Source organism: Phaethon aethereus, assembly GCF_964289735.1.
Source record: "Phaethon aethereus genome assembly, chromosome: 2".
NCBI classification, from domain to species: Eukaryota; Metazoa; Chordata; class Aves; order Phaethontiformes; family Phaethontidae; genus Phaethon; species Phaethon aethereus.
In genome coordinates this window covers 31,840,831-31,912,919 of record NC_138582.1, presented here as the reverse complement: position 1 = coordinate 31,912,919, position 72,089 = coordinate 31,840,831, and positions in this window count along the sequence as shown.

The following is a 72,089-nucleotide window of genomic DNA, read 5'->3' as shown; positions in this document are numbered from 1 at the left end:
AAGAACCAAGTATTTCTATAAGGTCTTAGTCTGTGAAATGCCTGAATGTTTAAAACCTGGCAACATCTATGTTTGTAGGTAATTTGATTAATGAGCTTTTTTGTATCTCTAGTGATTATTCATTTGTGGTGTTCAGTTTGTGGCATGTTTGAAAATTAATAGAAGTCTAATATCTTTTCCTCAATAAAAATAGCTCCAGAGATATATGTGAGCTATTCCTGAACACATATTTACTTTCATAGTCAGAGCCTTGGCTGATTAGATTGTAAAGTACTCCAAGATATCTTCAATAAGAAAGGTGCTGTATAAATCCAAATTCCAGTCTGTATTTCTGCTCAAATGAACATAAAACTTAATTCTGTGTATGGTAATTCAACTACTATAAAATGATAATAACCTTATTTACATTCATTTTAACTTAGTTCTGGCATCAGCATGAAAAAAAGTACCTGAAGTTGTTTCATAAAACTGCCATACAGTATCAAAAATAAAGTAATAGTTATCAGGCTCACCTTGACTGGATGGTTCATCTTCTTTTCAACATAAGTGAATACATCTTTGTCAAAATGGGAAGAAAATTCTGTTTGAGGAAGTAGGACAGTAATACCTATTCTCTGAAACTGGATTCATGGTAGTTTTACAAACTAACAAGCACAGGTTTTGAGTTATCAGTATAAGGTGATTATAGCCTTCACATACATTCTTAAATTAATTTGACACTGAAAGCAAGACTCAAATGGACAGAAGTTTTTAGAACCTATTGATTTTAACATAGATTATTGACATTTACTAGAAATTTGGTAAACATTGATGATAATTCTAGGGAGTAATGTGTTTGGGAAAGACGTATTACAGCAGGGTTCAAACCTACATTAGTTCTGTATTTAATTTTGACAATTTAGGGAGTGGTAGTAGAAACTGCTTTGTTGTACTCAGCATGTTACCAAGTAACCTGATTTGACTGTAGAATTGTTTTTTCTAAATGGCTTTTCATTTGGGGGTGGCGAGGTGTCACAGACTAGCTGTTGATAATTTTCATAAAAACAGACTTGTTGGCTGTGGGCTTTTTGCCCTTTGCTAGTGTGTTTTAACACTAGTGGAGGTTGAAGCTAAGATTTTTGCAACATTACATTAATGTACCGATTACAAATATAACAACTCTTTTAGTCTCACAGATCATCACTGTTAGAGAGCTTAAACAAAACCTAATGAAGTAAGTGTGGGACTCTCGTGCTTATTAGACGTGTATATGCATTTCAGAAGTTCCTGAAATTTTTCAGAACACCACCACTAAATTTAAATGTTGAAGAGAAAATGAAACGCAACGCCTACAAACTCAAGAGAAAAGTAGAAAGGATGATGCAGAAATATCTTAGCACAGTTATGTCTGAAATTTTTGCCACGAAAATCCTGGAGACACATAAATATTATATTCTGGTTGCACACTAGCCTTGATGATTGTCCACACTGTTAATATGTACGTCTAGTGAACTCTGAAGAAAGCCAGTTGACTTTTAAGTTAGGGGAGCTATAGCGGCTAAGGAAACAGTAAAGGCTGAAAATGTTTTCCACCTCTGTTCTGCTCTTCTAAATAGTAGAGTTCAAACACTGATGAATTGTCTTAACCTGCCTTACACATCCATAGCACCCACACTTTTTAGCCTGCAGTCTGTACTGGGTTTATGTGGCAAGGTTTTGGTAGTGGGGTGGCTAAAAGGGTAGCTTCTGTCAGAAGCTGCTACAAGTTTTCCCTACATCTGATAGAACCAATGCCAGCTGGCTCCAAGTCAGACCCACCACTGGCCAACACCAAGCCAATCAGCAACAGTGGTAACACCTCAGGATAGCATATTTTAAAAAGGAAAAAAAAAAAACAAACTGCAACAGAAATTGCAGCCGAAGAGGGGAATGAGAATATGTGAGAAAGAAAACTCTGCAGATACCAAGGTCAGTGAAGAAGGAGGGGGAGGACATGCTCCAGGTGCCAGAGCGGAGATTCCCCTGCAGTCTGTGGTGAAGACAATGGTGAGGCAGGCTGTCTCCCTGCAGCCAATGGAGCTCCACAGTGGAGCAGAGCTCCACCTGCAGCCTATGGAGGACACCACGCAGGTGGATGCCTAGAGGAGGCTGTGACCTCGTGGGAAGCCCATGCTGGAGCAGGCTTGTGGCAGGACCTGTGGACCCACGGAGAGAAGACCACACGCTGGAGCAGGTTTTCTGGCAGAACTTGTGACCCCATGGGGGACCCACGTTGGAGCAGTCTGTTCCTGAAGAGCTGCAGCCTGTAGGAAGGACTCACATTGGAGAAGTTCATGGAGAACTGTCTGCCATGAGAGGGACCCCATACTGGAGCAGGGGAAAAGTGTGAGGAGTCCTCTCCCTGAGAAGGAAAAAGCAGCAGAAACACGTGATGAACTGACAACCCCCATTCCCCATCCCCCTGTGCCGCTGTGGGAAGAGGAGGCAGAGAAAATCAGGAGTGAAGTTGAGCCTGGGAAGAAGGGAGGGGTGGGGAGAAAATGTTTTAAGATTTGGTTTTAGTTCTCATTAATCTGCTCTGATTTGGTTGATAACAGATTAAATTAATTTCCCCCAAAGTTGAGTCTGTTTTGCCCATGATTGTAATTGGTAAATGATCTCTCCTTGTCCTTACCTTGACCCACAAGTTTTTTTCATTTTCATTCCCACTAGGGGTATGGGTGCTGTTAGGCACTGTCAGTCAGAAGTGAAGGACCTGTGGTCATTTCAGCTCTCCTGTCTGGTAAACGTATTTTCTCCTTCTTTTCTTTGTCTGGAAGAGGCAGGAAAGGTAGACAACAGGACAGTATGTGGAACAGAAGACAACTGTCTTTTCTGTTTCATCTGAACATTCTTCACATGCCACCAAAGGAGAATGGACATTTGGCAATGTAGGGGCTGCTTGAGGAACACGTAGAGTGGGAATAGGAACAAAACAGAAGCCAGCATATGGAGTGAAATATACTTTGCTCTACTACAGAGCCAAGGATTAGGAAACTAGCTATCAATGAAGGAAGTAGTTGACTGAGATTTTCCAACTTTCACATCATGAGAGCATGTGAAGTGACAGTCAAGTATGAAAGAGGGAGGAACTCTAGAAACTATTGGTTTTGCTTTAGGTTTTGCATTTTTGTTTGTTTTTCCTGGTTTTTGTTTTGCATTTTTGTTTGGTTTTGCTGGTTTTGGTTTTGTTTATAACAGAGAGGTGAATATACATGAATATTTGAATGGTTAGGAGGACACATTTAGATTTCCTAGATCATAATTTATCAGACTTAAGACAAGTTTGGGAATTGAAACTAGTTTCAGAGGAAGCCAGTCTTCCCAAAAGTATTAACAAGAATGATGAATGTATAAAGACTAAATGTTACATCACCCTTACAATAGTTTTGTAGGTGAATGTATAAAGACCAGTCACAAGACTGGCTGCTACAATATGTTATGATGTTCTATTATTATTAATTGCTGTTTGAAAAAGTAGCCGTTTCACCTAAAGCAGCACATTAGTGCTTTATTCATGGAGTACTGTAACTGAAAAACCCCAATGACAGATAAAAAATCTAGATTTTATTTCATTTTATTAATTTAAAAGGCACTGAAGCTATAAAGAGAAGAGGTCTACTGCCATATTATTAACTGTGGCTGGAATAGGTTAAACTGTTAATTTTATCTTTCTCTAATCAGAGATTTGCTCAAGATGATTGCTTTCATTTGTTATGCACTAGAACAAAGACAGTGTTAATTCAATTCTGAGAATGAATGCCTAGGAACGATTTAGTCTTTGGGGGGATATTTTAATAGGCCCCCCCAAAGATATTATTTGTTTTATGATGTATAATAGACATCCAGTAATTACAGGTCCAAAACTTGCTGCAGATGGAAGCTGGCATACATTCATGCACTTCAATGGAGACGACCCTTTTTAGACAAAAAGATCTTATTCCCAGTTAGCAGTGTGCTGCTGTAAATGTATTCGCATACATTTAGGCACGTTAAGAATTAGAACTAGTTTGGCTGGAAAACTTACATCAATCTTACCATGTTCAAATCTTTCCCTGATTTACACCCATCAGTCTTAAAAACAGAGGCTTCACTACGTGCAATAAAGGCATGATTTCATCCGCTGCTAACAAGTGAATAAAATTGGGAAGGCTACTGCGTGGCTTCCGAACTTTGGCAGGAAGTCAATGAGAGGGAAGAAGACTGTGTTAGAAGAACATATTAAAGTAGCCTCAACCTGACCTCAAGAATGAGAAAGGAGAAATCCCCACCAGGAACATAATTTTCTGCCAGTGAAGTCCTTGGTGTGCTGGTGACACCTGGGAACTGGTCCCCTCCCTCCCATTGTGCTAAAGAAAAACTGAAACTACCAGCTGTAGGACCCCAGGGAACACATGTAGGGTGGGACAAACGCTACACCCAAGGCATAGAAACTCAGAAGCCTTTATATAACAATTTTAACTGTTTTGTTAATGAGTCTTCTGGGTCTTAACTAAATAGTTTACACTATTATGCTGCTAAGATACTAACTGGAGTAAGAAATTTTTGACTCTGTGTGGTATGTTCCCTTTTGCCCACTACAGAATTTTGTGTGCAACAGCTCCTACCAGTCTCAAATGCTTATTTTCCCAAAGGCTGAAAATCCTAAAAAGATGTTCAGTTCATAGGTTGAATAGGGAACATGTTTGAGAAACATGAAACATTTCCTTGCAAACCAGTAGCTTTGAGTTCTCCAAGGACTACAGTGTGCAGCAAGAGATGTGGGTTAGGTAGTGTGATGGGAATTAAGAAAGAATGCTTTTTTGGGAATTAGGTTTCCATGCCACTGAAAACACGGTTCTATATTCTCCCAGGGGTTAATGGACAATAAAAGCGTGGAAGAAATCTCTTCATTCTCTGAATCCTATCCCCACAGACAGTCATGTAGTGTAAGTGTGGAAGGATGCTCAAGAATAATCACACAAAACACTTCCATAAACAAGACTGAAGACCTTCAATATAAAAACCTAAAAAGATTCAGTGCAAGCAGAAGACAGTAGTAGAATCCAAAGCAGTCTGAGCACATTTCCTTTAGCCTGTTTGTTACCAGGGTAAAATGGGTGTCCAACAAAATTGCATTTGTAGTGTTGACTGGGTCTTCAGATCTTATTTCCATCATAAGGAGTGGGATCCATCCAAAAGGAGGTTCTTCTGTTATTCTTTAAAACCTCAGTCTTGTTTATAGTGAAATCAGAATAAAAAGACATATTTAAAAGAACCAGATATGTTTTCCTTTTTAGTATATATATGACAACATAATCCCTTGAGTAACTTTAAGCCACTGTTTTTCTAGTTTTTGCATGTGAACAGCACAGGAAGAACAATCACCTTCTGTCAAAATGCTGCAGGAGGCAAGGTCTTGTCAGTGTTTGTCTCATCTATATCTACTAAACTACCAATTGAGTGGGAAAAAGAAAATTATTTTTCAAACGGCTGCTTGTGTGTCTCCCCCCTTTGATAAAGCTTCTCAAAAATATTTTCAATAAGTATTTCTATTCTGCTAAAAATGTTAATGTGCCATGGATACCGCCTGTCATGTAGATCAATGCATCTCTGTTCTTTTTCCTCTCATCTTTTCTCTCCTTTGCTGACTTACAGTAAAGACTTTTCACAGGAAAACAATCCCCCTTCTAGGTCATAAGGATGGAGTCAATAAAAATGCAAGGAAACGTTATGGCATTGTCCTGGTTTCAGCTGGAATAGAGTTAGTTTTCTTCATAGAAGCTAGTATAAGGCTATGTTTTAGATTTGGGTGAAAAAACCGTTGATAATGTGCTGATGTTTTCAGTTGCTGCTAAGCAGTCAAGGACAGTCCAGCTTCTCGTGCTGGCCTGCCAGTGAGGAAGGCTGGGGGTGCCCGGGAAGCTGGGAGGGGACACAGCTGGGACAGCTGACCCAGGCTGGCCAAAGGGATATTCCATACCATATGATGTCATGCTCAGTATATAAAGCTGTGAGGAAGAGGAAGGAAGGGGTGGAGGGATGTCTGGAATTATGGTGTGTGCCTTCTCAAGTAAGCGTTATGCGTGATGGAGCCCTGCTTCCCTGGAGATGGCTGAACACCTGCCTGCCCATGGGAAGTGGTGAATTAATTCCTTGCTTTGCTGTTCTTGCATGTGCGGCTTTTACTTTACCTGTTAAACTGTCTTTTTCTCAGCTCAGGAGTTTTTGCACTTTTACCCTTCCGATTCTCTCTCCCATCCCACCAGGGGGGAATGAGTGACCAGCTGTGTGGCATTTAGTTGCTGACTGGGGTTAAATCATGACAGGCATAAAACAATTTTGCTGCCAAATACTTGTATGTAGCACAAGGAGATATTGATCCATGACTAACATTTCTAGCCTACTACTGAAATAAATATTGTATTCATTATTTTAATAATTTCAGTCAGGTGTGTTAGCACTTTAGGAAAAAATATCTAGTTCTTTCTATGCCACTATAATTCTAATAAAATGGAATATGCATAACAGTATTATAGTGAATAGGTTGTTTGGTATGTTATTTAGCCAAATAACTGCTTCCAGTTAAGTCTTTGCTAGAAATTATAAATATTCTTTGATATACTGCAGCGGCTTATGACATATCTCCCGACAAGATTTTACTGTTTCTGCATTGAAATAACAAGTGATTAAAAAAAAAAAAAGGAAAAAAACCTCCAAGCCACAAACCAAACCAACCAACCAAACAAAAAAGCACATCACCTGGGACATCTGGAACATTTCCAAAGCTATTCAGTGTGTGTACAGGTTTCATTGTAAATATTTTCAAAGCATTCTTTCAAAAATTGAGATGTATGAATATTCACTCTTATATTCACATTTTCATTTTATAGACCCAAATCTAAAGAAACATTTTAGTTTTAAAAATAACATACAGATATCACTTAGTGACAAGAGTGATAGATTCTAAGTACTTGTTTTCCTTAATTTTTTTATTGGTTGGCTACTTGTCTATTTATTTCTTCTTTGATTCCTTTGGTTTTATTGATGCAATATAGTACTGACAGTCACTATGTCACAAACTAGAGAAGAACTGACACTTCCTTTTTATAAAATAACAGGATAGTGCCTGTATCCTAATACTTTATATATTAATGAAGAGTGAATCATTACTACAAACTGAATCTGGATTTTTTCCTCCATTGCAAATAGATGTTTAAGTTGAGGCTAGGAAAAGAATTCTTCCAATGCATAATACTAAAATAATACACCTTCATCTAGCTCATTTATTTATTAATAAACACTACATGGTCATTTGCCCTTGTTATGCTCAAAATCTTGTTTATAAGCAAAGGGGAAAAACTTCTTATATATAAAACCAAGAATTTATCGTGAATGTAATTGAAATCTTGACATTCTGAGTCAAGAATAATTATTTTTCTAGATCTAATTATTACAAAAAATTCTTTCATACAGAAAAAACATAATAATAATACCAACAACAACAACAATAATAATACAATTACAATTATAATACACACTCTTCTTGGTCTCTACCCTTTTGCCTTGATGTTATTCTCACTCTTCCATAGCTCCTTTTAAGGTGGGTAGCTTTAGGCTGCTGAGGTGGGTGTTACAGCAAGTCACCAACCTCTGGAATCCTTTGCTGGGAAAATATGATGTTCATGTTGATGGTTTCTTCTTCCTCACTGAAGGATCTGCAGGTTTTAACACCTTTCCTTTCTTCATTGGTCTGCAGCTCCATGTTATATACAAACTTATTATATATGGTGCCTTTTTCTTGTGTTAGATACTACTTCATTGCTCCCCTTGTTGCCCCTAAAATTAGTTCAGTCTTTCGCTTGGTTTGCATTTCTTTTAACTAACCATTGGTGAGATATTTATTGTCATGTGGTCTCCAGTACCAAGATTCTGCCCCAACTCGTATCATCCTGTGCCTGCACTCCTCTACATTGTGTCCTATTACTAGCAATGGCACTACTGGGCTACACGGTTACAGCCTTCTCTGAGGGTTTGGCTCTTTCTTGAATTGCTTCTATCTGATGTTTTCTCTGACCTTCCTGGCCATGCTATAGAGCCTCACGTTTAAACAAGGAGAGTGAAATTGAGCTCTGAAGTGAAGAAACCTAAAGTATCTAAATGATGGGTACGAGCTGCCTAGTCCCATCTGACTCCTACGTCTAGTACCTCTGGCTCCTAAGTTGCCTTTCCAGATGTGAGAGGACTCTTCTGAGATTTTTGTCATATCTTGCAACTCCATCCAGATGTCCTGGACAATCAGTGTATCTGAAATAGTATTATGCACCTCTGTTTAAGCAAATAAATGAAACTATAGGTGTTACATGTTACATATATCCGGTGTTGGTGAATCTGTGGAACCTTCCTTAATGCCAAAGGACACTGAGGGTCAGGTGCAGACACCTATAGGTTCATTGACTGCTCTGAGGGAGCCTAAATAGCTACCTTATGTGCATCTACTTACATGTAAGTGTCTGCACTCTGGTGTTTAAGGTGAGCTGCTTTATAACAGAAAACAGAAAACACATTTGACCTCCTTTGCTTACCACAATGGGCTGTTACAAGCAAACTCATTCTTGAGTTTCAAACTTGCTGCATTCATCCACCCTAATTTGCTACTTCTGATTCAGATATTCTGAGCACTGCTTTTCACTTTATTAGGAAAACACATGCTTGTGAGAGATGCAGGTATTGCATGAAAGCTTTTTTTTTTTTTTTTTGCAGTTCTATGTGTCAGTTCTGTCATTCCCACGTAAGCACATCTATGACCTTGTGGTTTGCAGTTAGTTTATACTCTAATAAAGATGCTTATATTTATAGTTGCTTCTAGTGCTATGCCAGCTATTGTTTACTACTTTGTTTGCCTCTGATCTGTGAGATACTGCGTAACTTGTGCTAGAGGGACCGAAAGAAGCAACACACAAGGACTGACATACACCTTGATTAAAATTTCAGTAAGTTTGTTAGGCATGAGATATCATCAAGTAACTTACTGTTAATGATGAGTACTAATGTGGCTACTCAGTGCTAACACTCAAATAACTTAGTTTGAGTTTGATCTGTTCTTTATATGTTATTACATGTATATTTGATTATATTTTTAACTCTTACTTCTTTATATGTGATTCTTTTTCAACATGATTCCTTTGGAATAGCAATTTCTCTTAAACATATTAGCAGAAAAAAATCAATCTATACAGTTCCTGTTGCTTTGATCTGTTAGTGGTATGCAATCAAAGTCTCATATCACATGAAGATCAATGATAGACCTATGATAGATTTACGACAGGTCCTTTGAAGCTTTATAGTGATATAAATGGATTTCAAAGGATTTTGGATATATTTCTATCTGTATATATTAGTTGACAGACATATTTCAGAGAAAATTGGTGTCCTCATACTGGTCTTTGAAATTTTCAGTACCTCAGCTGTTCAACCTCAGGAATTCTTATTTACCTGTCAAACCTGGACCTTGTTTCTGCCATCTTTCCTGCTAACAAGGAACTTCTGCTGACCAGAATCCTTGTTTAGTCTGTGCCATGGAAGGTATTTTGCAGTAACCAAGTGTGCCAGAATTAATTCTGCAAAGAAATTTCACCTTATTGCTGCTTCTCGTTTTGTCCACAAAGTGATCTGTCCACACAGTAAAGTTAAAAACTCAGCCAAGTCAGGAAATGCAGTATCTAATCAAATGTGTTGGAGCAGACTGAGGCGCTTCTAGCTTCAAAATGCAGTAGCTATCTACACTTCTCTGGATATTATGTTCATTGTCAATTTTGTCCTAGACATGGACTTTCTTGCTTTCCCGATTTGCCTTTTTTTTCAGTCTTCCACACTCAAACCTGGAAGGAGAGCTTGGTTAAAAATGTCAACAACAAACATGTAACACCCAAATGAGAAATTTACCACCATGGTACAGAAAGAGCGGTCTTAACCAACCCTGTAAAGTTACACTGAATCTAAACATAGAAACCTCCTCAAAATCATTCTACACTGTAATAAAAGAGAGATCAGCATCTACATTTTAATTTGTTCCTTATGGGTTAAGAACTCTGTTTTTAGAATTAGTTATTCAACATTTGTCAAAACTATGAAGAAAATAATTCACTCAGATAATTCTGCAGACCACCTTTATTTAATTATTCTGAAGGAGAGCTGTTTTATTGTACAACTCAATTAAAAGGTGATGGATCATACATAATTTGCTTCCTTAAATGGATTGCAGATTACATGTGAATTTATCTCAAAACATCATTTGCAATTTTGAATTTGTAATTTCACGCACAGTACAGTGTGATTATGTGACTTACCTTTGGTCACTTAAGCTCAAGTTCTCTCCCTCTCTTCAGTAGGACTAATGTTTATTTGCCTAGCAGACAACATTAACATGTTATGTTCTTCTGCTCTTCAAAAAGGATTTTTGTGAAGATCTTACAGATAAAATTAGGCCTGTGATATTACAAAACTACAAAAATTACCTCTAATTCTCTTCCTTTTATTTATGCCTGGAGGTCTGTAATTGACTGTAGCTAGTAAATATTTGTTCATTAAAGATGAACTGATAAGGGACTTGTACTATGTCTAATAAAAGATGACAAAACTGCAGCTGTGTTTTGCTGAGCTGTTTTGAAAAACAGTAACAGCAATGAAGAAAACTATTGTAATTTTATTTTAATGCAGTTTTGCCAGGATGCATCCTGAACACTACCTTCATGTGCTATTGGCCTCTCCTAAAGCAATGCCAGCCCTCAGTTGGAGACAATGAAGAGCTTTAACCATGGAAAGGATCTTGCAAGTGATATCACATTCACAAGAGAGGACAATGCAGTTTTGAAAGCTGCACTTCCATGCATGTTATTCTTTATCCTTTGCAACTTTTTTCATTACTCTCTGTAACTTTTCTGGAGGTCCTAAGGTCTGCATCTTCAAAGTAGATGTAGTGTGAGTCTCTTGCAAATAATTGCACTTGTGTTCCTTTCTGCTGCATCCTTTTGCTTCATCTTCATCTGTTTCCTCTCCTTTCTTTAATTATGCCTGTATATTTTCTTCTTGCCCACATTGTTTCCTTCCTTCCTTCTAAGTCCAAAACAACTTCTACCTCTCCACCTATTTTAGCCAAATGATGAGAAACTACAAAGAGTGGTTGACCAGTTGAGGCTGGATAATCTCCGTGTATGGAGTTTTGACCTTTACACTCAGAGTGTGTTTTTTCATAACAAATTCACTGTGCAGAAATAAAACAATAGGCTACTTTGGACAGCAGCAATCATTCAGTAGCGCAGAGGGGTTACAACCCTCTTTTTCATCCGTTCAACTTCTGTAAATCACCATGTGATTTTCAGTGACATAGACAGTTTGCTAGAACTCATATATGGAGAGGTTTTTTATTTGGCACAATGTTGTGAGATTTCAAAGTCCCACTCCGTATGCAGTGGAGATGACGCCTGTCAAATTTTTGTTGCATTTTATCACAAAAAGAATCACTAAAACTATGGAACTGAATGAAAGCAAGCTATGTCCTGTTAATGTGCTTAATGTTTTTTGGGTGAGCATTTTCTTTTTAAAATTATTTTCTTTTCTTTCTTTTTTTCCCAGACCAACATAGTCACATATGATATATATTTTAGATTGATTAACTTCTTTTTTATTTGGGATTCCTTTGTTTTTAAGAAAAGTACATTTCATTGCAAAATTCCTGGGCAATTAAAATTTTCAGATTTTTTTAAAATTGCATTTTCTCTGTACTCAACTAAAAAACATAATTGGCATAAAAATTGAATTAAATTGTTGTATAACTTAGCTGGAAGGAATGTTATTATGAAAAGGATAAAATAAGTCAGATGTTTTAAACAGATGTTGAACACCTCTTCAGAACATTGGTGGTAGTGCTTTCATGGTGATACTGCAGTACTCCTACTACCTCTCTTAGAAAATGAGAATATTCTTAAAAGTAAACTCCTGGACCATATGTTAAGAGAAATTATAGTTTTCTGGATGGCTTCAAGCTACTGAGATTGATGACTTTCTGAAAAATGTTATTAACCTCCAAAACTGTGGCATTTACATGTTGTCCTGTTGGACACATCGTACTGAAATACCTATGGACCTGACAGCTAATACATAGACAGGTTTTTCCTAGGTTCCTCACTAATCAAAAATATATCTTTCAACAGTTTGTCCTAAGGAAAATCTTTTTATGCAATCTCATCTTATTTTCTTTAATGGAAATAATTTGGAAATTGATGTCTCTATCTATCTGTCTCATTTTTTTTTCTGAATGTGTGAGATAAGTAATTTCATTAACTGAACCTTCTTAGCTTAAGGATACAAATGGCCTCAGGATAATATTTCTTCAACTAATTTAAACTTCTGAAATACTGGAAATTTAGTAGCACAGAAAAATCTGACCTGGCATGTTAGGTACAAATTTTTAAGAAGTTAATAATAAACAGTCTTAGATCTTCCAATTGAATGATAATTGAAGCTTAAAACAAATCAGAATATTGCTTACAATATTTCTAACCAGAGATAATTCCTTGACCATTATTAATAGAAAATAAAATGTCTATAGTTTTACTTCTATAAGGAGGAACACAGATAAAAAAACAACTGTGAATTGTTTCAATATATCACAGAATGACAGAATCGTTAATGTTGGAAAAGACCTTTAAGATCATCAAGTCCAACCATCAACCCAACACCACCATGCCCACTAAACCATGTCCTGAAGTACCACATCCACATGTTTTTTGAACACTTCCAGAGATGGTGACTCCACCACCTCCCTGGGCAGCCTGTTCCTTGACCACTCTGTCCATAAAGAAATTTTTCCTAATATCCAGTCTAAACCTCCCCTAGAACAACTTGAGACCGTTTCCTCTCATCCTATCACTAGTTACTTGAGAGAAGAGACCAACACCCACCTCGCCACAACCCCCTTTCAGGTAGTTGGAGAGAGCAATAAGGTCTCCCCTCAGCCTCCTCTTCTCCAGACTGTACAAGCCCGGTTCCCTCAGCTGCTCCTCATAAGACTTGTGCTCCAAACTCCTCACCAGCTTCCTTGCCCATCTCTGGACATGCTAGATCAACTCAACGTCCTTCTTGTAGTGAGGGGCTAAAAAATGAACACAGTATTCAAGGTGCAGCCTCACCAGTGCCGAGTACAGGGGCACAATCACTTCCTACTCCTGCTGGCCACACTGTTGCTGATACAGGCCAGGATGCTGTTGTCCTTCTTGGCCACCTGGGCACACTGCTGGCTCATGTTCAGCCAGCTGTCAACCAGCACCCCCAGGTCCCTTTCCGCTGGGCAGCTCTCCAGCCACTCCTCCCCAAGCCTATAGCGTTGCATGGGGTTGTTGTGGCCGAAGTGCAGGACCTGGCACTTGGCCTTGCTGAACCTCATACAGTTCGTCTTGGCCCATCAATCCAGCCTGTCCAGATCCCTCTGCAGAGCCTTTCTGCCCTCGAGCAGATCAACTCTCCTGCCCAACTTGGTGTCATCTGCAAACTTACTGAGGGAGCACTTGATCCCCTCATCCAGATCATCAATAAAGATATTGAACAAGACCGGCCCCAGAACCGAGCCCCGCGGAATATATCAATAAAAACATCACACCATGGAGACAGAATATGGTTGCAAAATCCTACTGGAGATTGCAGATAAACTGTTCTATTTCTTCTTTTCATAGGAAACAAAGAAGTGTCTTTCCACATATTCAGGGTGTTTCACATATACACAGCAATATCTACTGAGTTAAAGCAGAATATGTGAGCAGAACTTTTTGTAATCATACCCCCACATATAATAAAATCATAAAGCATTTGATTAAAAAAATCAAGTAATGGAGTTCAAACAGCGTTCTAACAGCATGTAGACCAGACCTAATTTACTGGTTTTTGTTTTCTTTAGCAAATATTAATTCCAATCTTTTTCATAAGTTTCTGTAATCAAGTATGTTTCAGAGTGTGATATTAAAAGGCAAAAGATTTGAAGATTACTGGGTTGATACAATGAAGTGGAGGGCAATATATCAAATTTCCTATAAAGCTTAGTTAGCAGTGTAATGTCCTCTCTGCACGTTAAGTGTACATATATATTTGGAAAAGAAGGACTGCAGGCTCTATTGAGAATCTACCACTGCTTAAGACCACAGAATTCTCTTGCAGGATTTTGTAGGAATAGATAGGAAATTTCCATAGACTAAAAGAGTTTACCAGTGTGTTCACTAAATATTTCCACTGTGGCTTGATTAAACCAACATCTATTAAAAAGTCCTTAAGTCTTACACAATGTGGGCAGAAACAGCAGGGAATGAGAAATACATCATGAACAGGTAGATCAACAGCCAGTCAACACTCAGTGGCAATATCTTGCACATATACCTATAATGAATAACACTGAGACATCACATGAGCAGGTCTGCCCTTGGGTAGGAGGATCACATTTAATGCTCTTTGTGTAATCAGTTTTGTCACTAATGACCTTTGTTTGAGGTCTATAATATTTACAAGTTCCCAAGTGAATTACCTCACAGAATTAAAAGTATGTTGTAGTTTGATTTCTGCACTAGCACAACTTTGGTATTCTTACATTTGTGTTTATCCACAGTAATATTTCCACGTGAAAAGATGTATATAGGTTATATTTATTATCAACTATACCATGCTGTTCCACAGAATGCAACTAAAATCTGCTTCAGGTAATGAAGTAATTTGTTGCAATAACCATTTAATTATGGAACTATGGCTATTTGCTCTGGCTGAACATTTGTCCTGACTTTTTCAAAGGAGCACATGTGATCATTCTTAAAAAGTCAAGGAGATACTTGAGGTTTGAAGACTAAATTCATAACTAGTTCTACAATACATAATAATATAAAATGATGAAAGATACATTATTTTTGTGAGTTATGTGTGATATTAACACTATGAGGAGATTGGTATACACAATCAGATGAGGTGCATATTAATGTTGTAAAAGGGTATGACATTTATATACCTGAAGATACATCCCATCTGCAGTGCACAATATTTTATTACATATACCTTTTCTTCTTCATTTAAAGGTTTTGTTTGGGTTTTTTTTAATGGAAATTATATGTATACATAGATTCTTTTTCTTTGGCAGCCTTTGAATTTCCCTTTTGCATATCAGGGCATGCTTAATCAAGACTGCTATTTAAATAGCTCTAAATGAACAAATAAACAACAAAAAAAAAACATTGGCATACCACTGATGTACTTTGAAATCCATGAATTTTTTTGATTACTTTAATACTTTCATTTGCATTTTTATTTATTTTACACTGTTCTATAATAGATGGTCAACATAATAATGGATTAAATTTTTTCCATAGTAAGCAAGTTAAGCTGGCACAACCGAATTTCAAGAATTTGAATTGAATATTGAATATTGAAATACTTTGAAGATAAAGTTCACGACATTCTGCAAACCTGTCCACTGTCTACTTTTATAATTATTAATTTTTTTTATATTATTATTTTGTAGTGGAGCCTGAAACAACACAGTGAAAATGCCTACGATAACCTATTCTGTCCAAAAAATGCATTAAAAAATATGTATATATTAATATGTATGTATATGTGTACATATATATGAGTTTGATTTATATCTTCATATGTGCACATGCACGTACATATATACACACTGAAGTGTGTGTGTACGCTTGCATATACCAGCCTTCTTTCAGGTGTGTGTCAGACGCTCGTGCCCCTATTGTGTCCTCTCACTGCTGTCTGTCCAGGCAAAGGAAAGCTGTGGTGAAAGTGCAAGCACCAACTTGGACCATGACACTGTACTTTTTGCATGCAAACAAACCAGAAGTTTGGTGCGTCCTCTCCCTGATTTTTGTTAATATTCTGCTAGCAAGCATTTCTGCTAGATTTAAACAATGAAAACTCCTCCCCCACTTCCCTACTCTCCCTGAAATTGAGCCAGACTTGTATGAATTATATGTCCTGTACTGCCTCAACGCCTTCTTACATCTTTTTGCTGCCTGGAATATAAAAGAGATTTTAGAAGTGTTGATATGCACAGACCGTACTTTTAATGCACTGTTTTACATTCTTCCTTTGAAACACCCATGGATTTTAAATAATACACTATTACCTTGCTGTCATTCCCTTCATGTTCAAATTAATAAGGTTTTTTGTACATGAATCAAAATTGTTTGATGTTCTCTGATAGAGATGCTTTTAAAGATTTTCATGTCAAGACAGATGTAGAAGTCATATAATAATCATATTTCAGTTGTGACAATTTCAATATTATATAGAACTGGTACTGTGACAAAAGTGAGTGTTTGTTAGTTTTCTAGCTTTTGTAGATCTTAAATCAGTTTAGAGAACTATTCCAATGAAGAATTAATTTCTCCAGATCTAATAGACTAATTCAATACTCCAAAGCATTGTATTTGGTATATGACTCATTTAACACGCACTAGTCTCTCCATAACAGTGATTAATGACATCGCATAAAAAATTGGATCAAACAGTTTTCACATTCTTTAATTTCATCTTTATTCATAGCAAATGCTGCTTAACTGCTTAAAAGTTTACACCTAGTCTCCATTTTTGTACTTATAAATCTATAAAAAGAAAGCTTAATTGTTGTATGTTGTTAACCTCCTTGCATTAAAAAAAGGAATGGAAATTCTAATATTTGCAATTGAACCTTAGCACCTGCATATTCTCTCATTAAATACTAATTATAATAGTTCACTCATTAAAACTGAATATATTTGTTACAATAATAATAATTTCATTTTAGGACCACTCAAACTCTTCCTAAAGGTAGCCTGAGTTCAGGGGAGTAATGTACAGAAGAGGCAGAAGTATTTTAAGGTAGCTTTTTGTGTCTTTTTTGTACTTGGCACTAAATGAGATCAGGAAGACAGGTAGCAAAGTTTGATCATTAGGCAACAAAATTTGGCTGTGATCCTAAGTCATACCAAATTAGTATTCATTGTCCTTAAGACAAACAGTAGCTAGAAATTGAGGAAAAACAGGAGGGGAGAGGAAAAGGATGAGGTATAGCCTTGAGATGCAGTGGATATGACAAAAGCCCTGACATTTATCATACTGATACACATTTTAAAAGGTACCTCAGATTATCCGTATTTTTAGAGAAGAAGATAATATATAATACAATCATGTTAGCTGTAGAGAATGCTAAATATTATTTCTGAAATGGAATTCTCTTATGGAAAAAATTTGGAGGCCTAGTTGTTTTATTGTGTGGTTTTGAGTATGTTATTTTTCCCAGTTTAAGATGAAACAAGACTAATTTAAAGCTCATATTCTCACCACTGTTCTGAAGGCACATGATTAGGATTATTTTATTTCCCTGTCTCTTTATTCACAAGTATTTTAGTTATACATCAAATTATAAGAGTTAATGACATGCATAAACCAATCACACAAATACTGAAGGTATGTACACAAAGCTGTTGTCTGTATATGCACAAGGTACCTATGTTATTTCTGGCCCCTCTTATGTGCAAATGCATCATCTATATCTGCATATTTCTGAGTTTAACTTAGGTTGCTTTAGCAATAATGAACAAGCCTTCTGAACTTTTTATACCCTTCTTGGCATCAGAAATGCCATAATTCTTCAGTGCACCTGTTATGTAAAGAAATTTCATCATGTCTTTATGTATATATCCAACGATCACATTAGTTCTTTCAGCAAGACCTCTTCACTAGGATGCAGTCAATCTGCTGTAATATAGAATTGAGACTTATCCTATACACATTTTCCTAACTTAGGGGTTGGAATTCTGTGCATGCTCCTTTTTTTTTCCAGTCCGCTAAGACATATTCATGATTATGTCACTATGACATAATAAATAATTATAAAGTCTTATTTAATGTGTTACTAGGAGACAGAGTCTTTATTGGGCAATCATCCCGTTCCATTTTACAATATAGTGTGGTTGTGAGCATGTCTTGGAGTCATTCTGTCTAACAATTATTCCAAATGTAGTATTTTAAGGAATTAATTATGATCCTGAATGCAGTAATTAACTTCTGCTGATACGGTTTCATAAGTTTTTCTGATATGCATTAACTCTCAGATGGATATCTATGTACTTCCAAGCAACCCAGAGAATGTGTAGTCAAGAGCTGATACCTGATAGGATATTTGATATTACAGCTGTTCTGATGATGAAAGGTTCTTTTCAGGATTTAATTAATTTCAAAGTTTTAAGGGACAAGAAAGATTTAAATTAAAAAAAAATAAAATTAAAAATTAAATAATCCTGGACAAGCGAGGGATAAAAGGTTGTTATGAAAAATGTTACTATATTGAGATTTTAATAATTAAATCAAATATGTTTTTAAAATATTTGGGATTTTGTTGGTGTTTTTTAACCTGTTTGAACCATAAAAAGTGGGAACATATTCTAAGGGTTTTTCTTTGTGAAATTTTCATTTTGGTCATCATACAAAGAAAGGTTTTGTCTTTATTTAAGGTCCTTGTCTCACAGCGAATTTATGGCTCAACCAAGTAACTGAATATCTCAGCTTCCAAATCAACTGGATAAACCAGAGGGCCTTTAACCCCAACTACCTGAATGCCAGAAGCAGCCAGTGGGGCCAGCAAGGTACTTCTTTGGTACTATGGCCTGTCTATCGTTGTGCTGTTTGCAGTTGTGAACTTCTTTCAATCATTGTTATGTGTTTTCAATACGTATATAAAGAACTTTTATAAAGTATAAAAACTCACATTATATCTGAGGTTCTATACAATGTAAATACACTAAAAATATTAAAATAATAATCTTATTTGCTGTATTTTAATGTTTTTTTCTTTGATCTTTCAGTATGGCTTGTGCAAGTGCAGAAATGTCTGAATAAGTATCATTTTGGAAAGGAATTTGGAGACTAAAAAAGTCTTTTATTCAAAAGTCTGAAGTGTTCTCTAAAGTAGCTGTTTATCAGATCATCTGAATCAAATTCCGTATTTTTAGAGTGATGTTTTTTAAGTAGTAAAATAACTTACTAATGAAAATAATTTAATATAACAAGATGGGAAGTATTATATAAATGAAAAAAGAAAGGATGTCAAAAATTGATGAATCAGACTTATTTTTGGATTTGTAAAAGCAATTCAAAATCAAACAGTGCTCCCACAACTGGAACTTATTTTCAATTCACAGACAATTGCAAATTAAAAAAAAACCCTCTGATTTTTCTGTATGAATTAGAGCTCTCAGCACCTCCTTCCCCAAAAGAATTTATGTTTTCAAATAATATTAAAGTACCAGAAAATTATAAACGCTTTAAGTTTCTAAATAAATGCAAGTAATTCTTTGCATAAATAAGTATCCTTGCAAATATATTGTCAGTTGCTTGTGGACATGTTTCATGTATATTGTGTGGCAAGTTAAGCAGTATTTCTGTAATATCACATCTGTATTATTCTGAGAAACAAGAAGCAAGCGTATTTCTGTACAGAGAATAATAATGTGGATATAAAAAGGATTCTAGTTGTGTTGAGAACAAGAACTATGTCATTACCCGAAGAAGATATACAAACATTTGCCTCATAAATTTTATGGTGTGTTGTGTAGTGTTTTAAATTCTAGTAGAAGTAAGATCTAACACTTCCCATTACATTTCTCAGTGGACAACTGAGACTTATTGCTGGCTTCTAAACTTCAAATCAAGTCCACTGGCAAGAGATTCATTAATTTTTTGATCAATCTACCAATGGGAGCAATGCTCTAGTATCATCAATGTGACTACATTTAACTCCTCCTAAGCAGAGAAATTTATAAATAAAGGTCCATTCAGCTATGGGTCATTCCTCACTCCTGAAAGGCTGGTTCTTTCACAGTAAAATCAAGATTCGGTCTAGGGTTTTTTTTTTTTAAATCTCTTGATTTTTTACCACTTTACATTATATAATTATGTTAAAATATTATACATTTATAGTAAGGAAAAGACATGTTAAAATACCTCAGGAGTTGCCCTAAGTAATTTTCTTGGAAGAAATAAAGGAGCTTTTTCACATTTAGAGTTTGTGAAATTACTTCATTTCTTATATTATCTCAACCTAAAATTCATAGAATCATAGAATCTTTGGCTTGGAAAGGTCCTTTAAAGATCATCTAGTCCAACAACCCTGCAGTGAGCAGAGACATCTTTGACTCAATCAGGTTGCTCAGAACCCTGTACAACATGACCTCGAACCTTTCCAGAGATGGGGTATCTACTGCATCTCTGGGAAACCTGTTCCAGTGTTTCACCACCCTCACTGTAAAAAATGTCTTCCTTCTAACTAGTCTAAATCTGCCCTCTTTTAGTTTAAAACCATTACCCCTTGTCCTATTGCTACAGGCCCTGCTAAGAACTAGGTCCCATCTTTCTTATAAGCCCCCTTTAAGTACTGCGAGGCTGCAATAAGGTCTCTCCCCGGAGCCTTCTCTTCTCCAGGCTGAACAACCCCAACTCTCTCAGCCTTTCCTCGTAGGAGAGGTGCTCCATCCCTCTCATCATTTTTGTGTCCCTCCTCTGGTCTTGGAGAGCCTTGTGGCTCTCTTCTGCTCCAACAGGTCCATGTCTTTCCTGGGCTGAGGGCTCCAGAGCTGGACGTAGTACTCCAGGGGGAGTCCCACCACAGCAGAATAGAGGGGAAGAGTCATGTCCCGCATCCTGCCGGCCACGCTTCTGTTGATGCAACTCAGGATACAGTGGGCCTTCTGGGCTGCGAACGCACATTGCCAGCTCATGTCCAGCCTTCTCAGCAGGGCTGCTCTCAATCCCTTCATCCCCCAGCTTGTATTGATACTGAGGGTTGCCCTGACCCAGGTCCAGGACCCTGCACTTGGTCTTGTTGAACCTCATGAGGTTCACATGGGCATATTACTCAAGCTTGTCTAGGTCCCCCTGGATGGCATCCCATCCCTCAGGTGTGTCAACCGCACCACTCAGTGTAGTGTTGCCTGCAAACTTGCTGAGGGTGAACACTATCCCACTGTCTATGTCACTGATGAAGATATTAAAAGAGTACTGGTCCCAACATGGATCCCTGAGGGACACCACTCGTCACTGGTCTCCATCTAGACATTGAGCCATTGACCACTACCCTCTGGATGCGACCATCCAACCAGTTCCTCATCCACCCAACAGTCCACCCATCAAATCCATCTCTCTCCAATATAGAGAGAAGGATGTTGTGGGGGACTGTGTCAAAGGTCTTAGAGAAGTCCAGAAAGATGACATTGGTAGCTCTTCCCTTGTCCACTGCTGTGGTCACTCCATCATATAAGGCAATGAGGTTGGTCAGGCAGGCCTTGCCCTTGGTGAAGTCATGCTGTCTTTCTCAAATCACCTCCCTGTCCTCTATGTGTGTTGGTGTAGCTTCTAGGAGGATTTGTTCACAGAATCACAGAATCACAGAATCATTAAGGTTGGAAAAGACTTTTACAATCATCAAGTCCAGCCATCAATGCAACACCACCATGCCCACTAAACCATGTCCCGAAGTGCCATGTCCACAAGTTTGTTGAATGCTTCCAGTGATGGTGACTCCACCACCTCCCGGGGCAACCTGTTCAAATGCTTGAACACTGTCAGTGAAGACATTTTTCCTAATATGTAGTCGAAGACATCTAAGTTCCATGATCTTCTGAGGCACAGAGGTGAAGCTGACAGGTTGGTAGTTCCAAGGGTCCTCCTTTTGATCCTTTTTTAAAAATAGGTACAATATTTCCCTTTTTCCAGTCTCCAGGGACTTCACTTGACTGCTATGACTGTTTAAATATCATGGATAGTGGCTTGGCAACTACATCAGCCAATTCCCTCGGGACTCTGGGATGCATCTTGTCAGGTTCCATAGACTTATATATGTTCATGTGTCTTAGGTGGTCTCTAACCTGATCTTCTCTTATGGTGGGAGGGACTTTGTTCCTCCGGTGCCCATCTTGCAGCCCATCCACTTGAGAGGTGTGGAAAGAGACATTGCCAGTGAAGACTGAAGGAAAGAAGTCATTGAGTAAAATATTCTAACCTATAATTTTATTTCTATTTTTTCCATATATTTTTCCTTTTCCTGCATGAATGTTGCCTTCTACCATGAACTGAGGTTTCTGACCGGTAATCACTCATCACCTCGTAATTAGTTGCATTTTGACACCTTGGTGTACAAAGGAATGGTGTTCAAATCTGATGACATAAAAGCCAATATATTTCACGGGATCTTCAATGGGCGTATAATGCACATTAACTTATGTGTTATCTACCCAGTACTAATTCTGTAAGAAAGCAGATGCGCTTCACATAAACGAGTGCCCAGCAGCAGTCCATTCTCTTGTGCACAGCACAGTACAAGTGAGCACTCACTCACACATAGGACACTCGTGAGGGTGTCTGAGCCATCACTGCCATTACTTTCTCTGCCTGGATGAAAATCCACTTTCAGGTATCAGTCTGTCAACCTGCACGTTTCACAAGTATATTTTTAGAAAACGCAATAAAGCAGTTACTTAACCACTTTTTCTGTGTGAACAGCTTTGGGAGGGATCCATTTTACCTAAGGTGAGATGCTGACAACATAGATCTCTCTACATCTAGCCACCATCACCTCTCTTCTGCAGGGGGAAAAGAAAAATAAAACATCTTCAGAACACATCTTAGATGATCAGTTGATGTATTTGAGGTACTTTTAGTATATGTTGAATCAGACTCTAGAAAAGGCTACTTATCTCTCATGATCATAACGGGTGTTTTGATAACTAGTTCAGATGTCTGCACTTATTCAGAAAAAAATCTATATTTTGTCTTCTGTATTCCACCATGAATCCAGGTTAGGTATTGTTGATTTTTACTCACAAAGATAAAAATTACTGTTCTCTGTGAAGTATATATTCAGGGCTGGATCTTGGTTGCTATAGTAATACTAATTCTTTCAGATTTACATTGAGGTCTAAAAATATATAAACTAGGAAGAGAAAAAAAAAACACACCAAAAATGTATATATATTTAGAATGCTTTGCTTGTACAAGAATAAATAATTCAGTTGCTGTCTTTGCCCTGTGAATTTTTCCATATAGCTTTCCCCATTTTTCCATTTCTGAAATTCCTGAAATAATACTATTATGAATTTTAAAGCCATGAATAAATGTTTGAAGGAATATCTCTTAGCAGTCTTTCTGGACTGATCTAAACAGATGTTGTTAAGGTCATTTTAAAATATTTTTAGTATAATTTTAAATACTATTTTTGATTTTTCCTGTGTCAACTTGACTTCTCAGGTAAAAATAAAATGCTCTATCTGTTCATTGCTGTTTATATACAGCTTACAATGAAATACATACTATCTCTGATCATACAAATCAGTATATACAAATTTTAAAGTGCGTAGTTAGTATTTTTTTCCTGAATTAAAACCAAAAACAAAACCAAAAAAACCCTAAACAATCTGAAAACCTATTACTGTTTTTCTCCTTTCAGGACACATCCTTCTTCATATACATGATGTTGCTGCCAGTGGGTTCCAACAGCAACTCCCCACAGTGCAGATTCTGTCCTTCTTCCTATTCCAGATAAGAAATTAATAGTGCCTGTATTTTGCTGCCAGCTATGCAACGCTGTCACTTTTTTTTGTGTGTGGTATAAATACTTTGTTTTTATGGTGCAACTTCCACAATCATTGCACATGTTATCATTGTGTGTATGTGTGCGGAAAGCCAAAAGCAATCATTTTTTTGAGTTCTTAAAGTAGTAACACAGCTGACACATAAAATACTCTTTAGGTCAAGAAGGTATAAAGATCCCCAGTCACCTGTCAATGACATCTGTCATGTAACCCCCAGGGCTGTGAAGAAAAAAAAAAAAAAGGTCTTACTGGGATGAATGAACAGGAAGGTTGTATATGAGAAATGTGAAGTACTCATAATAAGGTTTCAGCTGAAATTTTGTGCCCAGTTCCTACTACCCTGTTTCAAAAGAAGGCACGGACCTACTGGAGAGAATCAGAAAGAGAAAGAGAAGAACAACCAGAGTTTAGAAAACATGATTTGTGAGGAAAGATTGGAAGAATGGAAGTTTTTTTAGCCCAGAAATTACAAGATGGGGGAGAAAGGAAATAAAAATATTAATTATTTAAAATGCAATTAACTTTTTCATGGAAATGAGATAAATACATTTAAACTACAGAGAGATACAAAGTCTTTAGCATTTAACGTTACAAGATTTTTCTGGTAAAAAGTGTTTAAAGATCAGAACCTTTTGCAAAAGGAAAGCTAAGAAAGGATTAAAAATTTCTTCAGGGTGTAGCAGTTATGGATCATGCAACCTGCTTGGGTTAAATTGCTGTGTTGGCTATTCAATACAGAGAGGACCATGACTTTCTGTGATTTCATATTTCTAAATTCCTCTCATGTCCTAGAATGTTAAAATTAGTATAGAACTACCTATAAAATCCTGTCTGATTGTTCATTATAACTCAAGCTACAGAAGATAGAATAGGCAAAATTTAAAATGTTGTATTTGTTCATTTGAGATTGTATGTCCCCATTTTGCAATGGGAAATAATAATGTCTGATGATAATTTTTTGTTGTTGTTGTTTTGTTTTGTGAGAGTTACTCTTTGTGGTATCATATCATCAGTTATATTTTTCTTTACTGTAGCTATTTGTTAAAATGATTCAGTAAATAATTTCCTCTATCAGTTCTTTTTCTGTGTTGTCTGAGAAAAAAATGTGAACTCATACAACTGTTTCCCAGTCCTGCCTAATACTGCCCATGTGCTTATTTCTGCTTCATTTAACTGCATGGTGGATATGAATCTGCAGTCTAAAGGCTGTAGCTTTTTAAGTCATATTAGGAAAACTCACATTCTTCTGCATGGATCAAACCTTAATCCAAACCTTAGTGTTAAGCAGAATGATCATCATATATTACGGTACAAATCAAGGTCACCTTTGAATAATCCATGTTGAAACTGAGTTACAATTTTTCAGGAATGTTTTCATGTCTGAAAAAATGATAAAGCATTTTGTCTGCAGAGGGGAAGAAAAAGATGGAGAGATATGAAAGAAATGCAAATATCAGTCATAACCAAACCAAACTTTTCCAGTACAATTTTATGAATTCTTGCAGGAGCATTAAGGCTAATCTCTCTTTGGCTCAGCTAGAAACACTATGGATGAATCTCAGATTTCCTGCTATGATATATACATTGTAAACTATCAGTGCCAGCAGACTGGTGATTTAGAAAGAATAAAAGCATATTATTATATTATTATTCTAGTTTTCCTGATCTGAAGCCGGTGGTGAACAATAAGCTCCGCATAAATAAGCTAGTGAGAGTCAATATGCATTCCTGGTCTGCCACTGTGTTTTATCCTCCCACAATTGGGCACGGTCATTTTACACCATTTCTACTAACCCGTCAGAATAATTCTGTTAAGGAAGAGCAGAAGTTAGAGACATTTTGGGTCTTAACTTAAATGTGTCCATCCTGCTTATTGACCTCAGTGCAGACTCCATCTACAGAGAAGCTCTATAAGGTAGTCACCACAATCAAAATCTGTCATACCAAAGTAACATGGTATCTTGCTTTGCTAATGTACTTGTGTGCCAAGGTTGTGGTAGCTGGGGGGGCTACAGGGCTGGCTTCTGTGAGAAGCTGATAGAAGCTTCCTCTGTGTCTGATAGAGCTAATGTCAGCTGGCTCCAAGATAGACCCGCTGCTGGCCAAGGCCAAGCCCATCAGCAATGGTGGTAGCACCCCTGGAATAACATAGTTAAAAAGTGAACCCCCCCCACAACAATTAAACAGCAGTTGCAGCCAAAGTGGGGAGTGAGAATATGTGAGACACCAAGGTCAGTGAAGAAGGAGGGGGACAAGGTGCTTCAGGTACCAGAATGGAGATTCCCCTGCAACCTGTGGTGAAGACCATGATGAGGCAGGCTGTCCCTCTGCAACCCATGGAGCTCCACAATGGAGCAGATCTCTACCTGCAGCCCATGGAGGACACCACACTGGAGCAGGTGGATGCCTAGAGGAGTCTGTGACCCCATGGGAAGCCCACACCAGAGCAGACTCCTGGCAGGACCTGTGGGTCCATGGAGAGAAGAGCCCAGGCTGGAGCCGGTTTGTTGGCAGGACTTGTGACCCTGTGGGGGAGCCACGCTGGAGCAGTCTGTTCCTGAAGTACTGCACCCCATGGAAGTGACCCAGGCTGGAGCAGTTCATGAAGAGCTGCAGTCTGTGGGAGGGACTCATGTTGGAGAAGTTCATTGAGAACTGTCTGCGTGGGAGGGACCCCACACTGAAGCAGGGGAAGAGTGTGAGGAGTCCTCTCCCTGAGGAGGAAGGAGCAGCAAAGACAGATGTGATGAACTGACTGCAACCCCCATTCCCCATCCCCCTGTGATGCTGCAGGGATAGGAGATACAGAAAATCGAGAGTGAATTTGAGCCCGGGAAGGAGGGAGAGGTGGGGGGAAGGTGTTTTAAGGTTTAGTTTTTATTTCTCATTATCCTACTCTGATTTGATTAGTAATAAATTAAACTAATTTCCCCCCAAGTCGAGTCTGTTTTGCCCATGATGGTAATTGTTGAATGATTTCTTCTTGTCCTTATCTTGACCCAAGAGCTTTTAGTTAGATTTTCCCTCTCCTGTCCAGCTCAGAAAGGGAGTGATAGAGTGGCTTTGGTGGGCACCTGGAGTCCAGCTAGGGTAAAACCACCACAGCTACTTCATTTGATCATACAAAAACTTTAAAAACATATTATAAAAGGGCAAAGACATATTATTAATCAAAACTCTTGTATTAGCGTATTTCTGCTTATGATCCAGTTAAATTCTTTTTTCCAAATACAATATAATGAACCCTTTTAGCAAAGAACAAGTTCCTTCTGGTTAAAACATTAAAAACACGCTTGGAAAAGCTTCCTTCCTCCTTTCTAATCTATTGCATACATTGAATGATAGCAAGGTGTGCTGTGAGTTTCCATAGAGGAAGCCTTTTTTAGTTAGAGAGCAATTTATTAATCTTAACTTCAGAAAATGTGTGAACTGAGGTCTTCATACTATCTACTGGCCTACAGATTCTTGTTTACAAAATGATCGGTTGGACTACAACTTCTTCATACTTTTTGAGAACCACAGATAGATATTAACAAGACTGATGATCTGGCTTTCAAACTTGAAGTTAGACAGCCCTACCAAAGGGGATGTGATACTGGACCTGTTGGTCACCAAAGCATGTGAGCTAATCGGTGACATCAAGATTGGAGGCAGCCTTGGCTGCAGTGATCGTGGCCCGGTGGAGTTCACAGTCCTGAGGGATACGGGGCAGGTGAAGACTAAAGTCAGCACCCTGAATGTTAGGAAAGCAAACTTCCAGCTCCTCAGCGAGTTAGTCAAGAGGATCCCCTGGGAAACTGCCCTCAGGGACAAGGGAGCAGAACAGAGCTGGCAGATCTTTAAGGACGCTTTCCACAAAGTGCAAGAGCTCTCGATCCCCAGGTGTACAAAATCCAGAAACAGAGGCAACAGACCGTCACGTCTCAGTTGAGACCTGCTGGGCAAACTAAGGGTCAAGAAGGAAATGCACAGGCAGTGGAAGCAGGGACAGGTATCCTGGGAAGAGTACAGGGATGCTGCCCGGTTGTGTAGGGTTGGGGTCAGGAAGGCAAAGGCGTGGCTGAACCTCACAAGGGATGCAAAGAATGGTACAAAGGGCTTCTACAGGTATGTCAGCCAGAAAAGTAAGGTCAAAGAAAGTGTACCCCCTGGATGAGCACAACTGGCAAACTGGTAACAACGGACAAGGAGAAGGCTGAGGTACTGAATGACTTTTCCTCAGACTTCACTGGCAGTCTCTCTTCCCACACTTCTCAAAGGGAGGAACTGCAAGACGGTGACTGGAAGAGCAAAGTCCCTCCCACTAGAAGAGAAGATCAGGTTCGAGACCACCACTGAAAGAAATCAGTGCTGAAAGGACATCTTTGAATTGAGATAAATTCTGAGATCTTAAACTCCCTTGATAGAAGGATTGGACAGAGCCAGTCTTCAGCATGGCCTTGAATTACATCAGAAATAGTTGGACTGTGATTTATATTTCCCCTCTCTCATATTTTTCGTGTCATTGATGTTTTATTAATGAGAAATATTACCTCACATTATTTCCTTTCCTCTGCTACATGAAGTTTAAAGTCAACAAACCATCACAGAATTCATTCACATTTTTAAAGACACATCTGAACTTAAAATGGGACATTTTAAAGTTTATCCATCATTTGGAAAATAAGCATCTTTTTGATGGAAACCTTGAGTGAACAGTTCTACACTCCAACTGCAAAAACTATGTCAAATGTATGAGTCAAGGATTTTAACAGGAAGATGAAAATATCATTAACATAATGTTTTAAAGCTGTACAATCAGAAATGCATAATAAAGAAAAAAAGAAAAGCAGATTTTTAAAGCATATTTACCCTCATGAATATTTATGTTTACTCAGGTATATTTCATTCATCAAAGAAATAGGTGCTACATTAAGAGAAAAAACACAGCTACTCACCAGACTTTGGTTTTCTTGCAATATACAAAACAACAGCCTCTCTTAGTATGCTTCCTATTACCAAAGCACACTCTGTTAGGTGCATCAAAGTATTGATGACTACACTGCAATAAGCAAATGCGACCCTGATATCACATTGCATGATTACTTGGCAACTTAGTGGCAGTGGTGTTTTATAGTCCCAATACATTTTACCTGATAGAAGACGAATAGTCAGCTGATTATATGTTTAATACTTTTTTCTTTACAAACAACTTAATCTTTCTCATCTATTATTTAATCCCAGTAAACACTACATATGTACAATCTGTAAAATACAACTGAATTCTATCATATTTCTAAAGCTACTTGAGAGGAATTTTTTTAAAAGAAAAAGCAAAAAGTTCTGTGAATGACCTTGTACCTTGAAAGGGGAGCAAGGAGGAGACTTTCTGTTCCTAATGGAAAACATTTCCACTTCGAATTGTGGAATAAGAAAGCCTGGCTGTTTTGGGTTTTTTTTTATGTATTGCACCAGCAAGACATTACTTGCCCAGCAGACCAACTGAATTGACACTTAGGAGATGGCTGGACATTAATTAAGACTCCTTAGTGTTTTCTAGGTTTTTAGTGTTTTCTGGAAACCTGTGTTCAATTTCCTTTTGTAGTACAGTTTGACAGGCTTTTGTCAGTTTTCAAAATTATTTGTTTCTGATGACAACAAAAACAAAAAAAATAAGAGTACATCGCTTATATCATAGTATGTAAGTGGCCTTAAATTTATATTTAAAAAAAACTTCAAGCAGATGATATTGTACAGTCACCAGGAATTTGACTTTAAGTTACATTGACATCTTTTGAATAGCTGTTCTTCAAACTTTCTATATAAAATGTTCTTCAAACAAACTATGGGTTTGAGTTACTGATAGATAATTTTATGACAGTGATTAGTATTAGACAGAAAGTAAAATATTTATAATGATAGATAGTAGGAACAATTGTCAGCGTGCTGGTCCTTAGAAGAAATCTCAGCATGAAGCAGAATACAAAACAGGATTCCTGATAGATAAATCCCATTGTTTTTCTGTAAACATCATACTATCCCTGCCAAAATTCCTAAATACTATCAAGTTTATTAAAAAACCTTATGCTACTGGATTATTGAAAACAAAATAACCTGCTGCTTAATTTTCCAGTGAGATTAGTAACATCCTGGAATTGTGAAACAGGAAAAATTGGCTCAGTAAAATATATGTATGATTCCTAGTTGCTTTATTATTCCTTCAAAAGTGATACAGTATGACTCCTACATCTAAAAAAGCATTTATTTCCATCTCACTAGCTCTGATGAGCAGATTGGGTGTAATACTGGACTATCTCAATTCATTGGTAGACTTGGTTGTTTTTCCGGCCTACACTGGCTACATGAGGGCTTGAGGAATAATAGTAGTCTTGTCCTAAGACCCGTGATGAAGTCTGATTCTGATACTCAGCAATTTGAATTGTTCCTGTGTGACAACTTCATTGTCATGATTGTGAACTGTGCCTGAGGCATTTCATCCAGACCACATAAAAAAATTGAACAGTAGGCACTAATAAGACTAACACACTGAGGATGATATAAATTTCCTGGATTTTTTTTCCTGTATTTTGTCTGGATCATAATGAAGTCTATAATTATAACAAGTTTCCCTCCATCAATGTTTCTGCTCATTGTCTTTTTCACAATGAAGTGATTGCTGAATTTTACAAGTTTCAGGTGGGAGTCAAGAACTGCAGTCATACAAGCATTACCACTCAAAATTAGCTCTGTATTTCACCTTCCCTCTAAGTTTGTGCTGTTTCTTTTGCAACATTTTATTTCTGCTTACTAAACTACAATACGATGAATTTCCTGTGTAGCTCACATCTGTAAAAGGTGAACAAGCTCACAGTTATTTCCAGGCTTTCAGTTGTTTCTATTGTCTCTGGACATTCTCTCTCACATCCTTTCTTTCGTGAGGCAAGACGACATGTGTTTAAAACTACTACAACATACTTCATAAAAACATAATTTTATTGCTAAGTTTCAGTATTATTTCACCCTACATTTTGCCTCAAAAAATACAGGGTTTTTACTGTTTTATAATACATAATGCATAGGTCCTGCCAGTTCCTCTGAATATATGTTGAAATCTATCCACCAAGTCATATGAAATCATGGTATTTTGTGCTGTAAAGGACACCTTATTTCGTAATTTGGTTGACATAGAAGAAAAATTATATTCTTGCTCTAGACAGCAGGTGATAACTTGTGGAGATAAATCTAGATGATTTGCCCATATAAAGGTTACTATCATACTTGCACAATTTAGGGAGAAGAATTTTTAATTAGTGTCCAAGGAAATTTAAAAATCAGTTCATAATATAAATATGATCCAATGGTGCTGTCTTAAACCCAGCACTAGGGATTCTTTCCTCCTGTTACTGATGCTTCTTACTTAATATCAGAAAGTCATTTCTAATGCATGCTATTTATAGTTTTGAAATGTGCACACTATATTCATTTATGGCATCATATCTCTCCATACTGCCAAGAAGCCAATATGTTAAGTATCGTCAAGTGCAGGCTAATAGCTAAGTGCAGATTATGAGAAAAAAAAGGACACATAAATGGTTCAAGCTCAGCATGTTCGGTTTCATATCAAGGTAACTGAATGACCTGCACTGTTGTGAAAGTTGAGGACATAAGGATGTGTTCTCATGTCCTCATGTCCTCTACACTGCATGAAATACACAGCAAATTTTCAATTTTTTTCTCTTGTCAAAATGAATAAACAATTAAAATATTGACAGTGAGTATTTATTAGATTTTAGACAAAAATTTTAGATAAAGTCCTAGGCACATAATGAGAGAAAATTGAGAAAAAAATCAGATTGTAGGATTGACTCTTCCTCCCTCTTCTTCATGCCCATGTACCAGCAGAACCTGAACTTCTAGTATTTACCAGGCTAGTGTGACACCATACCCACAAAAGGGAGTAACATGACTAAGCCTCAGCTGCTGAATACGGCTGTGGAGGGGTACAGCAGAACCTTCAGGCCCATGTTCTTCATTTTCTGATTTTCTTTTCCTTTGAGCGTCAAAGAACTGGAAAAAAAAGGAACTGCAGCAGAAAGCTATTCTGTAAATAGACATTTAAGTCTACTATATACTTTCCCGTACTTTGGCAACTTTCAAAGAGAAGGTATATTACCTCATCTGGTTAAAAAAACATTATTTCTGTGCAGTAGATAAGATGCAGCACTAATATCTGGGGTTTTTTTGATTCATGCTCTGTCACATTTGCCTTGCAAAAATCATCTGGCCAGGCACATAGCCATACATCTTAGAAAAACAAAGGTGTCATCCACAGAAACCAATACTCTAAACCTTGACTATATTCAAAAATCATCTCGTCTTGTCAAAGAGGATGAAGCATCAATCTGAGTTCATAATGAAATAGGATTATTCACTGCAGTTATCACTTCACTGCTGGCTTGCTTTCTCTAATACCAAAAGGAGGAAAAAAGAAGACATTGATCCCACATCATCATTAATTCTCTACTCAACTAAACATTTAAATGCATGTTTAAAATATGTCCATTCTAAAAGAAGGGAATGGAAATCAAAGTCATCTCTTGCACTTATTTTTTATTCTGATGTGCCTATAACATCATGACTCATTTGCAGATAGCAAAGCAAATGTCCAAATATGAGGTTTCAATTCCATTTCTTTAATGAAAGAAAATATTTACCTAAAACCAGGTTGAAGTTTAACATGCACTTATAAATGTTTAACTTATTTGTCATAGTAATTTTCTTTATTGTTCTAATTCAACCTTTAAAAAGTTAAGCTTTTTTCTTGGTCCATGTTTATGGATTTTCTGGTTTTCTGCCAGGGTAAATATACCAAAATATACATATGTATATATGCACATACGCATATAGGCAGAAATATATATGTTTTTATATACATATATGTATCATATATATGCATATGTGTGTGTCTATATATAGTGTATATGTGTCGTGGGTTAATCCCAGTAGGCAGCTAAACACTAGCCAGCTGCTCATTCACTGTCCTGGAGAGGCATAGGGCAGAGAATAGGAAGGACAAAAGTTGAGATAAAGCAGTTCAATAAGTAAAGCAAAAGCTGAGCATGCAAGCAGAGCAAAACAAGGAACTCAGTCACCACTTCCCATGGGCAGGTGGGTGTTCAGCCATCTCCAGGAAAGCAGGGCTGCATCACACGTAATGGTTACTTGGGAAGACAGACACCATAATTCTGAACATCCCCCCCTTTTTTCTCCTTCCCCCAGCTCTATATACTGAGTATGACGTCATATGGTATGGGCTGTCCCTTTGGTCAGTTTGGGTCAGATGTCCTGGCTGTGTCTCCTCGAGATTCCCGTGCTCCCCCCACTTTCTCACTGGCAGGCTAGAGCATGAGAAGCTGGACAGTCCTTGACTGCTTAACAACGACTTAAAACACCAGTATGTTACCAACATTATTTTCATTCCAAATCCCAAGCACAGCATTATACCAGGTATCAGGAAGAAAATTAACTCTATACCAGCAGAAACCAGGATGCACCATACAAGCTGCTATAAAGAAAGTTAACTTTTTTCCAGGTAAATCCAGTACAATATAGATACAGATTTTTTACATAAAAAAATCTGTATGCACGTGTATATCTACATATAAACACATTCTCAAGGGCCAAAATGGAAATATACAAGTTCCAATATGAAACCTATTCATTCAGTTTCTTTACACGAAAAATATTCATATGTCCATTTGGAACAGGATTCATCTAGAACGTGGGCAGCCACATCTGCCTTCGTTCTGATATCTGAGCAGAGATACACTGTGCTGCTATTATATTTGGTGGAGAACTAATCAATAGAGTTACCAGAGTTTCAGGAGTGAATAATTTCAGCCCCACAAAGGTGTTTACTTTGGTTCAGATAAATAGCACCTTTTGTCCCATTTAGTCTATTGATTATATCTCCACCATCTACAGTGGTCACTTAGACAACTCACATCTACATTGTAGACAACTACAGTTAGGTGAAATTAATCCACTCAATCTGTTGTGTGTGGTTTTTCAATCTCTGAGTAGGACAGAGAATGTAAGGACTCTAGGCACACACACACATTGATATAATAAATAATGTTAAACCCCATGGATAATCAGAAAAATCACTTGATGTTCTCTGTCACTATTTCTTTTATTTATTTTAATTTCATGGCAGTCTTTTAAATAACAAAAATAAATATAATGCAAGAGCCCACACTAAAACCAGTGAAATATGTAATTGAGAATAAAATATTTAGGAATGTTTCCGTGTTTTGCAAAAAAATCATACACTGAACTTGCTCTCCACAAATGGTAATAAATCACAAGTTAAAATTGTTTTTATCATGTGAGAAAAAGTTAGGGTCATAAATAGAGAATAAAATGCCTTATGAAAGAATTAAGGTTTATAATTTGTAATTTGGTGACAATTAGAGATATGCTAAATATTCAAATAACTAAAAAATATTAATTAATTCAAATAATACTTGCAAAAACAGAATTAATTTAACAGACTTACCTATACAAAGATTTCAATATTCAGAATGGAATCTGATCAAATGTTAAAAAAGAGAAACATGGCATAACGCAGTCCTTAGGATATTGCTTCAGAGCTGACACCAAATTCCCTTTTACATTCTTTGACTATTAGTTTATTGTGCGTTTGTTTTATTCTTCTCCTTTTTCTTTTTTTTTTTTTTTCTTTTTTCAACCCTGCATACAAAACCAGAACAGAAGTATTGATCTTCCCTCTCAGGAATAAAAGCCACAGAGTTTTGTAGTCTCAATGTCTCATTGATATTAAATGTGTAGACAGAGGTAAAATATGGTTCCCTTATATTTCAACTGTATTAATACTTTAGACATGCATGGACTAGTGAGTTGAACAGATGCATGATTAAAGCAGATAACATTTCAGAGGCTTTCTTTTAAACTACTTTGGACATGGGAATAATTCTGCCACTGCTTTATAGTAGTGGATTTTTTAAAAATTTCAATTTCTTATAAAGGCTGTGGCCTTGCAAACACTTAAACTGGTCAACAGGTAACTTGGTAACAGGTAACACACAGGTATCAGTGTGTGGTCACTGATAGTTCCCAGTAAAATCTGTACTGCATTGACAATAATAAAGATTGTCAAAAACCTCCATGAGAAGTTACTTACAACTTTAAGTATTTTGAGATGAAATTTTTATGTCAGTTATAGCTGGGCTTTTGCCTTTCTAATTTTTTCTCTAAATGACCTAATGAGATCGTTGTACTCTTCTTGAGTTGCCTGACCCTTCTTCCAAAGGTGGTAAACTGTCCTTTTTTCCGAGTCCCAGAAAAATACTCCTTGTTCAGCCAGGCCTGTCATCTTCCCTGCCATCTCTTCTTACGGCACATGAGGACTGTATGCTCCTGTGCCTTTAAGATTTCCTTCCTGAAGAATGTCCAGCATTCCTGGACCCTTTTGCCCTTCCAGACTGTCTCCCAAGGGACTCTATCAGCCAGTGTCCCAAACAGGCCAAAGTCTGCCCTCCGGAGGTCCATGGTAACAGTTTTGCTGACCCCTCTCTTCACTCACAACTGAGAATTCTATCATGTCATGGTCACTAAGCCCAAGACGACCTCCGACCACCACATCTCCCACCAGTCCTTCCCTCTTTCTAAACAGCAGGTCAAGCGAGGCACCTCCCCTGGTAGGCTCACTTACCAGCTGTGTCAGGAAGTTATCCTCCATACACTCCAGGAACCTCCTAGACTGTTGCCTCTCTGCTGTGTTGTATTTCCAGCAGATGTCCGGTAAGTTGAAGTCCCCCACAAGAACAAGGGCCAGCAAATGTGAGACTTCTTCCGGTTGCTTGTCTGCCTCTTCGTCCTGGTTAGGTCGTCTAGAACGGACTCCCAGCAGGATATCTGCCTCGCTGGCCTTCCCCCTCATCCCTACCCATAAGCACTCGACTTGTCATCACAATGCCTAACATACAGAGCCACCCCACCACCTCTCCTTCCATGCTTATCCCTTCTGAAGAGGGTAGGTATAGCCATCCATTGTAGCACTCCAGTCCTTTGAGCCATCTGTGATGGTGACTAAGTCATAGCTAACCTGTTGCACAATGGCTTCCAGCTCCTCCTGTTTGCTGCCCATGCTGCGTGCATTGGTGTAGATGCACTTGAGCTGGGTTATCGATTTCACCCCCAACTCCGGCATGCCACCCCTAGGCTCATCTCTAGTGAGTCTGGTTTTATCCCCTTCCCCCTTCAAATCCAGTTTAAAGCCCTCTCGATGAGCCCTATCAACTCATAAGCAAGAATCCTTTTCCCCCTTGGACACAGTTGTACTCCACCTTCTGCCAGCAGGCCCAGTGCCGTGTAAACCTCTCCATGGCCAATGGCACCAGTCTCTGAGCCACATGTTAATCAGGTGTGTTTTCCTGCTCCTTTCAGTGTTCCTCCCTGCCACTAAAGGGATTAAGGAAAACACTAGCTGTGCTCCTGATCCTTCAACCAGTTGCCCCAGAGCTCTGAAGTCCCTTTTAATTGTTTTTGCAGTTCTTTGTGCAACTTTGTCACTGCCAAAATGCATAACCAACAGCAGGTTGTAATCAGTGGGCTGTACCAGACCAGGTAGACCAGATATCTCTCACCCAGGCTCGAAGGAGGCAGCAGACTTCCCTGCTGTAGGTTGTGTCTGGCTGATATACTGGGCAGGCACCAGACGGTCATGTTGCCATCCAGCGGGACCTCAACAGGCAGGAGAAATGGGACAACAGGAATGTCATGAAGTTTACCAAGGAGAAATGTCAAATCCTGAACCTGTGGAGGAATAACCCCAAACAACATGTGTTGGAGGCCAGCCACCTGGAAAACAGCTGGAGAAAAGGACCTGGGAATCCTGGTGGGCATGAAGTCAAATGTGAGCCAGCAGTGTACCCTTGTGGCAAAGAAGTCTGGCAACGTTCTGGGCAGCATCAGGAGGACCATTGTCAATAGGTTCCCCTCTGCTCAGGACAGGTGGGACACAGCAAAGGGCCACAAAGATGATCAAGAGACTGGAGCATCATCCATATAAGGAGAGGCTGAGAGTGGTCAGCCTGGAGAAAAGAAACCTTGGGGTGGTCTCATCAGTGTGTATAAACACCTGATGGAAGGGAATGAAGAAGATGGAGACAGAATCTTTTCAGTGGTGCCCACTAACAGCACAAGATGCAATGGACACATATTAACACATAAGAAATTTTATTTGAATACAGGAAACAATTTTTAATTCCAAGGATGGTCAAAAACTGGACAAGTTGTCTAGAGAGTTTGTAAGATCTTCATCTGTGGAGATATTAAAAATCTGACTGGACATGGTCTGAAGTAACCTGCAGTAGCTGACCCTCCTTTGAGCAGGGGAGTTGGCCTAGATGGCTGTTAGACTAATTGAACTGAGGTCCCTTCATAGCTGAAACATTCTGTGTTCCTGTGTTTCCGTGCTTGCCATATTCACGTTATTGAGGGATGGAATAAATGAGGCATGGAACTTGAATATCTGGATTCATGGAACTAAACATCTCTGAATAATAAAGATGTAAAAATAAGTGAAATGATTTGAATATTTCAGAAATTCAATAGAAAAAATATTATGAAATCAAAATCCTAATATTTATTTATAAAATGGTTAAATTTGGGGCATTTCCTACCTTTTGAATGTTTGGCTTTTCAAAGTAAATGTCCTTTTAGCATAGTGAAACAATGATACATCTGTTTTGATTGATGATGTCTTCTTTCAAGCCAATAAATAAAAAGTTTTGTGGAGTATTATTCCTTGTCAAGAAAATCAAACTTTTGCAAATAAATATTAATGACTTTTTGTTCTAGGTGCTGTTTGTTTCATTTCATTGTCATAATGAAGAATAATAGTGTAGGATTTTTTTTTAAGGTGACCTTACACTGCCACTTACAAAACTATCACAGCAAAATAATTGTCTCTGTCAAATAGAATATTAATTTCTTAAAAGAAATAAGGTGAGAAATTATTAGAATCAGGTTGAATGCTTTAAGTATGCCACCCATAGAAAAATAGCTAGATGTGAAATAAAACATATCTTTTCTCCTAAAACTGTGAAATTACAGAAAATTATGAATGCAGGCTTTTTTTCTGGTCTTTATATCTTCTCCTTGCAAGACTGTTTCTCCCTTCTGTACTCTCACATTACACTAAGCCGTCACCTTTTCCAAGTTGCTCTTTCAAAACAGGGCCACACCTTCAGCAACACAGTGGAATCATACAGCGACTCCTGCTATTTTTTACTTCTGAGTTTCATAGGAAAAAGAAAAACATGGTTATACATGGTTTTTGTGATGACAGTGATGGTGGCCTCAAATATCCTATGGGAAGGGAATCCAAACACTTCAGTTTTCTTTTCAAGATGTTCTCATGTAGTTACTCTTCTTCAGCTGAATTACTTTTATTTGGACAGTTATCTTCTACTGGATACCCTAAGTATCAATTCATATGCTGACACATCATCATTCAATCAAATTAACCAACATATGTTTGTCTAGTCTCCCTTTGTACGCACACAGATACACATAGCAAACACGCAACCCAACATCAGCATACTTCAGCCTTGCTGCAACAGTGTATCTGTGAGGTGGAGTTGTGTTTCACATTTGGCACAAAAGTTCAGTTTTAACTCTTGGCAAGTATCCTTAGTTCTGAGTTTGCCCTTAGCTCATAGGTGATGAAAATAAAAATAAAATTGAAAGAAAGCCAGATTCTGACTCCTGATGTGACATAATGGAGTTCATTTGTTGTTAGCTTCACAAAAGTTAGTAGGGAACACAGTGTCCAAAAAGCCTGAGGCTGACATGCATGTAACACTTTGTTATGTCAGCAGCTACCACACTTCAGTAGAGTACAATGAAATGAATTAAAAATCCAGTGAAATCAAAGGGAATCTTTCATGGACATTACTTTCAGTGGCTTGAAAACCAAAGCCCATGTTCATACAGTCAATGGCTCAATGTTTTCTGTAAAATTATTCATACAAAACCATGCCAGTGAAACTAATACACACAAGCAACTTTAGATCCAATGTTTGGCAGTCTCATCGATGTAATCAAGAATTTCAAAGAGTAAGTGGAAAGAATTTAATATGTAGACATCACATTAATTTGACATTTTTTTACCTTTCAAGGGCAAGAAAAAAAACTTTCTATACTTCCAGTGAAAGCTACATATTGCACAGTGCTCTGCCACAACTCATAAGGCTCAAAGTCTCTCAAGCAATAATGAAGTCTAGCTTGAGAAAATTCTATGTATTGTAAGTGTTTACCGATCAATTTAGTTTTTATCTTAGTTCCCAATTGGCATCTACTCCCTAATACTTCTTGTGCTATTTAAGGCTAATTTCACTTCAGCAAGAATAGTTTTAAGTACCAGGGGGTGCTCATAAAAGCGACCATACTGTTCAAGATAGATGGCTTAGTGTTTCTGCAAGACAGAATGGACTAGAAATAAAAACAAATCCGTGCAGGACAAATGTCATGCAACTGAAAGGAAGATGCTTTGAATACCAAGTATTTTGAGCTATGAGACTGTCTTGTGAAACCACCTCTATGAACCACCTCTTTTTTACTTCTTCAGAAGTATTTATTAATATATTACATATTATCAAATTTGTATAACATTTCATGTTGTAAAAATCTCTGACAGATCTTGCAGTTGTGATAAGTAATAATCAGGAGATGTGGCTAAAATATCCACCTACAATTTGTCGTGTTTATTGGACAGTATACTACTTACATGATAATACTAATATGATTACTACCAAGGTATATAAATCAATGTTTTGTACAGCTTTTTCTGGTTTTGAATTTTTTTTTTTCCCCCCCATTTTTTCTTGTCTGATGGGAGGTTTCTAATTCAGTCTAACTAGAGTGAAGCATGGGTATTAACACTTTTCTGGACTGACATCAAAGGATTTCTTACCTAAGGTGGGAAAGTCTATAAATATATACATATGAAAGCTACCCTTAAAAAACATTTTTAAAACTTCTCTTCTGTAAACTAAAAAAAAAAGTACTATTATAAATGTATTTGTTTATAATATGAAAGCACAATATATATAAATTATTGAGATTATATATGGTATTACTTTTAAAAAATGTTTGTAATAATAATATATTAATTAATTGATTATAACAAAAAGTTATCTTATTTATAAAAAGACATCCAGTGAAGAGTCAATATTATTTTGATAGTCGGTAACATGTATTTGTGTGTGTATATATGTATATAAAGGAAATATTTTTTCATGTCTATACCTGTGAAAACATATAGAAGTTTAAGCAAGACAAAAAAAATGTAAATTCAGAATTTATTCTTTCTTCTATTTATATGTTTTGAGACTCAATTATTATAAGAATAACTGTATAAATGCTGAAGAAGGGTAATTGACTGCTGAGATAGCTTGTTCCCTTTTCATTACTCCTAATAAACATTAGGCGCCTAAATTGTATTTGCCTGATTATGTTCCCCAAGAGAGAGGCTCTGTAAAATACAGTTTATATAACATAAAATTTATCTGCATACTTCATTAAATGACCATAGTACAGTTAGTAAGATATAGTAACAAAAGCAATGGTTTTATTGCACTCCTTGAAAACAAGTAACTGTATATAATTTTCAGAAGTAGCCATAAAGGATGAGACCCACACTAGCACATTTTGTTTAAATAATATGAGTCAATCTTTCTGAGAAGAATGCTACAGTGAATTGATAAAGATTTCTCCCAGTATTCTCTCTTACTCTTTATATCTGAGCATATCTGTCTACGAGCATAAAAGGTATTTCATCCCAGTACCTGAAGAAGCTAGGAGCAAAATTTACAGAAGACCTTACTACACTGGTTGCTAAGCCATTTTCTGCCCCATTTGGACACTGAAGCAAGCAGGAGTCTGACACACAAAAACCTCTGACAGTTTGGGCCACGGTGACTTGGGCGTTCAATAAACCCAAGACATACTGCAGAACTTTACTGAAGACATAAACCTAAGTCTTTTTTGTAGTAGGAGAACCTGAAAATATCTAATAATATTTAAAAAAAAAAACAAACAACAAACAAAACACTCTCAACTTTAATTTATACAAACTTTTCTGGTAACTTAAAGGTCCTACTCTTTTCCTTCAAGAATAGGCCAAATTCAGACATAGGGAAGTTCAAAACAGGACAAGGTTCAAGTCCTGAGCATAAAGAAGGAAAATCAACTATCTTGATTATTGATGAACCCATTGCAAGGATCTTCATTCAACTCATCTGTCATATTTACAGTAAGCAAAATAACATGTGTATCTTGCATATTACACAATCTGTATTACACAAATATGTCAAAATCTTGCAAGTTACAGTCCAGAGTTAAAACTATTTCTTTCTGCAGTGAAAATGAAAGACGACAATTGATATGAATGAGAATAATGTCAAGGACTACAAGAATGAATGAAGTCAGTGCTGATCATCTTCTCTGAAGTGCTTTCAATGCCAATCAAAAGTGATGAACAGAAAAGACTATCACTAGTACCAACGGTAACAATATAAAATAATGGTCAACAACCTGCTTACTTCTAAAGCAGGAGACCTTGTTAGAATATGCATTAAGCTTGTCAGAGAGGGGTTACATATTCCTAATCTTAAACAGTTGATAAATACTTTAATGAAAAAAACTTAAAGGAGGAGATAGGATTTCTCTAATGCAAAGATAAATTTGAGTCACTGGCTTCCAGGGATGTAGCTCCATTGACTATGGTATCAATTTCCAGTAGTTAGTCAATCCTCTACTGTACCAGAGTACCAGCAGTACAACAAAAATGGAGGTGATGGTGCACAATTATTATCTTGCTTCTTTTGTCTGTTACTCAGCTCCTGAGACACTTGTTAGAAGTGAGAGTGGTACAACTGTGTAATTTTGGGAGACTCATTTGCCATATTGTTTTAAAATATCTGATTACTAGAAGAAAAAGGGGAATTACAAGCAGTAACTTTCAGGAAGGTTTCAACTGCAGCTCAGGACGTGTGTGTTTGTCTCAGGCATAAGAATGGTTATATGTATTGTAGCTACCGGGATGGAAATAGAGATATGCTGCATGGCATATGATTGGGGTGGGTAACTGATAGCTTTCTGTGTCAGAACAGAGGTCAGAGATAACCAGTGAAATAAATCCTTTGCACCTTGACAGCATTTTGCCATGCTAAGTTATCTTTTAAGGCACTTTAAGACATATGTTCAAGCATCTTAACAATGGAGGCCATAAAAACAAACTATTAAAGGCAAAAGAAAACAGCAGTTATTGGTTTTGACTGAAGAGAGTAGCGTTTAGTGGCACCACAGTTTAAAGTGCAAGTTGAAAAGGGTGAAGCCAGTTGCCACATTTTGTCAATTACGTATCATGGATGCACGCACACATAAGTTTTGTATGACAAGAACTAGAAGTAACTGCTGTTGTAGATTACTTGATTTTGTGTAGAAAGGTGTCTATGACTAAAGAATGGCAAGACAGGATTTACTATGAAGAAATGTATCACAAATAATAAGTACCAGTTGAAATTCAGTGCCTGCACCTAAACAGTGCCAGAAACTGTTTTCTGGAAACTCAAAACCTCATGCCATGGGCAGGGACATCTTCCACTAGAACATGTTGCTCAAAGCTCCATCCAACCTGGCCTTGAACTCTTCCAGGGATGGGACATTCACAGCTTCTCTGGGCAACCTGTACCAGTGCCTCACCACGCTCATAGTGAAGCATTCCTTCCTTATATCCAATCCAAATCTACCCTTTTTCAGTTTAAAGTCATTACCCCTTGTCCTATCACTATATGCCTTTGCAAAAAGTCTCTCTCCAGCTTTCTTGTAGGCTCCTTTCAGGTACTAGAAGGCTGCAATAAAGTCTCTCCAGAGTCTTTTCTCTAGGCTGAACAACCCCAACTCTCTCAGCCTGTCTTCATGGAGAGGGGGCTCCAGCCCTTTGTTGATCTTAGTGGCTCTCCTCTGGACTCTTTCCAACAGGTCCATTTCCTTCTTATGCTGGGAGTCCCTGAGCTGAACACAGTAATTCAGATAGGGTCACACAAGAGTGGTGTAGAGGAGCAGAATCACCTCCCTCGGCCTGCTGGCCACGCTTCTGTTGATGCAGCCCAGGATACAGTTGGCTTTCTGCACTGCAAATGCACATTGCAAGCTCATGTTGAGTTTCTCATCAACCAACACCTGCAAGTCCTTCTCAGCAAGGCTGCTCTCAATCCATACTCTGCCCAGACTGTATGTGTGCTTGGGATTGCCCCAAACCATGTGCAGAACCTTGCATTTGGTCCTGATCAATTTCATGAGGTTCACATGGGCCCACTTCTCAATCTTGTCAGGGTCTGCCATCAGATGCCTCTGGATGGCATCTCTTCCCTCTAATCTGTCAACCAGAGTACACAGTTTAGTGTCATTGGCAGATTTGCTGAGGGTTCACTCAATCCCACTATCCATGTCTCCAACAAAGACGTTAAACAGCGTCAGTCCCAATACCAACCTTTGAGGAATGCTGCTCATCACTGGTCTCCACTTGGGTATCAAGCTGTTGACTTCAATTCTTTGAGTGAATTCTTTCATCTAGCCAATTCTGTATCTACCAAGTGGTCCATTCATCAAATCCACATCTCTGCAATTTAGAGATGATGTTGAGTGGGACAGTGTCAAATGCTTTACACAAGTCCAAGTAGATGATGTCAGTCACTCTTCCCTTAGCCACCAACGCTGTTACCCCATTGTAGAAGGCCACCAGATTTGTCAGGCATGATTTGCCCATAGTGAAGCCATGTTGGTTGTCACCAATCACCTCCTTATTTTCCATGTGCCTTAGCGTATTTTCCAGGAGCATCTGCAACATGATCTTGCCAGGCACAGAGGTGAGACAGACTGGCCTGTAGTTCCCTGGGTCTTCCTTTTTTGCCTTTTTAAATGTCTATGTATCTCTTGTTCTGAGGAGCCCAGAACTGGACACAACACTCCAGGTGTGGCCTCACCAGTGCTGAGTAGAGGGGCAGGATCACCTCCCTTGACCTGCAGGCAATACTTTATTTAATGCAGTGCAGGATACCATTTGACATTTTTGCTGCAAGGGCACATTGCTGGGTAATGTTCAACTTGGTGTCCACCAGGACCCCATGTTCTTTTCTGCCAAGCTGCTTTCCAGCTGAGTGGCCTCCATTATATGTTGGTGCATAGGGTTGTTCTTCCCCAGGTGCAGCAGTTGACATTTCTCCTTGGTGAACTTCATGACGTTCCTGTTAGCCCATTCCTCCAGCCTGTTGAAATCCTTCTGGATGGCAGCACAACCCTCTGGCTTATCAGTTACTCTTCAAGTGTGGTGTTGTCTGCAAACTTGCTGAGGGAATTTAAAAATTCTTAGATGTTTAGGACATTTTAGCAAATTTTGTGCACTAATGTGTTTTAAAATATTTTTTTTTTCTCCAGGAGATAATCTTTGCTTTTCTTTTTTATCTGTGAGACAGTTTTCTCTGGTGTGATTCTGTATGAAATTCCCTGCACAATCTTAAACCACAAGGCTTCAAAACAGAAAATAACATAACAGATAAATATACACAGCAGCTTCCAAGAAATCTTTGTTGCATCAGCTGTTTCTCCTCTTAGCAATAACTGTGCTAACTAACCACTTTCGGCAACCACAGTAATTTTATTACTGATTTAGAGTCACAAAACAATTTAGATAGTCAAGAACCTTTGAAATAGAGGAGCTCATTCTCCAAAGTCAAATCATGTTGCTCAAGTTTAACTCAAAACCAGCTGAAATTTGAAGATTGTGCAATCTCTCTGAGCAACTTGTTCCAATATTTAACCACTCATACAGAATTTTATGCAAATGGCACATATGGCTATACTGATATAGAGAACTTATATGCAGGACTCTCTGAGGATCAGATCACTCAGCAGTTGCAAAGACATATCACAAATAATAAAGAGTTAAATTTTTTACCAATCATCATATGGCATCCCTCTTAGTTTGTAAATGATCTGTTTTATTCAAACCAGCAAACCTTTTTTGGACAGCTCTCTAATTCTTCAGAAAACTGTTGTTATGTTGCTCAGATCCATTTGATTTACATTTTTAGGATAATTTTTTCAATAATAATAGCTCTGGAAAAAAGCATGAATTCCCCGTTTATCTCCATGTGTGGTAAGTTTTATGCCCACAGATGATAACCTTTAGTATTAACTCTCCACTTCTCATCAGAACAAGTAAGAAAAAAAAAGCATGGTCAACACATGAAACTCGGATGGACAGCCTCTATTGCTATCACAAACAAACTGGGTTAGCAGATTACAGAGGGTTTTTTCATGCCACCCACTCAATACAAAGTGTACGAAAGCCTAGTGGGGCAAAAGATGTCTAACTGAAAGAAACAACAATGAGAAATGTACACTTACTTACTGAAAGGAATTCAAAAGGCCAGACAGCAGGTATGATCATAGTATGAAAAACAAAGTATAAATCACAAAGGCCAAATGTATTTTAACAGATTTTTTTTTTTAAGTTTAGGATTTTTTCTGCTATTGGTCTTTGAATATTCTTAAATTATTACTGAAAATGTGTTGAGTTGGGTCCTTACAGTTTTTAAATCTCAGTGATTTAGTTCTGTGAACAGCCCTGTTTCATACTGCTGTCAGCCAGAGAAGGGAAAACATCTTTTACAGTCTTCAAGAAATATTTTACAGCCTGCAATAGTAATGGAAAATTTATTGCATTGTTTTCCATTATCTAAGGGTCATATCTGGCAAATTAAAAGAGAGCGCCAGTGTCACTTTAAAGAAAAAGAAATTCCAGTCTGGTACAATACCTCTTCTCTCATAAGTGATATTTGATACTATTTTCATACGCAATGGTGTATGGTTTTGTTCTTTAATGATTAATATGTATAAACACAGGGTATTAAAATCCCCAAAGTTCTTCCAACGTTGATCAGAGAATGACATAGACATTTCGCACAGTTTTCTGTCACATAAGTCTCTAACAGCTTATTTCCAATATTGAACTTCCAGAGGAAAATGCATGGTTTTAATGGTTTTGAGTAAGAACTGGCTCAGGCACACTGATTCTTTTCCAGACTATACCTTTTCAGTATACATTACAGGCCACTGGTGCTGGGAAAATATAGTATATTTATAGACTCAGCTATCATTTTTCTAGCTGCTGGTATAAAATGAAAAGAAAATACCTTAAAGGAATTCTTAGTTGAAACAAAACCAGAAAAGACTGGGTTGAAATCGAAGTGATGTTGGGTAATGGGAACTGTGCAGACCATTGCCTCTTCTGCATGACATTTTTCCACTTTTAGTTGGTGAATGTTTTAAGATCCTTTTGTCTTATGACTGAAGTGCCAGGTGAGGAGAGAATGGGAAAATTATATGGTCAAATTGGGCTGCAGCTTAAGGGTGAAGCCAAGCGTGAAATCTTACAAGTAAGGTTTTTTCCGTTACACACTTTCCTCATCCTAAGCAAACAGAAGTTATTGGTCAGTTGCATATCAGGTTAACCACTTATATGCCTGACATACGGAGTGATTGTGACAGAAAGTAAAGCCAAAGCACAATGCTGAAAATGTATGAGTCAGAGGCCTGGCTGCAGTGGTGTCTGAGGCAGAGCTGGTTGTCTGAATCTGACTCTCACTGTCTGAGATTTGACAGATACGCACACTGCACTGGGGTATGCTAATGGTGGGGGAGTGAAGGGATCCGGTGTCTGACTTCCTGCAGAGGAGCCATTTCTCCACAGAGAACTCAGAATGCATGCTTCAGACTCTGCTGTATCTTGCATCAGTAGCAGTCTTGCTGTCAGACACATTTCATGCTGCTCACAAGGCTGTTTGCTTTTTGGGAAAAAGGATATAATAAAATAGCTTTATTCCTTGTAACCATGAAGGGGGATAGCAAATGTATATCTGTCAACACTTCTTGTATGTATGTTTACATCTCTGATTAACACCTCCATCTTTAAGCTTCCTTCCTTCCTTCCTTCCTTCCTTCCTTCCTTCCTTCCTTCCTTCCTTCCTTCCTTCCTTCCTTCCTTCCTTCCTTCCTTCCTTCCTTCCTTCCTTCCTTCCTTCCTTCCTTCCTTCCTTCCTTCCTTCCTTCCTTCCTTCCTTCCTTCCTTCCCTCCCTCCTCCCTCTCTCCCTCCCTCCCTCCCTCCCTCCCTTCCTCCCTCCCTCCCTCCCTTCCTCCCTCCCCCCCTTCCCCTTCCCCTTCCCCTTCCCCTTCCCCTTCCCCTTCCCCTTCCCCTTCCCCTTCCCCTTCCCCTTCCCCTTCCCCTTCCCCTTTCCTCCATCACACTAGTTTGGATAGTCTGATTCACTGGTTTCTTGGTATGTATGGTGTTGTGCATGGAGATCACACAGAGGGTTGTTAAAACTTTGTCCACCAGAATGGAAACTCAACCCAGAGAGAAGTGTTTGAGGGTTAACTGTATACAAGTACTATTAACTGCTGATTGCAACTTCTTCCACAGGCACCACGCTGATGATATTATAGTTATAGCAAGTTCCTGAGACTCATGAAGATGGTAGTTTTCTTGAAAAGTAGCAAAAAATGAAACTGGAAATATGTCCAGTACTACCCATAAGGATAGATATTCAGAAAGGGGTATTACGTACTCATAAACAGTTTAATAATGTTGATAGACTTTCCCATTTCTGCTTAGATTTTTCAAACTGCTGCTAGTAGGAAAACAGGGAGGAAAACACTTTATAGAAACAATTCAGTTTTGTTTCTTTTAAAGAGCTCATATGAAATTATATTGATATATCAAGAACATGAATTTTCTATGTAAAAATAAGTAAAAATAAGAGCTCATATGAAATTATATTGATATATCAAGAACATGAATTTTCTATGTAAAAATAAGTAAAAATAAGTGAATGCAAAAACTATTGATTCTGTCTTGTTCCTTTAAGTTTGTGAAGATAAATATGAATATTTCTGTAACAAGCTTATTTCACAATTTCTTAGGGCTTCTTTTTTACCTAGAGAGCTCATCTACATTAAATTGAGCTTTGTTCCATTATTCTAAAGTGCATTTTTTCCTGGTATCGTAAATACGAAGCTGTGGAGGTAATTGTGGATCAACTATAACAAAATGTTTTGGTTTGGTTTCTTTTGAGAGTGTGGAAAGTGTCTTCTTGTTTGTAGCTATACAGAACTAATCACAAATTTCCTTCTCCTTAACTCAAACCTAACAATGATTTTTGATTTAATAAATAATATTTCAGTATTTCAAGACTTGCTGAGACAAGGAGTCTTTACAGTATATGTAGATAACTCATTTCTAGATAACTTAGTCTTTTGTAAAATGTCATCTTCATCTCAAAAGTCATTTAACTTTTGTCTCACTTTTCCTCTATCCTTCATGCATGTCTGTATTAATATGTTCTCCAGTGTTTTACTACTTATGACAGCAACTAAACAGTTAATTCAATGTTAAATCATTATAAGCTACAGATGTATCCAAGATGCATCCTGGAACCTGTTTTTAGTAGGTATAAACTGATGTTTCACTGAACTGTAAGGCCAGTTTACATGAACTGAGAGTCTGGCCCATAATCTGTTAATGAATTAGAACAAAAGCCAAAAGGACAAAACCCAAAATTTGAAGCTAAGTGTTTTGCTTAGTTTTAATGATTGCATACACTCCTGCACTGCTTTTACTGCGGTGAACAAGAAGGGTCAGCTACAAAGCACTTGTGTGCACTTTGAGAAGTACATTCCTGTGAGAGATTCTGATGACTCCTCAGATGTCAAGAGGCAATGTGTGCTGACGGGTTGCCTACTCACCAGCCGCCCTGTACATTTACCAAAGCGTAGAAAGGTCATGTTTCCCAGGGGGAGGTGCAAGAGATCACAGTCTCATCTGTTACAGTTTAGAGCCAGGTAACTGAAATTCATCTCACTCACCTGTGTAGGTTCAGAGATGAACCAAATAGATGGCTCAGGATTTGCCCTGCATTCATTTACAATTTATGTGTATCGCTATTAGCAAATTACCAGGTCCTTTTAGAAAGAGTACAAGTGAGTGATGCCCCATTATCCCCTTCCAGCAGAGACTCTGTTATTTGTTACATCAGGAAGTGAGGGAGAAGAGGAATAGACAGTTGAAGACAAAACCATCTTCCAGGTTCCCTTCCTTCAGACTTATTAAAAACAGGACCAGTGTCTTTCCTTACTTTCTGCTGTCATGTACAGTTCCTCTACTGGGCAAAGAAAGAATACAATGGCAGCCTTGGCATTAGAGTATTTCAAAGGAAACAAACATCCTCACTTTATTCGCTACAGTGAAGTGTAAACCAATAGCTTACTAAAGAGTTTAAATGTTAAAAGTTACCATGACAGTAATATGTGCTGCACACAGCTACATACGTGATGAAAAACCCTGCTGATACATCTCATAACTCTGAAAAAAAAAAAATCTGATCCACTGATATCTGTCACACTCTGCCTTGTTATTCTGAATCAAATAATGTATTGAGCTTTGATGACTTTCAGCAAAATCAAGACTTTTCTGATGTCAACAGCGTGTGATCTCAAGCTGAAACAATGTACTTTGGGTAGAGGTTCTTTATATTCAAAAATACATAGGACATTTTTAGCAAAAGAAAAGACCTGTATAGATACTTACTATTTGGACTTAAAGCTAGTATACAACTTAGAGAAAAATATGCTCATTTTTACATCATTCTACGATAAGTACTATCAAAAGAGGTTACTGAACGCTTCTGGGACCAGGGAAGAGAAAACAAAGAATTGTTTGTGAAAAAGCCTTTTTTCCCAAATATTTTTTGTTTTAAATGCCTTTAACTTTTTCATCAGTACAGAAAGCTGAAAAACTTTCACATACCCCAATAAAAAAACTAATGTTTTGATCATGACTTTAAAGGAAAGAGGTTTGTCCTTGTGCCTTTTGTACTGCCCAGAACTGGACTCACCACTCCAGGTGTGGCCTCATCAGTGCTGAGAAGAGGCGAAGGATTACCTCCTTTGACCTGCTGGCAACAGTCCTCCTAATGCAGTCCAGGAAGACATTGGCTGCCTTTGTTGCAAGGGCACATTGCTGGCTCACATTCAGTTCGGTGACCACCAGAACTCCCAGTCCTTTTCTGTAAACCTTCTTTCTAGATGGTTGACTTCTCAGCCTTTACTAGAGCATGGGATTATTCCTGCCTAGGTTCAAGACTTGACATTTCACTTTGTTTAACTTAATGATATCCCTATCAGACCATTTCTCCAGCCGATTGAGGCCTGAATGGCAGCACAATCATGTTGGGTGTTAATAACTCCTGCCAGTTTTGTAAAATCTGCAAACTTGCTAAGGGTGCATTCTGACCCATCACCTTTATCTGTTCAGTCATTAATGAAGACGTTAAATAGTACAGACCCCAGCAGCAACTCCTGGGGTACACCACCAGTGACTGGCCTCCAGCTGGCCTTTGTGTCACTGATCACAACACTCTGAGCCCTGCTATTCATCTAATTTTCAGTTCATCCCACTTAGTTCATATAACATCAGTTTATCTATGAAGATATTACTAGAGACAGTGAAAAACCTCACTAAAAAAATTCACTCATTCTCTCTTTCATCTATTGAGCTAGTCATTTCACTGTAGAAGGCTACCAGGGTGGACAGGCATGGTTTGCCTTTCATAAATCAATGCTGACTACTCTCAATCACCTTCTTGTTCTTAGTATGTTTAGAAATGGTTTCCAGGATTGCTTACCTTCCCAGGGAGAGAGGTGGGACTAACCAGCAGTATAGTCCCCGTCTCTTCCTTCTTGACTTTCTTTAAGATAAGGATGACATTTTCATTCCTTCATTCCACATGAATCTCCTCCAGTTGCCATGAGCTTTCAAAGATAATCGCAATTGTCCTTGTAATGAGATCACACAGCTCCCTCAGCACTTGAGGGTGCATCGCATCAGGTCCCATCCCCACACTTCCCGTAGAGGTTGTAGCAAGGTGGGTGTTGGTCTCTTTTCCTGAGTGACAAGTGATAGAACAAGAGGAAATGGCCTCAAGTTGTGCCAGGGGAAGTTTATGTTTGATATTAGGAAAAAATTCTTCACCAGAAGGGTTGTCAAGCATTGGAAAAAGCTGCCCAGGGAAGTGGTTGAGTCACCATCCCTGGAGGTATTTAAAAGATGAGTAGATGTGATGCACAGGGACATGGTTTAGTGGTGCACTTGGCAGTGCTAGGTAAATAGTTGTGCTTAATGTTCTTAAAGGTCTTTTCCAACCTAAATGATTCTATGGCCAATCTGTTTATGTGCTCCCTACCTTGGTTCTCCTGTAAGTCTTCCTTTTCCTGAATTAAATATGTGGACTAGTTATATCTCATGCTGAGACAGTTCTCTTTAAGACAATGTGTTATTATTTATTCTTACAGTGGAAACAAAACATTTGAAATGATAGATAGTCTATAAATGCTCATGTCTCTTATTTATGCCTATCACCAGATAGGATGCTAGTCAGGTCTTGCTTCTTCATATTCCATAAGTCAGTGTATCCATCCAGTTTATCAAGTCTTCTCCTTATCAGAAGATTCTCCTTTTCAGAATCTCTGATGATCAAGAACTGCTTTATTTCAAGAATGTTTTTCATCTCATTAGTCCCTTGCTTTCTTTTCCCTATTTCTTATATCTAATTAAGTTAAAATATGATAACCAGGACAAAAGGCAAGATCACATTCCAGAATTTCTTTTAAAGAAGTTCACATACATATTTTTTGCAGTGTCAAAGCCCAAAACACACAGAATCACACAGAATCATTAAGGTTGGAAAAGACCTTTAAGATCATCAAGTCCAACCATCAACTAAACACCATGCCCACTAAATCATGTCCTGAAGTGCCACGTCCACGCATTTTATGAACACTTCCAGTGATGGTGACTCCACCACGTCCCTGGGCAGCCTGTTCCAATGCTTGACCACTCTCTCTGTAAAGAAATTTTTCTTAATATCCAATCTAAACCTCCCCTGGTGCAACTTGAGGCTGTTTCCTCCCATTCAATTGCTAATTATTTGGGACAAGAGATCAACACCCGCTTCACCACAATCCCCTTTCGGATAGTTGTGGAGAGCGATAAGGTCTCCCCTCAGCCTCCTCTTCTCCAGACTGAACAGACAACAACCCCAGTTCCCTCAGCTGCTCCTCATAAGACTTGTTCTGAAAAACCCCTCACCAGCTTTGCTGACCTTCTCTGGACATGCTGCAGCACCTCAACATCCTTCTTGTAGTGAGAGGCCCAAAACTGAACACAGTATTCGAGGTGCGGCCTCATCAGTGCTGAGTACAGGGGCACAATCACTTCCTACTCCTGCTGGCCACACTGTTGCTGATACAGGCCAGGAGGCTGTTGGCCTTCTTGGCCACCTGGGCACACTGCCAGCTCATGTTCAGCCGGCTGTCAACCAGCACCCCCAGGTCCTTTCCTGCAGGGCAGCTCTCCAGCCACTCCTCCCCAAGCCTGTAGCATTGCATGGGGTTGTTGTGACCAAAAGGCAGGACCTGACACTTGGCCTCATTAAACCTCATACTGTTGACCTCTGTCCATCTATCCAGCCTGTCCAGATCCCTCTGCAGAGCCCTCCTACCCTCCAGCAGATCAACACTCCCACCCAACTTGGTGGCATCTGCAAACTTACTGAGGGAGCACTCGATCCCCTTATTCAGATCATTGACAAAGATATTCAACAAGTCTGGCCCCAAAACTGAGCCCTGGGGAACACTGCTTGTAACCGGCCACCAACTAGATTTAGCTCCATTCACCACAACACTCCAAGCTTGACCATCCATCCAGTTCTTTACCCAGCAAAAAGGGCATCTGTCTAAGCCACAAGCCACCAGTTTCTCTAGGAGAATGCTGTGGGAGACGCTGTCAATTAAATAAACAAGTCAATGTTACCCAGAACAGACTTGACTTATAACCACTTGGGATATTTAGAATGTATCTGGTTTTGTTCTTATACTTGATGTTGCAGCATTTATCATGACTGCTATAATCAAGTTCTATTTAAAGCTATACATACATTGCATAACTTTCAGCCATGAAAATGAAATAGTAACTTATCTATTAAATAATAGTGGAAGGCAAGTTAAGCCTTTATAAAATCTATCTGTAAGGTAAGGTCCACGTATTTGTCCCCTGTTGACTGCAGGACTGAATCACCTGGCTGTGAAACAGTCATGCAGACAGCTGGTCAAGATAAATTTGGTGGTTAGACAGCCACCACCACCCAACTCCAACAAACATTGGAGTGGAGGGTGAACATGGTTTATAAACTTCCTGTAAGAACTCCTTTCATTTTTCTACGTATAGAATGTGGCCATTGTGTCACCCCATCCAGTATCTTGAGGGAAAAGCAAATCTGTAGTATATTATCAAATTCTTTTTCTTTTTTTTTTCTTTTTTTTCCACAAAGATGCAAAACCCATGTATACAGCGTTTGTAAGCAGAACAAACTCATAAGCAATGGTTTAAAAACAAAATACAGATATTTTGTTTTTCTTGGGAAAAATGTTTATCTCAACATTAAGGGATAACATTCTTAAGAAACTTTGTTTAAAAGGCTTTCCTCATTATTTTCCTTCCTGTATACCTTTCCACAAATGCATAAATCTTGTGATTTTCATGTGGGTTGCAGATAGCAACTTTAATACTCCCACATCCCTGAAGTTAATATTGGCTCTTTCAGAGGTTTGTTTACCAAGGAAGTAAAAGTAACAGCCTAGTAGAAAACACTGCTATAAATTTTTAAAATGCTTGCTCTGCTGGAATAATGTTAAGTAGTGGACCTTTTATTTTTCCAAAGGTGGTTTGCAGAGGAAGTGCTGAAGCCAAGAAAAGTTGCATGAGTGTTTAAAGCAGACTTAACCTCTCTTGCCACTGGGAAAAACAATCCAAACTATAGATATTTAAGGAAGGTCAGTGGGGTGGCATATATGACAAAATACAACATGAAAAATGTCATGTTCTTTAAAATCTGTGACACTGTTCAAAATAAAACTATATTGCTTGTTTGAAAGAAAATGAAAGATTATTAACTCTCAAGCTCTTATCATGACTCCAACCCTGAAATGCTATGTGGCCTTTGATAAATAACTTAATTTCTGCACTCGAAAATGAAGACTCTTTTGGGTTTCCAGAAAAATACTTTGAAGACATTACTACAATGTTTTGTTGTTTGCTTTTTTATTCCCGTTTTCTGTCTATCCTATAACAGTCCGTTTTCTCTAGAATTTTTTTCCAGTTCCCAGTGAGAAGTTTTCATTACATTGTATGTAATGGCACCCAGATTTTCCTCCATATTTTTCTCCTTGTGTAGGCCTACTGTTTGATTGCAAAGGATGGTACACCAGCAGGGTCTATCTGTAATGTCCACAAGTTAACTTTGTAACTGCTTCTGTTTCCCCTTCTGAAAGTAAGTTTTCCCTTTTGAATAAAGCAACCAATACACTGAAGAAAGAGAATTGATCCTTTTTTATGATGGAAAACTGAAACGATTCATAAAAATAAAGTATCCCAGCATTATGATTAGAAGATCGCTATTTTTATAAAGATCTCTCTGTGTTTCCAGCGTACAGATTGTACATCAAGTTAGCAGATGGCTTTATATATATGATGGCACAGATGGAGATGTAGACTGTAGGATTTCAGTATATCTGACCTTAGGCATCACTCATTTAATAAAAAGAAAAAGTTCCAGAGAATAAAGGACTTGACTGCCCATGAAAAATATCATAGACTCTCTTCCAGTGTCTCTCTACATTGGCTTTGAGATGCAAATGATGGTTGCAGGCAGGGATCCAGGTCTGGAAAAATGTAAAGCATTTTCTGTTTCAAATGAGTTGTTGAGGATGTGCAGGCACAACTGCACACGTTTTACTTCTGTTCTTTTTTTTAAAAAAAACTGTGTTCCCTGAGGATCTCAAAAACATGTCTTGTGTGCCCTCTAAAATCTCATCAACCTGGCAATTGGTTTATGGAAGGAGGACACACCAGTATTTTAGTAGACTATGAATTCAATGTCTACACGTGATATAGAACTGCCTTAAGTAGTCCACATAGGAATCAGAACTCTGCATCACTGAGCACTTTGTTAGCTAAAGATACTGGACAGGGACCCCACTTTCCTCCAAAGTGACCAACAGAGTAGAAAGAGCCACTGTTGACAAAATTGTGCAAATTGGATTAATTGGAAAACAAGCAGATTTCTTCTTCCTTCATTCTAATGCATCATTTTATGGTAAGCATTCATCATTTCTAAATATTCACTTTTATATATATTCATAATATATATATTCACAAAGTTCTTGAGTCGCAAGGGCATTAACACGGTCTTTTTTTCAGTGTCCTAAAAGCACAGCTTTCTTCATCTATTGAAATAGTGGTTTATTAATGAGTTGGGAAAATGGTTAAGGAGTCTCAGACTCAATTCTCTTCCATGTTTGTTGAAATATTTTGCATTCATACTTGTTATCACAGTAAATAGTCATCCTCTACACAACTGCAGATTGGAAGTTCACAGACATGACTAGGCAGGGTAGGCAAATTTACTTTAGGTGATGCTTTGGGAATGCTTCACTATCATTGCTGATGTTTTTATCTTTGAAAGCTTCCCTGCCATGTCTGTGCTTATCTTCCATTTCAGTGAGCCTGAAACAAACCCTCTGTGGTTGAAGAGTACCTGTGCAGAATCCTCTGTGTACAGAGTTTTCCAAACCACTCACAAATTCTGTGAGATGAGGAAGGAATGATTTACAGCAAAGCCATTGATAGGAAGCATTGCATAGAAGAGAAGCACTTTAGCTTGTTAAAAGATTGGCATGACAGTTAAACTAGTGATTTTTTTCACTAGGTGTGACTTTATTAGGAAAGGAAGTTACAGAGATTAATTTTTTTTTTAAAACTTCTTTGCCTTTTTCTTTTCCCTCCTTTTAGGAGGAAAAATACAGTATAAGCAGGAAATTTACAGTATTTCAGTCAAATCTTCTGAGACAGGTGATTGAGACCAAGGATTTAAGTTAAAAAATGTGGTTAATTGTTAAATATTTTTACCTGTAAGGCATGAGTGCTAAAGAATACATTATATTAATTTTATTATGAAAAAAGTGGGATGATTACAGTATTGGCTTTTCCTCCATAAATAACAACAATTTACAAGAAATTGATTTTTTTTTATTTCTTTTTAAAATGGAATTTGACTGCACTTTTTCAGCTGACTTGGCTCCTTTTTCTGAAACAGAATTGCTTCCAAGCAGACTTTTAAAAGTAAATTAATGCTTTTAGCTCTGCATGTTTAGCTGAATCAGCACAAATATTGCTGACCTGATGACACCTTCTATACCTAGAGGAGCTGAAATCCAGCACTTAATGAAGTCTTCCCTAATCTTTTGGCAAGCGAATGAATAGTTAAAAGTTCTCCTAAGTTGCTGTCATAGGAAATGGAAAGAGGATATAACTATCATCCTAGCAACAGGTTTGTGCCAATACAGTTTAAAAAGATCAGTAATACTTTCCATTTCCCAGTGTTTATAAGTCAGCTCAAGACAATTATGCAGAGATAAAAAGTCACCATGGAAGTTTCCAACTGAGCACCAATCTCTCTGTGTCATTTAAAAAGGAAAGAAATGCTGTGCTCTTTTTGAGTAATAAAGGTGAAGAAGAAAAAATGCTTAGTTTTTTTCCAGTTTCCTGCATTTATCTTGACCGGATTTATTCCTATGAAGCATGGTCATCTAGCAGTAATTGGGAATCAGAAATCTATTACTGCTGGCACAGAGGATTCAATAAACTGGGCCGAATTGTAGAAATGTCTTCCTTCCTTTTCTTGCATATCACTGCAAATGAAACTCAATGTCAGTAATCTGTGGGTTTCTGGTGAAATCCTAAACTTGCATATATCCTGAGTGTGTGTCAGGCAATGATATGAGAGCTTGATTCTGAGGATGGTCTCAGTACTTAAATCTGGAGACAGTCATTTAAGCACAGTGAGCATCAAAACCATTGAAAAGAGTAGGATACCCCAGAAGGGGTGTACTTCAAAATTTTGGCTGATTCATTTCATGTTCAAGTGGGGGTGTGATAGTGGAAAATATGATCTAATGTGCGTTGCAAATCAATGCTAAGATTTGTCCTTTCCCCACTTGATCCACAGTACAAAGTATAACTTTAAATACCGCAGCTGACAATTTTTTGCATCTCACTAGAATGAAGAGTTGTCTTTAGAAAGACAAAGAGAAAAATACACATACATAGAAGATTTAAGAGATTAATTTCTGCTCTTAGGCACAACTCCGCAAGAACTTACTCCCTAATAGTTTCATTCTACCCTCTTTTTTCTTATTCGTCTCTGAATTCATCTTTACTCCACTGTAGCCCAGTAAATATGGTATCACTATTGCTAGTCACAGAGCATATGTTTTTCATTAACTCAATGATGCAAGGCTTATGGGCTTGTCAGACCTTTCCTGGATTTGCCTTTACTATTCTTTGGCTTATTACAGTTTGGTTTTAGCTAATAGAGCAAACTGTCCAATAGTTAGGGGACTTATACCTAACTTTAGTTTTGTGAAATAATCTGATTTTACTCTATAAAAATTGTACCATATATGACAAAGTTTTAAAAATACTAGATGATCATTGCCTAACTAAACTCAAGGGTCACCAAGAAAAAAGAGTGGTCAGAGTCTTTGAATACACAAAAATAACTGCAAGTGGAACTACACCCAAAGAGAAAGGAACCCCAGCAAAAGACCCTGAAGAGCTCAGGGCACTGAGGGCTCAGCCTGACACCTTTCTCCTTCAGAGAGGCTCAAGTAGCATACCACAAGGACCCAATGACATACTGGAAGAGTGATAACCAGCAGAAAAAGGGATAGATACTAGAAAGACTGCATATATTAGTTGTAAATACATTATTATTAGGAATAAGCTGTAATTGGATCATTCAGACTGAAAGTGTTAACAAAATTGTAACCATAATAATAATATTTCTTTCCCTTATTTTGAATTTATTGTTAAAATTTTGATAAGATCTTCAGTAGTTTCTTTGTTCCACGTATACGGTATTTCTTCCCACAAATAGCAGAAGGCACTGCTGCAACTGAAATCAGGAAAGTTTATCAAGGAATTAAGAGCAGCTATCTAAATAATATCTAGATTCATATTTATGTCTTGCACAAATCTGAGAAGATCATTACTTGAAAAGAAACTCAAATGACTCTGTGAAAAAGGAAAAGAGGGCAGAATTAGTCCCAAAACCCATTACCGAAACACTTTGTGAATGCTTCTATTTGGCAGATGATGTTTCCTATTACTTAGACCAGCTACAATACAGGCAGGAGGCTATCAGTCATGGATTGGACAGTAGAAAACAAGTCTCTGATTATAAGAATATTATTAACAAAGTCGTTTCAGTTTGTCAATAATGATGTATCACTATATGAAGAAAAATGCAACCATAGGGGAAGTTTGTGTAATGAAGCCTCAGGGAGAAGAAAAAAAAATGACCAGCATTTTCATGGCCCAGGTTATCACTGCTGATTCTTTCCAGCTGACAGAATGAAACCTCTAGAGCCTAGATACATCTGCATCTCCAAATACAATGTCCATTTATGACAATTGACATTGGGAACAGAAATATTCGTGTGGACTTGTCCTCTACTGTTTGAACTTGCTCACAAAGCAGAGCTCAGAGTGGTGAAATGTAAAAGAATTCCTTCTGGTTTTGTGGGGGATCCTGTCAAAAAGCGTTTACTGAATTAGGGCACATTTTTAATAATCTAGTCAAAATGCCAAGTGAGACATTAAAGAAATTAGAAGCAAATAGGAAGAAAAATCTGGAGCGAATAGAGAGAAATACGATCTTCAGTCTCAACTCAGAGATATTTAGATGTCATTAGGACCCAAATTTTAAATTTTTCTTAGAGAAGAAAAATATTTTCCTTGGTGATTTACATTTCATAATCTGCAGTTTGATAGCACAACTCTTATACTTCACGTAGACCCCATAAGTGAAGGTGTTTGAGCTGTTGAACAGTGTGGGTGGGGAAATAGGGATTTTTCCAGAATATGGGTATTCTCCCGTGTACTTCTCATCAGAAGCTCTGAATAAAGCTGTCTGGGAAGATTTTTTATTTAACTCGCCATTCAATATTACTTGCTCCTGCGTGTTAATCTAAAAGACCACATCCTAGGCTTGCCATGCACTGTGGATACTCCAAAAGTTTCATCTGCAGATACCATTAAATTTATTGTTTCCCATGATTGCCATTTTTATTTGATATTTAACAATACAGAAGCCCTATATGAAAGTAGCATACTTTGTTCTAAAAACCAAAAAAAATATTAATTTCTGATTATGAAACTGGAAATATAACTGTAATACAGAAGTGTAAAACCAGAAAAAGCAGGCATAAAAATACTTGATCTTAATCTATTTCAGCAATAATTTAGAATTTGAGGCAGGGGCTGCTTAACTCTCATTCACATGAAACTAAGATTCACTGCATCCCTTTCAATCCTGACACTCATGGATTGGGATCTTGCTCCTCTGGAGAATCTTTCAGAACGTGAAAAATGTTCTGGTTGCTACCTACTACAGAAAGGTCTCAAACATCTGAGCTTTCAAGAAACTTAAGGGATCTTTCTTTTGGCTATACGTGATATATGTGGAATGTTAACTTATTTGATTATGAACACCTTTGATGAAGAAAGGGGGACTTCGGAGGGCTGATTCTGCTACTCCTGTTCATACTTTGCCCTTAAACACACTCCACTAGAAACTACAGGTTCACATCCTTAATTAGAGCAATTGTTGAGCAGTGGCAGAGTAAATCAAATGGACAACAAGTTGGGAAGAAAGTCAATAGAGCTGCAGTTAAAAATTTACACTGTAAATGTTTATAAGATATAGCTCCGAAGTTTTTTGCAGCAGTCTCCCTTTTGCTTTATTAGCATGCTGTAGAGACTACAAATATCACTTTAATGCATGTTGTTAGTCTTTCATAGAGACGATGTGTGACGTTTTAATATTGCAGATGACAATCTTGGCATTTAGAGTGTTTTGGGTTTTTTTCTCTAAATTACCTTTCCACTGTATTTTGACATTTTAGGGATTGTAGCCATCACAAAGGTTACAAAAAAGCCCTGAGAGTGTCTTGCTGAAGTTTTATTGCAGTTCTACAAATTGTTATTGGAATGAGAACTATAAGCCAAGTTCTCCACAGCAGTAAATTTACATCTATATTAGTGATCCTCCTTCAAGTAAGTTTCACTTATTCAACACTGGAAAATAGAACTCTGTTTGAAATTAGTTGGTAGTCATAACTGGTGGAAATTTGTTTCTACATTTAATTTTTGTATCACTGAACAGTTTTCTATGAATAAATATTTATTAGAAAGTTGAATTTTCCCCTGTGTTTTCAATATTACTCATTAAATACCTGATGTTAAGCTTAAAAGTTGTCATTGATATATATATATAATTTTTCTTTTCTGTGTTTCAATATGCAATACTCTGAATATGTCCGATTTTACATTGCATATAGAAGAAAATTAAAGAACGCTTCCTACTGTTAACAGTTATATTTCACATGCATGGCTCATCTCATTAGCTTGAATGATCCCCTGAAGTCCTAGACAAGTAGGTGTATCTTAAAAGATCTCTGAAGTTTCCTTAGGCTGAACTGTGAACTAAACAACAAAAGAGGGGTGAGAGTTCAAAGGTACCAAAGTGAAGACAAGACTTTTTGGTGTCAGTTTCTCTCTTAAGTTTCTCTCATTGTATCTAAATGAAAGCATCCAATTTATTTTTTCTTCCCAATATTTATTTACTCAGAATAATCCTTTTTTTAAAATATGTATTGTTTTTATTTATCATCTTTCTTAAGCCATATCTAAACTGTCTAAACTGTTTTGTCAGAATCGCCAGTGGAGATCCAATGCATTGAGGTAACATAGTTACACCACTTCTCCCAAAGATGGAACCAAAGCCAAGGTAGCTTCCTACAAAGTAGAATTTTTCTGGCATAGCATTGCCATTATTTAGGTGGCATACACTGAGATAGTACAAAAGCTGGCAGTATAAACCTCATCCTAAAAAGGAATTCTTATGTGATGGATGATGTATCTTTGTCGTAGCAGGGTACACAAATTAAATAGTAAGTGGGATTCATTTTTTACTCTTATTATGGGTTAATTTAATAAAAGATAATCAAATCCTATAATTATGAAAATATTTGTCTGGAACATTCTTTCTTAGGGAATGTTCTTTCTTTCTGTATTTCCATAGTATTTAACTCTATTCCCATGTTTTCTGTAAATCTGAAAGCCTGCTTCATATTGTATTTCCGTAGTATATGATTCCCTGTTTTGCCTTTCCCCTTTCCTTTTCCCTTCTCTTTCCCTTTCCCCTTTGCTTTCTCTCTTCCATGCCTGGAAAATGGTGCTCCAGCTGAACTGTCTTGCAGATCTGTTTTGCCATCCAGGATGTGGTTTCCTTTCCCTTTCTTTTACTGCAATCTTTCTCTTTTTTAAATTCAGGCTTCTGAACATCAAAGTTCTGCCAAGTCATGGGCATGAAAGTATCATATGGTGAGCTTTTTTATTGTATTTTCATTTGTTTCCTCTTAAAAGGGAACTGACAGTAGGTGTTCAGAACAACTAATATTTTTTCTTTTTTCTCTGGATCCTTCTGGGTATCACACCTAGTTAAAATCAATCCTCTATGATCTCTTCCTAAATGTCTCTCTTTCATGAGGGAGAATGCTTATTTCTTTTTTATTAACTGTTTTAAGTTATGAATATGATCTGTATCTTTCTGTTTATATTCATTTTCTATGCTGCCATATCTAAGCCTATTCATGACAATGCTAACAAAAACAGTAATTGACATGCTTCTCACTATCTCTTTGTGCTAGACAGCTTGTTTCTCTCTAGGATATCTAATTACACATTCAGTTTGATTCTTTTTCTAATGTGATTAATAGAAGTTGCAATCTAATTTCATAGTAGTTGTGTATCAAGATGAACTTCAGAAAATCATGTCCCTTTTTATGTGTTTTAATGTATCTGTTGCTATAAACTTAAGCATGTGAAATATACTTATCCCTTTTGAAAACCACCAGATTTTCAAAAGGCTAACAAAGATGTAGACTAACACTGAATTCCCAAAGCTATTATGTTTCCCAAACTTAGTATGTTTCATCACATCTGGGACTGAGTGGACCTCAAATAATTATTTTTCCTTATACTTTTCCCAAAATCACAATTTGATGGGTTTGCCTGAACATCAATTTGAGTTCAAAAAAAGCTACAGATGGAAAAGAAAACTCATAAATTTCAAAATTGTATCAATTGGTTTAGAGGAATCCTTGTGATTCAAAATACTGAAGTCTTAGACATTAATTCCTTTCTGTCTCTGTGAAGGTACACAGCAGGAACAAACATACTTTACAAAACGGACATTGTTCAGTGGGGCCACTCAACATTTTTAAAAAAGACACACATACACAAAAAAACCCACAAAAAAACCCCTAAAAATGCCCCCCAAGACAAGGCAATTCAATGTTGCTTTACTAATATTATAAAGTTGTCTTCTGGCAGCAATTTTTAACTAGTTTCTAGTAGAATATGCATTTTTTCCAGTGAATGTCTATATTGGTCATTCCAAACAGCAAACATAAATACATGATAAAACAATTGTTTTTTTACTTGGACTTCTATATTAAGATGCTTATTAAAAATGTTTAAATATGTTGTCAGTTATGTCATTAAATATACTAACTAGGCAGCAGTGAAAATTAGACCAGATTCAGAAAAAAATTACCTACACAGACATCACTGCTGAACAGAGGAATATGGAAAGAGAATATGGGTATCTGGGGAGTTGAAACCAGTGCAATCAGACTTCTTAAATGTAGATCAGAAATCCCAACTTTGTTACAATAATACAAATTTGTCAATTTTAAGCTATTTGGTAAATAGGTCTCTCTGCACGACAAAGCTAATATTATCCCCAAGGGAGACCAACATTACTTATTCTCAGCATGTGTTACAAGTGAAATGTATCTAAAATTTAAGAAAAAAATACATGTATTCCATGTCAGTAACTGAATAAGTAGCTTTGCGCTTTTTCTTTCTTCCATTCTGTAGGATTATTAAAATCTCATGTATGAAGCTGGATTTGCCAAATTATGGAAAAGTCAATGGAAACCTAGGCTGATAAAAAAATGGAAGCTATTTGACTGTAAATAAAAAAGGCAGTAGACAATTGCTGTACCAGCAGCTGTGTGTTATGAATTAAACAAGAAAGAGAAGAGGATTTAGAAAAAAGAATGAATAGAATTACTGGATGTATCCTTGTTGCTTGTCCTCGTAAGAAAGCTGGAGTGGACTGGACACTGGTATTCTGCAGAAAATATGAATAGAGTGGGGGGAAAAGTTTACAGTTTACGGCAGTGAGAGACATATAATGTAGGTCCGATACTAATTCTGCCAGAAATTTCTTGTAGGAGCAGAGTAGAGCAATTAAAATTTCTGTCCTTCAGTTTCCTGTGCATAAATTGGGGAGTAAAGCACTGACTGCCTTCTAATTTTTTGGTGTTTTTAGTTAGATTGTAGATTCATAAGAGAAGAAACTATTCTGTAGTAAAGGTTTTGATTAGGGTAAGGGTAATAGGCTTTATACCACTAATTATACTACTAATAAAAATGAACAAATGGATACTGCTTAAACAACAGATTACCAATGTCGTGTCCTTCTATGGGCAAAGATTTTCAAAATTCTGGGGGGAAAAAAAAAAAGAAAAAAAGGCTGATGAAACTTTTATTATCTGATAGCAAGCATTTGCTATTTCATGACATTTATCCAGTGATGAAGGAACAGCAAAGCTAATGAAAACAGGGTGATTTTCAGCCTGCAGTGCCAGGGCTTCCAAAGCTCCTGAACCAAGGTCTCTGGGAGCTCGGAACCCTGGGAGACCTACATGTCCATTTCCAGGGCTCCAAGGTTTGTATCAACAAGGTTTGTTTGGCAAACTAAGAAGGAAACACGATAGCGCAACAAAAATAGTTTGAGATCTGGAAAGATGTTTATCGCACGTCCTGTGAAAACAGCTCAGTTTTCAGCTGATTCCAGTGATAATGGAAAAAAGAAAGTAATAAAGAAAAAAAAGCAGAAAACGTTTTAACACTGGATTTCTGCCCATCTTGAAAAACAAACCATTTGGGGAATCTTTTGTCTGCTGGGCCTAACCTGTCAGTTTTCTAAGAAAAAGGATATGAAAAACCAAAAGACTGGAAAAGACACAGAATTTATTTGATACGATTCAAAAAACAATTTATAAAGTCAGATAAAATTAGACATTTATACAGTACTACTAATCAAGGAAATTTATTATTTTAAGCTTTCTCAACTTCCTATTGTTTTCTAGCTTCAGCAAATCAATCAGCCTGGCCCAAGCCATGCAAAGGTGTGGAAGGAATAAATACATGAACTGGGCTTTGTGAAGGGGCTGTAAAGATGCCAGTTAGAACACAGTTTTCCATGTTAAGTAAAAAGCGATGTGTATATTTTATTGAAGGATGTCTTTTGTAATTAGTTGTTCTGAAATTGCACCAAAGGGCAACCATCTCACTGCTACTTTCACAGTAGCAATCAAACAGATCAGGGAGGGAGAACGAGAAATGAAAACCTATTTTTCTGTCAAATAGTCAGAAAAGAACCTTGGTTTTAACTCTCCAAAGTTAGACCACTCAATGTCTGACAGTTATAATCTCCTAGGGAAGATTATGATCTTTTGCAGCCTATATCCAAAGTACCTGAATGTACTCCATTTCAAATTGAGAACTCCAAGCACTTGTCAAGGCTTTTATACTTAAAGCTAAGTTAAATATATTAAAATTTTCAGACCTCTGTTAGCAGGTTTATTTAAGCAAGAATCACCTGTAAGTGACTGGATATGTAAAAAATAAGAGTGATCTTAAGCTAACTAGATGAACATAAATAGAACAAACAGAGATGAAGACTCCAGTCCTGTAGTGTGTAGTCCAAAGCCTGTAAAATGGAAATTAAGAGCCACCATTCTGAGGGGCAGATGGTGCTTTTGGCTGTTTTTCACACCAGATGTGTCTTTTCAGATAAACAAAGGCTGAGGTCTTAATTTATACCTGTGTTCAAAAGTAAAGGACCTCCTTTGCTCTTAGATTCCAGCCAGTGTTTTTTATCTTTAAAAATAGTTTGGAATGAAATACACAATAAATTATACCACCTAAGTAAGAAATAAAATGCATGTTGTATGTGTGCAGTTAGTTGTCACAATGCATTGTCACATTTCACATGGCACAGCCTTGTGAAAGATAAACATTGATGACATTTGTAAAGATTTTTGCTTTGTCTGTTCTCTGGCTTGAACTCCCCTTAAAAGAATGAACATTCATTATATTTGATCTAAATGAAAGGATTTGTTGGGGTTTTTTTTACTCCTAACTGATGAACACGAGATGGTAAACCAAATTTCTCTTGGTTTTCTTGTTGGCATTATTAGAAATAACACTTTGTGTTTAAGTTTAAAGATTGTTGAAGTTACTCTGGAGGGGAAAGATCCTTAGAGACTGAAGATTAAAGGTACTTATATATACAGCTAGTTACAAAATTAGAATATCATTAACTCTGCTCTCGTCCAGGAACCACCAATGTCATCTGCGCAATAGGGTCTTTAAGGATACACTTCTACACATAAATAAACCGGTCCATGACCCATGCTATGGTCTTAAGTGTGAGCAATATTGCTTGAGATCATAAGGTTAAACTCTCTGCCTTTGTCCAACAAAGTAGACTCACTTATATTGTTCATTGAGAATAGTCTGCTTCACACTGTCCTCTTGCTTTTAAACTTTTAGAACTGTAAAACCAGAGCAAGAAAATACCTTTTCAGAGATTCATTGCATGAAAAGTACAGGAGATCAAGGGCCAGCAAAAAGTAAGACAAATGTAATCTGGTTTAGTATAAACCAAAACCATGGAACAATATCAGTTTCTTCAAAGAAACAAAAAAATCTGAATTCCATTTACCATGATTTTACAAAGAATTCGTCAGATGTTATTTATTCAAATATATGTGTGAGCAGCTATCTATTTAGGTTTCAGAAATGTTCTCATGTGTAAATACTAGTGATTTACATATTCAATGCCTTTAAAAATTTGAAATAAGACATATAATCTGGAAATGTGTTTGGAGGTGGAAACTGAAGGACCAACAGCTGTGAAACTTTTCATTCAAAATGAAATGCTGCTGTTTGAGTTTTACATACATTTAGAAAAATCTAATGGACAGTATGCACTGTTCTGATACATCAGAGCATGACACTGGCAGACTGTAAAGGCTGAAATATTTAATTTCTGATTTGTTGTGGTTTGGTTTTAATATATTTTATATCTTTATTGTATTGTATTGTATTGTATTTTTGGTAAAGTTTGCTACTACAATATACTGATTTTGTACAGGATTTATCAATGCTTCATAAGGCTGATAAGCCTTGATCCTTTGCTCGTTGTGATCAGTGTCCTCACAGTGACCATAGTAGACCACTACCGAGATCTGAAAACCCACAGTTATATGACTGGCAGTAGAAACTACAGCCATAATACATTTTGTTCACCAGAAAGCACTGTGCAAATACCCTTCTTGTACAAGAGGTAATTTGCCTTTTTAGTTATTTAAATTGAATTTTTCTTTTTGCTGAAGAGGAAAATCATGTATTAAAGAATGAATTACAAAAAAATTTGTACAACTGTTATAGCTTAACAATTGTTTTTTCAGAGTGAAATTACTTTGCCTGTAGGAGTCCTGTTTTAGTCTGATGCCAACGCATTGGCAGAGAATCAGTTATAATAGTTAATATCTCTGTTTAACTACTTCCATACCAGAGCCCCTTTAAACTTACTCCCTCTATTCTGCTTTTAGTAACAGATGAATTTACTTCATGTTAAAATTTAGCGCTCGTATAAAAATAGAATCATAGAATATGGGGGTTGGAAGGGACCATAAGAGTCCAGCTCCTGATTCCACACAGGGTGACCTAAAAGTTAAATTATATATCTAATAGTGTTGTCCAGATACTTGAACACTGACAGGCTTGAGGCCATGATCATTTCCCCGGGGCGTGTGTTCCAGTGCTTGACCACTCTCTCAGTGAAGAACTTTTAAATCCTCAGTGTTGTTCATCCTAGATTTCTAAACAAAGACTGAATTTCAAATGTACTGCTGCTTCACATTCAAGTATATTGTGATAAAGTTAAGTGCTTTTTTTGATTCCCCAGATCAGAGTAAAAAAAACCTAAAACTAAAACAAATTAAAAAATCCCCTTCATACAATGTAAGACTTTTAAAATGAGAAACACTAGCATACAGGAAATTCTATAAATTAACACAGAATGTCCTTCCTTCTTGTTTTCTTTAAGTCTACAATGTTCTATGTCAATAATAGTTTTATTTTTCAAGCCAAGTGTTATTTTTTCTTAATTACAAGAAAGATATTTTCAAAACACTAAAAATTATTTAGATGCTAAATTTTATGTTAGCACCACTGAGTTTCTGTAGATCTGATCCAAGTCATGTTACAAATGAGCAGCCTGTAAAATACAAATACAAATGTACCTTAATCACGCCATACAACATTATGCTGAAATATCAAAAAACTGTGTGACAGAAATCTCTACCTTAGCTATTACTGTTATAACTGAATGACCAATATTTCAGTGCTCAAGTTTTGCTCCCTGCTTCATCACCCAGGTTATATACCCTTTTTCATAATATGATGTTTCCTGAAGAATAAGGTTATCATGATTTATGTCTTAGTAAGTTAGTATTATTGCTACATATGCTCATTAATATGAGTTGAATATATTAAGTTAAAGTTTGGTAAATGTTCTTATATGGAGATCTCCTATAATTTGGGTCTGCATACTCTGCAAATCATTCTTCAAACTTGAAACCGTTATCCCTAAAAACAACACACTGTGGGAGTGTAATAACATCAAAAGATCATCAATTATTATTATAGTCTCATTCAGCAATATGTTACTGGACTGGGCTCAAAGCACTTTGAGAAAATACTCAGAAATTTCAACAATCTGGGATGTACAAGAAGAAAAGGGTAGAATCTGAGAAATCCATAGAGACATCAAAGAATGACACGAATAATTATGAGCAAAAATAATGTCTTTAGTTCTCGTTTTACATATACTTAAAAATTCCAGTGCTGGTTTAAACACCTTCTTAGACAAATATCTATCATAACATCTAAATAATAACCCACACACAGTATACTTGGGATGGAGTTTTGTAAGTTGTCAGCTTGCAGCTATCCTGACAATACAAACCATGGCTGAACTGGGCAACTTTTTCTTTTGTAAATATAAGTGTCAAAAATCTTTGTTACTAGCCTACACTTGTTATCACATATCCTAGGTTTATACAGCTACTGACAGTTTCCCCAGGAGATACCTCTCATTAGTTCCAGGGTTTTGGTGATTACTGACCTGTTGTTGGACTGTTGTCCATTGGAGTTCAAATGAAGATGAGCAGAAAGAAAGATGATACAACTGTGGTCTTATTAGAAATTCAAATTCAGCTTAAAATCCAGCATAATTAGGGGTTTTTTTAAATTTTCTTTCCTATATATGAGTTCCTTCGTGGATTTGGGCCTAAGAGCCTTCATCTACCTAGCAAAGTTGATTAGCTACAAATGAGAGACTACTTTACAAATCAAATATTAAATCCTTTTTATAACTGTTGTGAGATTTTGGACCAGTTATACAATTAATTATCAGGGAATGCACAGAAGATAATTTCCAGTTCATCCCTGTGAAAATTGAATTTCTGAAGTAGTACTGTTAAGATTAAAAATACTGTATTTAAATGACTACTCTTACCTATGTTCCTCATAGCTATTTAGTTTGTTAAATGTTTTATGTTAACTGAGAAACAATTTGCCATGCAATGCTGTCTATTTTATTTTTAATATGATGAGCCTTACTGCCAAAATTATCATTAGCTCCAACCTATCATCCACTTCTGAGATTAATTTTACTCCATGTGGCACCATGTAGGGTTAGGATGATTACTGTAGGACTGAAACATAATACTGTCCCTTCATGAAAGTGCTTACTCAAGAAAGTAAAAAAGAACATGCATTTAAAATTCATTGATGAACTAGGGTGCTTTTCAAAACAGGTTTTCTATAACCAACGGAAATACCAAAATTGTAAGTCTGAATTTCAGAGAAATTTCAGTCACAGCAGACTCGTCCATGTATCAACTGGTGACACTGAAATGGGTAAGAAATCTGGCCTACATTTCATTGGCCCTGGAAATAGAAAAAAGGAAGGTACCAGTGCCCTCTCCTGGGGTAGAAGTGATCTTTTTTTTTTTCATTACTGTCAGAACTTCTGTAATCTTAACTCTGCTGCCCTAAAGAAAGGCTAACAACTTCAGGATCTCACTTCAGACACTACTTGTCAACATCACAAGATGGCACTGTAAATAATATTTGGAAATATAACTCTTTCAATTTGATGTTGCCAAGCTAGGCTCTCTGTTCCTGTGCTGCTCAGATCTTCATCATCCCTCATCAATCACCTTTGCAGTCAAGCATGATTTTCAAGGAGACATTGACCGAGTGAATAATGCCTTCCAACACAAATATCAAAACAAACTAACCCTTCACAAAGTTCAACAGATATAGGACATCAAAAGTCAGAAATTGGGGTGAAAACTTTGGAGTCAAGCTCAACAGCACAGTGTACAAAATCTGTCACATCTCAGAAATCATAAAGAATTATGATGAAATATGCCTCAAAACCCCCCAATTGTCTGAAGTCTATTATTGAAGAAAAATACCACCTCACATGCAAAATCCCAGAACATAGCTGCTTATTTCAAGCCTTTAATGATTGATTATTCTCCTTTTGGGTACTATTTTTTATACACATGGGACATGTCTGCTGGGCATAGCTGATCTGCTCTTGCATGTGAAGTAGAGCCAATGGAATGTCTGGAAGCAGTGCAGGCTGGGCATCTTTCCTCTTAAAGCTATGGCTGCCCTGAAAGACAGAAAGTATTCATTACCTCTCAGTTATGGGAGGAGTAGTTGGAAAAAGCTCATGATGGAGAAAGATCTCAGAAAACAGGAGAGATAGCCCCCAGAAATTTGCATATGCAGCACCTGTGGTAAACAAAGACACAGTAACTGCATAGGCACCATTTTGCAAAGGTAATCTTGTGTCCCTACTAATATAGTCATTCTTTCAGCTTCCAAAGAGCCTTCTGAGCCACAACTTCCATGCTGCTGCTTTGCGGCATTTGCTGTTCTTTCCACAGCTGATACAGCATATGTGTAAGAGGTGCCTCATTATTGTCATGTGCACATTCACACGCAAATGCATCTGCATGAAAAGTAGCACATTTTTCATTAAACTATGTATTAAAGGTTTTGTATTTTTTGTTTTATTTGAAGAAAAGCATGAAGTTATTTGTTTTAAAGAAACTTGCAAGAATACTTCTCACTGATCTGGTAACTATTTCTTAGATTTATTTTTTTTTATTGTTCAGCTGAACTCAACTATATTTCATGGATACATACAAAAAGGAACTGAAAAAAAAAGTCAACGGTAATACCAGATCACATGGTTTGGTCAATGTGTTTCTTTCAAATTATGGTTTAGATGCTGTTTCAGCATGTTTCTCCTGACTTCGTCAAGACAGTTTCAGCAAGTGAATGAAAGAGTTCAGGATAGCTTGTGGCACCATCTGTCACCTTTACTGGCCAAGTATCACTGGCAAAAGTATGTCACAGAAGTTGATTTAATATCTGGACAAACAAAATGAGGTAAACAACCATCCTACACAGCAGAGAATCCACACTTTATGAAATATCCTGTTTTCCACTGCAGCTCTACAGACTTGCAACTACCATTGCTTGAAGCTGTACTCCTTATGTCTTTCCTAAAAGTGAGTGATTATTATGCTGATATGTTTTGAAGAAGTGGACAAATATTAAAAAGATAAAAAGCAGATTACCTCATTAATAGCGAAAAAGTGAAGCTATCCATTATACCCCCCACATATATTGATTAATGGCTGGAGATTTAAGTTGACTGCTCCATACTGTAAATCTCTGGGGACCAGGATGAGAACACTCCTGATAGCTCTAAATGCGTTTCTGGGTAGGCTGCAGAGCCAGGGTGCTGTTCCTGTGTAGGATTAAAGTTTGGCACATATATGCATAATTCATTACCAGATCCTGCCAGATACACAGAGGTAGGATGCATATTCTATATACAGAAGTGTAAAGCTTTCAGCGGTTTATTGAGCTGATGTCTGGGTCTCTGCTGTGATTGCAGTTAGGGTTGTGATAAGACTTAGGCAGTGTTACGATGCTTAGGATTAGGTTTTGTAACCAAGAAGTAAAGTACATGCTTTTCTAGTTTGGCAGGATCCATTAATAACAGCAGCTGAGTATTGTTTTAATGGTTCCTAATTAGCTGGGGGCAGAAAGGGATGTCATCATTATGGTTAAGAGCAGGGTTATGAAGTGCATAATTTACTGTTAGATTCTCCTTGAATCATGCCGTGACAACAGGAATAGTGCAGTAGACTTGTCACTCAGTAACCAGAATCTGCCAATGATCTCCCTTAATGAGCGCATTAAGTAAAACTCTGGTTTTGAGTGTATCCCCACAAGCAAGATTGTTTTGTTTAATTGGGAAAAAATACCTGAAGAAAGTCTTATGAATTCAGCAAATGTAAACAGATAAACAGCAGGGGAAAACACATAATCAAACCAAAATAAAAAACAAAGGATCAAATTTTTTTTAGTGTCCCTTGGTAACACTTTGCAATGTCAGCATCAGAATACACTTTGTGAAAGAGCTTTTGTGTCTATTTTCACAATCATATATTTATTAGTAAACAAAATTGTGTACCAGATTTTGGCATTTATTTTTCATTGAGCATATTGATTCAAAACTGTCTAAGCAAAGTGTCCATGCACATGCAACATTTATCAATGCTCAAATGAAATATCCTCAAAAAGTTGGACCAAGAAACATAGTTATACTCCAATTTCTTAATTCTGTTGAGTTATAGAAATTAGCAAGTAATTTCTATTATCATAACATTAGCAATTCTATAAAGTTGAATTTGATAACAGGTTATAATTTTATTTTAGTAAGACACACATCATTGTACCTACTAGGATTTTAAAAATATTTTAAAATAATTAAATAGAAATTAGTTTAATTTGTATTTTTAAAATAGAACTATTT